Below are 72,089 nucleotides of genomic sequence, written 5' to 3'. Positions count from 1 at the left end.
GTTATGTCCAGTTTCTAATAAATGTTCAGCGAAATTTGATTTTATTGTAGACATGTTATTTATTTTCAAAGCTTGAATATGTTCTTTAAAAACCTTTTATTAAAATTTTCTGCCAGTTTTTCCAATATAATAACTTTCATAGTCACTACAGTTAATTTTGTATACTCCACATTGTTTATATAAATCTTGTTTGTCATCTTTTTTTGGTTTTACTTTGTTTTCAATTAATTTAAACGTATTATTTCTTGTTTGGTAACTGATGGAAAATTTTTGAACTTTGAAAGGTTTTTCGAACAGCTTTGTTTATTTTAGTATTGAAAGGTACACATATATATTTCTGAATTTAATTATTATTTGGATTAGGCTGTATTTGTGTTGGTTTTATTGATATTTCTTGTTTTCTTCTGAATCATTTTGTCTCAATATGGGGTTGATATCCATTTTTGAATATAGATATTTATGATTCTTCAATTCTTTAGTTTTATTTTCATCACTCATTGTTATTGTATATATATATATAGTTCGTAAGTTGTATTATATTTAAAAAAAATATATATTTTAATTTTGTATTATATATTTTAAAAAACAGTAAATATAAGTATACACAATAAATAAATATTTTTTAAAATTCCTCTTCCTAGTATATATTTTTCCCACTAACGTAAATAAATTTAATGTTATTTGAACAGTTTTTTGTAACATCGATAGCATGTGTTTTTTTTTGCGTGCATTTACAATCCCATTTCTTTAAAATTTGTTAATATTTTCCACCTTTTTAACAGTTTTATCAAGGTAGTAACAGAACAAATATATTGTTTTAATGTGAGTTGAGTCCCATACTAGTATATTATCCTTTTTGGCAAAATTGAGACCCTCTCTTCTAATCACGCCAATATTCATAAAGTTAAGGAAACTTATGAAATCATAATACAACATTTCAGTTTTAAAATTTTGTTTATATACTTCTCTAGTACTATATAGTCCGTTTATAAGCTGTTAGTAAATTGCGAACCGTTTAATTATTAAACAATCATAAAAAATTAATGTAATGCATTGGTAAATAACATTGCGACATAGTTTTTCTGTTTTTAAATGTTAATGTGTATCATCTTTATTTACAAAAGATCCGGAATCACAGAGAGGTTTCGTTGCGTGGAGATAAGGTAAAATTCAATTTTTGTCAGAATATTGAGAGAAAACGAGTTTTCAAACAAATTCCTTATTTTATATGAGTTTACGTTGTACTGTGCATACGGTTGTATCTAGTATTTGGTACATACAGATAGAGTAAGTTGGTTAAAACATTACAACTTAAAAATTAAACACATGAAATCGTTTGACTACTGTAATGATTATACTCATTCCAACTTTTGTATATATATATATATATATATTATATATATATATATATACATGAAATATTAATCAATAAACTTAATTTATAATTCATACTTGCAGTATTTTTAAGGAAACCTTTCTCTATTATTGTGTATTATTATTTTAAGTTGTACTGTTCCCCACAACATTTAAAACGTTTGGTCTTATATTCATTTATTTTTGGACTTTTTATTATTATATTGGAAATGTTTGTAAAAAGTGTCAGATTTCAAAACAAATTAACCGGTTAAATATTCTTAGTCGCTATTGCTCTATATTTGGTTTTATATAAAATATGATTTATTTAAAAGAATAGCCCATAAAGTAGCAGAAGATAAAATGGATATATCTTTATCTTTATTTTTTATATTTTGCTACGAATCTTAGTTACGTTATTGTAACAGCCAAGGTCGCTCGCCTTACCCAAGGATTCTCGATAACGCCCACGTTGTCCGGAACAAACTTCAAGGCCCAAGAGAACGGAGTAGTTTCATTACGAAAGGAACAAAGTCTCGCATCTGTATGTGTAACTGCGATGTTTTTACTGAGTATGGCCAAATAGTACTCTACGGCTGTTGTAAATTACTTTTAGAGTTACTTTAAGTAAATAATAGGGCAGAGAAAATAAATTGGTAGGAAAGTTTAATTTAAGCTAATAGGAAAACTTTGTAGATTAATAGTTCATTGTAACTAGCAGAATAGTTTGGCTAATGGAAATTGGCAGTCAGAAATACTTCCTTACATACTTAACCTAGCGTAAAACCAGCAAAGCTTGTATTAATCTACGGTGGAGTTAAGTTTTACCTTAGAAGTAAAATAGGATAGACAAAACTTTGAAAACATTCGACGGATCAAACTGTAATAAAATGTTATTGATTTAAGGCTTGATTATTTTAAATCATTATACATTATTGATAAATTTGTAAAAAACCTCTTATTTAAATTTCCTTTATTATTTTTATTACAAAGAAATTATTTACTATAGTATTATATTTCAACCAGACATTTTCAAATAGCTTAAAACGTTTGATATAAGATTCAACAGATATAAAATTCTCCCCTTCTAAATTTGTTTAATTCAATATTATCATATAACCTCTCCCGTAAGCTGTTCTGCAAGGATGGTATAAGAGTATAAAATTATGAACATTTAAACAATTTTACATTACAATTTTATTAAAGCGTATTTATTAAACATCTACTGCTTATTTTGTGTTGCAATACTGTCATATGAGTTTCATTCTTATCGTACTCAAATACATTATATTTCTTTGGATAGTAGGGAAGGAAGGAAAGATTTTACTGGGTAAAACAAAAAGTTTCCGGTCCGCAGACTGGGGGATCCAATCGCCAAAGTTATTACGAGATACAATCGTTAAATCTGCCCGCTCTCGCATTTGTGGTTCTCATCTCTACTGATATAGGATATATTTGCTAAGGACAAGTTGATGCCAGATTGTTACGGGACATTGATGAGTTTCTCATCAGATTTTGCCGATACTTCGCACTGACTTGTCTCCTTGTAATAAGTTGACACAACTTCAGTGAGGTGATCTTGTACATATCACTAACTCACATTTATGAGAATAGAAGAGTTTCAAACAAAATTTGGTGCAATGTCACTCATACTCTATTTAATCGCTGTTCTTCGCCGTCGTGAATAAGAGAATCCAGAGCTCAGAGATTCAGTTCTTGAAACCGCTGATAGTTGTATATAATAGCTTTGCAATCAGCCAGACATAAACTTCTACGATAGTTAAATCTAGGCAATGAGTGGATAAGGATGTAAATGAGGGAAGTTTTATTAGTACCATTTGTAAAAGTAGCATTTCTTATTCGTTTAAGATTATAAGAGCCTACTCAATGCAAACGTGTATGGCGAAATAACACCATTAAACAGTGGCAGACATCTAAAGGGTAAGAGCCTATATTTAAGATAAATCCGGGAAGTGTAAAACCGTGACATTCTTTCCTTCTTTCGCGCGTGTTAGAAGCAAAGTAACACAAAGTAATGAATTTAGGGAAATTATAGTTAACCTTCTGTTGATACCTCTTGCTTCCCCAAAACCAGAGTTTCAAAGACCTTACTGTAACACAGCGATCAAAAGAATATTTCCAGGAAACGTTTTAAATTGTATTATGCCTCTTTGTCTAAAACAAACAATCTTATGAGATGGCCCTTAAAATATAAACGTATCGCCCTGACCTTCACCACACTTTCACAATATCTAATAGATATATAAAAGTCATACAAGCATAGGTATTATTATGGACTCAAGAAATACTGGTTCAAACTGATTACGCCTGCCTTCCAAAAACTGTATCTGAAAAATTTTATCAAGGAGATGATGACTGTTATGATGACTGATCGGAATCGTACTAAATTAACAGAGATTTTTGGAAATTTTTGTCCTTATTACTCGTCCTATTAAGAAATTACTCGCCATTAAAACCTTTAGAATAAAAAAAATAAGACTATAAAGTACTAGAACCTTGCTCCAAAGCATCAAGGGTATTGTCACAAAAAAGTGCTGCTTCGTATTCTCAGATAGGTATCCAAGAAATGCTTGGTATGCCGTTTAAAAATAGAATAGTTTAGAGGCTCTTGTACTGAACCACTTAAAGATTGGAACAAAGATGAAACTACTTTTCCTGTAAACTGTTTAAAACTATTCACCAAGTAAGAGAATTATTTGCAAAATAAAGAGTTTTAAGGGTCATATAATCATTTATAACCACTTAGGAATGGGCCTAAAACTATTACGAGTTGCTGACGTCAAATATTTGGCGTATTACTGTGTAAAAAAGGTGCATTGCAGTCTAATACCATACGACTGGTGTCAAGAGAAGGTGTAATTTAGGAAAGGATTATTTACATTTGTTATCTGCACCTGATACTGTAAGAGATGTATGGTGTATATGTTTGCAATTTATTTTGTATGGAATTTGATGAATAAATATTTTCACGTAAATGTTTTGAGGTTATTTAAATTGCAATTCAACATATTTAAACATGTACTTTCAAACATATTACCAAAATACCTAGTAGTGCATATAGAAAATAGAAAACAGTTCGTGATTGACTAACGTATAATGAATTTTAAATCAGATTTAATAGATAAATTATATCTCTACATGCATTAGTACACGGAGCTAATTTAATCTATCTAGTGACTATTTTATACTTATATACTTCACGCAGATTTTCTACAAACTGAAATTTCTAAAACTTTATAATAATACACTTGTAAAATCCATAATCATTATAATGTTATATATTTGTTCTAGTTCACCCATACTGTAAAATTTATTAACTCATCGTAGTTACTTTTCATAAAAAAATTAAATAGTTTTAACGCTTTATCTATTTTAGTGTACTATGTTAATTTCAGATTCATTGAACCTAACCATCCGAAACAATTCACATTTTGCCTCTGTGGCAGTTCTGTAATTTCCTAATGCTAACTTTTGAAATTTATGAAAGTTCTAAAATTAATCCTGATATTCTATTGAGCGGCAAAGATATTTTTTTAAAAATGCGTCATTTTATAGGCAATTAAACGGTACAATTAATTACACATAATTAAATTTTTACATTTTGCCACAATGGCAGTTCTCCAACGTGATTATTTAGTTCGATTCATTGTTTTAAATTTTATTTAAATTAACATAATACTTACCATTAACTATATGCTTTCAATAATTACAAAGGAATTGTCATTACACAAGTGGGCACAAAAATCTGTTGCTCTATTGTAACCAAATTATTATAAGTACTTTATTAATATCTGAAACATTAAAGGAGATCATTAAGTAACAAATCATAATATTAAGAAGTACATTTTTACTAGAAGTAGTTTTAAATACTTACTTTTGAATACATTCAAAGTACGCTTAACTTTGCTATTGCGGAGCAGTTTGTCAAAAACTTTGTTGTAATGTCGTACGGCTCATTCTAAAACATGCAAGTATTGTGTAAAATCACAGATATTCTGTCTCTATACCATGCCATATACCCTGTAACGCCTATTGTTTACGAAAATCTTTGGATTAATTTTAACAAAGGCGCGTAACCCGTATCATACTTGTATTGAAATTCAACAATGCTCTTTTCCGATTCACAAAAATGCTCCTCTCTACAGTCGTATTGTTTGTTCTTCATACACGACTCTGCACAATATCCTTATCAGACTGTACCAGTGAACATTCTACACCTTTTTATATCAACTCTCACCACTATCTTAGAGTACTTCTTCTTCAAACCACACGATATCATATTTAAACTCTTTAATTTCCAAAATGCTATTCATAGAAAACCCAATTTATTCTTATGAATTCGTCTAGATCTTTAAGTTCCTACGATTTGCATATGTTTTGAGTTTGCATAAAAATATGATATTGCTCGTTAAGATTAAACAATGAAATACAATCAATGTAACTACAACTATTGACACAGTTTCCTTAAGCACCATAATTGTTGTTTCTCGACTTCAAATATATTGTCATGACGAGAGAATACAACCGCAATACAGTAGAATAAATAGAGTACCGAAGGAGTAAACATGGCGGGGCTCAGTGTCGACCACGACAATGTATGGGTTGTTTTTTCGGCTTTATCGAGGCCCGAGCTCTGTTTAGCTTGTCAGCCGCAGTTTTTGTTGAACTTGTCTTCCACAGGGTAAGTTTCAATTTTGGAAGAAACCAAATAAACTTTCTCTCACCGAAATAATACAAATGCTTTGTTCTTTTTTCCTTTTAGGATGATATACTATTGTCATTAATTTAATTAGAGTTGCATGAAAGTTTTACATTTTCATGAATATGATATTTTTTATATGTATGAATACTAATGCAATGGTAGGGTACTTTAAAAGTGATCTTTCCTTCTGTGGTAAATAACATGAGAATCTAATTGCAAAAAGTAATATTATTCTGGAATTAAACCTAATACAAACTGTTGTAAATAAATAGTCAGAGGGATTAATAATCAACGTTAATGTTTATTAATTAGCATAAATATTATACACATTATGCATATCGACAATGTAAACACGTTGAAGACGTACGGAAAAGGAATAATACATATTTAGCTATTAGCAGCTGTTGTAAAAGTTGGCGCATGCGCACGTTGATTTCTTTGCTGTCGTGAGTGTGTGTCCCTGTGCTGAACCACCAGATACACTTGGGTATTGTCAATAATTTACCAAACACCCCCTCCTCTATATATCTTGCGTGGATCGGTTGTTACTTCAGACCCAAGGTTCCCACAACTGTTTGCCAGTGTTTTGATTGATGGTAGCGATTTCGTGAACAATATCGGCTACCATTTCATCCCGACGGTATATGTTCCAGTTCCACCATTGAACATCTGTCCTTCTTGCACTTTCTTCTCGGATGAAAGATAGATGGACGAATGTCTATATGTTTCGTCCGGGGGTGAAAATAAACATAGCATTTTCTGACATCATTTTGGCACTCTTGATTGTTGCAAAGGATTGTGCCGTCGATTGGGACTCCGTTGCTCCCAATTCAACCAGTAGACTATTCAGTAATTTGATTCCTTTGCACGCCTCACCCAGAGCCACTGTTTTTTTTGCTTTCTGGCTATGCCTAGCCCCCCCCTTATGGCCTGCGCCGCCCAACAAGAAGGTGGATCCTGTGTATGACCTTAATTTCCAGATGTACATGCACCGCCAATTCGCAATCATGCTGTTAGCCTGTCAATTTCCCGGATTATTTCCATCAAAATGCAGGGAATGATTGGCCTGTCCCTTTGAGGGTATCTCAAAACCTTTTTAGCCGGAGCCCCAGTTGCATGATCCGGATGATTTGTCGTTGGACACTTGTGCGAGCCACACTCACCGGGTCGTATTGCTATATCCGGCATCGTACATACCAGCCAACGTACATCCCAATGAGCCTTAGACCAAGCTCTTTGTGTAACGGATCGATTATTTCGAAGATTTTCCTCGGTCTTCTGCTGTGTCCCTCGATATTTTGTACTTGGGACTATCGCATGGTATTTTCCACCGGGTTACAAGGAAATCCAATTCCAAAATTCTTCAAATTTTCCAGAATCACGTACCCTCTTTGTCCCATTTTGATCCCGTTTTGTTTGATACAATTTCGATGTCCTAAGAAATATTTGCGCTTCGTCCAAGGTATTTGAATGCCTATTTCTTTATTTATTTTCATGTTCTTTAACGTGATCCAATCAGCGCCTCATCCTCATTGATCCACGAAAATACCAACATAATCATCAATTCCAGACAGCAATTACGATTGATATATTATTTTCGTGCTTCGCGAGTGAATCTGTGAAATAAACCACGGGTTCTGTCTGAATTATCCCCCGTCGGTTGTCAATCCAATTTTCTTTTAAATTTTGGTTTAAAATGTGTCGTACCACATTGTTCCTGATTGCTTTAAACCGTAGATAGCCTTCTTAAATACTGCATACTTGGTTCTGTTTTCTTCCCAATGCTTTACTGCATCTCCATAAGCTGCTTTTGTAATGTCTTCTAATTCACGTCTTTCCAAGCCTTCGTACGATGTCATTGTTTTGCACGGCCTCAGGGCTTGCCCCTTTCAGGCACAGTTCCATGTACACAGCTCTTCCTCGAAGCTCACTGATTCAAATATGCCGTCTTGACATCCCAATGCTGAACTTTGGTATTCAAACCCCTGCTGCTAAATGCCATATCCGCAGTTATAATCGAACTCGAAATCTGTGCCCACCGGGAGCAAAATTTATCGCTGCGTAATCAAAATCCTGGGTTCGTTGAGGTAAACCCTCGTGAGACCGATGCGGCGCCTTTCTGCCGCTCGGATTGTACCAGTCCTGGATTTAAATTTATTACTTGAGTAACAGTTCGGCTGTACCGATGACGTTCCTTGTTTGCCCTTGCCATTGCACCTTATAAAACTTACCAAGTCCCCATATTCGAGATGTGACTTCACCTTGTCCATTGATAGCACGCTTCACACAGCTCAGCGTCATCTCCAGTTAATGTCTTTATCTGTTTGCACGCTCGGCAATTGAACTCACTAACTCCTCGAAGATAGCTTGTAGGCCTATCTTCGTTTGTTGCATTCATCAGAAATACGCAGGAGCTCTTTTTGCTCGCCGGTGTCTCTTTCCAATCTTGCACCAAAGGATGATTTCTAACGGCCTTTTCAAAACAACGGACCTTGCTCGTTCGGTCAAATGAATACGTCGTCGTCACCAGTATTCATAATCCTTTTCCGCGGCCTGAAATCCAGTGCTAGAGACACTTTCGGGTCTACGATTACCTTCCGTGGACGGCCTCGGCTTCCCGGTCCCTAATCCTTTAGAGCAGTCCTGCCGACTCCTTTTTCTCCTGACGATCGGACAGATATCCCCGTTTTCCTGCTCGTTGACGATTTTCTTTTCTTCTTTCTTTCTTCGAATTCCCAACAGTGTGAGTTCACAATTCGGACCTTCGCGTAGATTATCTCTGGCTTGGTCACTGAGAATTTTCGATATGTTTGATTCCTCAAAATATTTCATTTTTTATCGGACTCTTCCAGCGGAATCAACGCTGGCTCTACGATGACCCCATATTTCTCGTCAAAAGGTTACATCTCGGAATCACAGACCGTTATTTCCAGTTATCCAGTCCCGCACTCTGTTACGCTCTTTTGGATTCCAGGTCGTATCCCTATGTAAATCTTAACCTGCAGCCAGCTCTCGGGTCCATTTTTTCCAAGTCCGACTGTTTTATGTAACATGTAAACACCGTACGCTCTCGAACCAAATATAACGCACTGTGTTTGAGGTCCGGCAAGTTGCCGTGCCCAAATCTCGTACGGTGTGGTTTTCCACCGATCATTTACTTGGACAGCGATCTCCCTGAATATAATTCGCCGTCCGCAATGGCTTCAGCCCCAAAATTGATTCTTGGGCATCCTGGTCTCGATCAGCATGCATTTGGCTGTATCCAGCAGCGTTCGGTTAAGCTTTACCCTGCTCCCGCTAACCACCGTTCTGCTCAGGTGTGTTACGGCCGCTGACAGTCTTCTCTGGATCCACTCCTGCTTCAGGGGTACTAGTGCGAAATCTCCATTTCGGTATTCCCGACCGTTGTCAGACTTGTTAAAAAATTTAAAAAATCTTTTCGGCCCAGTTAAATTGTCTCAAAAAAAATTTTTATTATTTATCTTGAAACTTACCGAGTACTTTCGGATTTGCTGTTCTTCTAAGAAATACAGCTCGCACCACGTACTGTAGTCATCGGCAAACGTCACCAACTGTAACTAAACGATCCGGCCGTTGTGAATTTGCCGCTCATTGGCCCGCAAACGTCCCTGTATGTACAATCTCCAGTGGCACTCTACCTCCCTGTCCAAACAAAACCACTTTCTGTGAAACGGTCTGTCAGCCTAGCTATTTACACGCCGTACAGCCAAAACGTCGCCATACTGTTTGTTACTATTGCCCTTAAACGACATAATGTGTCCCGGTTGCCAGCTGCTGTCATCAAAATTAATTTATTGGACTGCAATCCATGTGTTATATTCGCCAAGTCTCCTGTGTCCAAATTTTCATTGTGAAAAATTTTTCGCCCCTTTCTCTAGAAGGTTTTTCGACTTGACGTGTCCGCAGCAATTTTGCCTTGCCGCTATACGCGTAACCACCTGGCGAATGTTCAGTATTTTCTTCTCTTACAAACGTACAGGTTCTCCCACTCTAATCGGCGATAATTCATCGGTTTTGGGCACTATCTGTATTACGTACCTCAGCTAATTTTGTCATTGAAGATTACTGTATATACCTTTGTTCCACTTAATCTTCGATACCGTATCATCAGATTAGGTTTCTTAATTCCTGGGGTACATACAGCGTGCCATGCAAGTTCGCAAGTTTGAAATAACTCCACCAACTTACATTTATCTTGGCCACAACCCTTTATATTCTGCAATTGTCGATGCTCTTCTGTTGTCTAACTTGAGCACCGAATCGGCCAACGTCAACCGTACCTTCAAGAATATCCTCGTTGCCAGACCACATTGTGAGTTGTGCAATCCCACTATTCCAAACACCACTTGGATTGGCTATGACCTTGAGAACCTTGTATGACCCTCTTCTCGAAGTTTCAGTTCCGAGATGTAAAAATCCCTGTGCTACGCCTAGCACTTCCTTGTGTTTGATTTTCCATCCTCCTTTTTGGGGGACAATTTTTGGCAAAATGACCAACCTTACCGCATTTTGAAGCATTTTTCCCTTGAAATTGACTTTTTTTCTGCCGCCGCCGCCACGTCTACCAAAATACGTGTTCTGGATCTGGCCATGAATGCTTTGTCTTCGGCGTCTTGACGCGTAATGGGCCTTACCTGGCCAAACACTTCATCTTAAGATTTTTATCTTGGGCTCTTCCGGCTTCGGCAATTGATTCACGAACTCTCGATTACGCATCTAAAATACTAAAAAATTGGTGGCACAAACACGATTGCAGTATCATAGTAGTTAACAGATCTTCATGAATCTCGATGTCCATTTCCGCCAATTTGTTCACCTGACGTCGAAGAAAGTTGTCCAGGTTACTGGTGTTATACTTTTCCACCCAATCCTTCACCTTGTGCGACGAAACAGCGACTTCAATAACGTTGGCTTTTTCCTTGCCCGGCCCTTTTGTATGCGTTAGATCGCTTCAAGTTTCGAAGGTCACAGCTCACAAGTTTGTCTTACATTTTTTTCAATAATTTTTTCAACTGTGATGGCGCCATCCCCAAAATTGATGCTTGCCTTGAACATGATTGGATCCTCCAATCTTCCCACTTGACTACAGCGCTATCCATTTTCAACACTTTACTATGCCGGTTTCTGGAGACATTCCATCGGTCACACGGCCATAATTTTCTTTCTGAATCAGCAATGCCCGAATGCTGAATTTTCCATGTGTCGTAAATTGTCCTTCGGACAAGTTTCTTGTATTATTGCTACTTGTACCCAGCCATCTTTTTTGGGTTACACAAAACCAACCTTTTAACACAACGTGATACACACACTTAATTTCACTTTTGCTGACTTTTTATTAAAATTTTTTAATGCCCAACGCTATTACACAAACGTTTACATGGGCCCATAACCTGTTTTAAATAAAATAGTCCAGCAGGATTAATTAATTAGGTTTAATGTTTAATTAATTAGCAAATATATACAGCATTAAGGCACACGGACAATGTACATGTATTTTTTTATATGCCAATGGGACTACTACATTGCATTAGGTAGGGTCCTTTAAAAGTGATTTTTCCCTTCTGTGGTAAATAACATGAGAATGTAATTGCAAAAAAGTAATATTATTCTGGGAATTAAACCTAATACAAACTGTTGTAAATAAAATATTCAGGAGGATTAATACATCACACGTTAATGTTTACATTTAATTAGCAAATATCAGAGGGGATTAAATCAATCCAAGTTAATGTTTGTTAATTAAGCAAATAATAAACACATTAAGCCCCCCAAACACCCGACAATGTAACAACGTTTGAAGACGTACGGAAAAAGAATAACACATATTTTAGCTATTAGCCAGCTGTTGTAAAAGTTGGCGCTAATGCGCCACGTTGATTTTTTCTTTGCTTGTGTAAGTGTGTGTCTGTGTGAACCAACCAATATCACGCAGAGGTATTGTCAAATTCATTTATACAACACAAAACTTTAGGCGAAATAAATTACAAGAAAATACATCTTGTATTTCAGTAGTCAGAATTAAAATAATGAAAACCAAAGACTAGTAGATACAGATGAAGAATTTTTAATTATTTATTAAATTAGTCATATTATACCACTCTAGGTCAGGGCTGCCCAACCCTACCGGCCCGCGGGCCCGAATTCGTGGGAGCCCGCGATGTCAGTTTTAATGTTGCGCGCGGCCGCCTTGTTGCCAAAACAACCAAATTTGCTTTTACAAGCCATTTGAAAATATTAAACCTAAAAAACAAATTTTGAGAAACCAAGCAGTTTCCAGCCGATTTCACGGTAGAACGAGCCGTATTCATTTGGTGGAGGGGGGGGGGGGGGGGGTGGTGCGTGATGAGCTGTTGAAAGAAGTAAAGTAGTTTCCAGACAGATTTCACTGAGACTAATGGGTGGTTGGCTGCCTGGCTGGGCGATTAGAGCGCCGCTGTTAAAGTACGGTACAGCGCGGCGGTGCGGCGGACGTCTAAACCCCTACCCCAACTCAGTGATGTTTGGGGTTCCAAATCCCCTGGGATGTTGGCCCGGCACAGCGCGCATTAAAGGGCTTTACAATGTGGGCCCTTGGCGTATAAAAAAGGTTTGGGCACCCCTGCACTAGGTAGTAAACAAAACTCTTTTTATTATAATATGAAATTAGTACTTTAAAAACTCATATTATTTGTTAAATGTTACTATTACTTAATGAAGCATCAGATCGTGTAGTGGTCTCTAAAAGTCCCATAATAACCAACTTACAGTCTCATTGTGGAATGGTATAGTGGGAATACATTTATTGGGAACGTATTTTAAAATAAACAAATGGGGTATGATGGAAATAATAAATAAGGGTTATGAAGGATTCGGACAACCAAGAAGAGTATCAATGGTTTTTATAAAGACAGAAAGGGGTTCACAGAGAGTGTTTGAAAGTTTGCGCTTAGCAAGTCGAGATCGGGTTATCTGTAGTGGCAATGTCTTGATATCTGATTCAGCTGCTTTTGGGAGTTCAGGATATAATCTCTACTAATACAGGGAGGTTCTAGGTTTAGTGATGAGTCACTACTCAAACACTCAAAATACGAAGAATAGATGATTGATTTGTAATTAGATTAGTTATGGACATTTCATAGAATATAAAATTATTTCCATCTAATGCTTAAATGTTTGAGATACATATTAATACCCATAACAGTTTGCATTACTATGAAGAGAAACTAAATAAGTAATGTATTATTAATTAATATCTGTTACCAAACAGCTTCTAAAAATTACATTTTTCTATAACTAAGTCCTAAATAATAACTATAGTTAAATAACATTTACAAGTGTTGTAGGTGGGAATAAGAATGGAAGGTTCGGTGTGAATGGAAACTATTTTCAAGCGTAGTGAGTGTATATATCCAAGAACCATACATTATATATATAAGTTTATTGTTTATTAACATGATATATTATCGTTTTTTGAATGTGTAGGAGCATTTATGTTTAGAAATTAACTATGTTTACAAAGGGTAACGGCTAAATCTGCCTTGTTGCCTCATTTTAATAATAACACATACATATGTTTCCGGAAACCTACACTTCTGTCAAGGAAATCTATTACTGCTAATGTAACTTCTGGTCCAAGATATTTATAATGCCATAGGAGGAGGTTCTGGCTTCGTTCTCAAGGTGCAAAACAATTATGTACATAGGGCTAGGTCTGAAGAAGTGTACACGGTGTTATAACGTAGTATAATAAACTCAATTTGAGTTTTGCCTTGTCTTTACCCCAATAGAAATACTAAAATAAGTTTGATATCGCCCACGCCCCCAGGGTATCAGAAATATACTTCCCCGTCAATCAAGATGGACTACTTCAGATCTGGAAATCTACAATCAGAATTCAAGTGCCATAGTTTGAGTGAGTTTGTCTTGATATCCCGATGCAAGAAGAACTATAAGAGCACATACTTTAGGGACTGAGAAAAACATATTATGGGTCTAGGGGGAAATCTTCCTATCTACTTCCGGTATTTTCCCTAATACATTTACTCGCGGCAATTTCCCCCAAACAATTGTTTTATTAAACACGTTTTTCATTATGAAAGTTTCTTGGTTTTTGACTGTAGCCTGAAAAAGAACGGGATCGTCCGAGGGCATGCTTAGTTGTTTCATTTCCTTTGTTTTCCCCCTTAAGCCACTGTTAAAATGCTATACTCACAAAGGTCGAGGGAGCCTACCAGTTTGAAAGTACGTTGGTGAACACACTCACACGCTTCATTCATTAAGGGGTTGGTTGTAATAACAGGTTTTTAAAATAATAATTATTGCAATGCGATTACATTATTTTAAATTAACTCACTGGTGTCATTCTAGAATAAAAGTTAGATATTAACGTTGGGTATTATTAATAACAGTCATTACACTACTGATCCAAAGCATTGTACAATTATTGTAATATTATAATCAAAATTTAAATGTAAAGCAGATTATTTCAGCCTATGTTATCATCAAGTTCATAAGAAAGATAGTCAACAAATCTTAGTGCCAGTTAGAATTTGAATTATATAACTTATAATTATTATCATTTGTCTGATAAACCCCCAAAACATTCCAAGTTAATTTTTATTATCTTTCTCTCCTTATATATAAAAAAATAATATAATTATTCAAATTGTGTCCAGCTGTCCTCGAGACTAACGGCTTAAGCAGTGAAACATCTTTACAATTTCTTTTCTAAATATACAGATTGTAGATTTACACATGGTATATTTTAGTATTAATCTGGAATGGACAGATCTAGATATTAAACTTGTTACTTTGCTATCTGTATTGACGCTACCGATCAAGGCATTTGTACAATTAATATTATTATAACATTATATAAATATTGAAATAAATTAAGTCTCATTTGCCGTACCTCCACCCGAAAGTGGCCCCACATAGCTGTTTCTTTTCAAGTTAAACTTCTTAGATTCATCGAAACATAAACTACTACAGTTATCATAATTTACCACAAAACCCCCCTCATTCCAGGGTGACCTTTTCCTCCCATCTCCCCCTTCCTACTTATGAAACCTTCCTTGGATTTCAACGAACAAAACCACAACACGAGCCTGCAAAACGAATTAGCCGAATTGGTCCAGCCGTTATCTGCGAATAACACTTAGGCAACACATTATTTTTCGATTCATTTTTATTTATCAAGGAAGATTCTATTTGTAAAATAAATCGAATTCAATAGTCTTAAAGGCTGGTGTCATACAGAATCCAAGGTGGGTGAACTACGAAGCACCCGTTACAGGAACTCATTAATTGTGGGGGGGGGGGGGGGTGGGGGGGGGGGGGGGTGGGGGGGGGGGGGGGTGGGGGGGGGGGGGGGTGGGGGGGGGGGGGGGTGGGGGGGGGGGGGGGTGAATTTTCTACCTAATCATCATTCTAATTCAACCACTTATCATACCGTGGGACAATGTTTTCAGTGACATCACTTGTATTGACTGCCTTTTTATTTCATTAATGATGTTCTTCAATGAATCTTGTTTCAAGTTACAAGATGATTGATATTTGTTACCATTACTAATTTGGAGAAAAATTCAGTGTTGCAGCCATTGTTTTTTGTGGTCCATTCCATTCCATTCCAATCTACCCAGTACAAAATTCATGGTAACCAAGCTTTCCTTACACTAAAATCCGTAAAATTTGGAAAAACTCTGTGTACATTCTGTATTTATGAAATAACTTTTTTGTTTATTTTCATTACCAGTTCATCAGCCACAAGGTTAGGCTTATCAATGAGGTCCTCATTGGTATTGTCATTTTTGAGTCAATGCATCATTGCTTCACACAGCTTTCATTCAATATCCATTTTCTGTACAAATCACCAAAGTTGGTGATAAATATCAACAATTGGTCTGTAGTTGTTTCCAAAAAGATCGCACCTATTCATCTTCTTCTTTTATGTGGCGGCCTATTGTCATACATACTATGAGGCTGACCAATCTGTGGTTTCAGCAGTTCTACAAAGACCGATCAGGTCCTCCTGGGGAAATTCACCATGTCCAAACTACCAAAGATGGCATACCACTTACTATTGAAGGACAGTCAAAGAGCAGGTGCTCAGCAGTTTCCTCCTGCTCATCACACATTTTACAGAGCGGATCCTCCCGAAGGATACTGACTCTGTGAAAACATTTTCCTCAGGTGACCATATCTCATAATCAAACACATAACCTGAGAATGTGTACCATCACAAGTAAATCCTGGTGTAGGTACGTTTTAGCACAAAAATTTAGGCCCACCTACTCCAAAACAATGCCGTGTTAGACCAAAATATCTGTTTCTTTTTGGACAAACCTTATAAAATCTCTAAAATTGTATAAGGCTGTCCAGAAAGGTTTAAATTAATTTAATACCTTAAACGTTACATACCATTGAAAACACTATAGAACTGGTGAACCAGAAGAGCATTCCACCATGACCAAAGATGTTGAAATCCTTGGAATGGATTCTGAAACTTTCATCGGGAGCTAAGACTTCAAGAGCCCCTTGACTAGTAGAGAAGGCCAGAGAAAATAGTGATGTAGCCAACAGAACGTAACGGATGCTGCTTCTACTGTCTAAGTGTCCTGAAAATATTCGTAAATTGGTTATCAGTTATTTTAACTAAGACTTTGATAGCCTGTTGACTAGTAGAGAATGCCAGAGAAAATAGTGATGTAGCCAACAGAACGTAACGGATGCTGCTTCTACTGTCTAAGTGTCCTGAAAATATTCATAAATTTGTTATCAGTTATTTTAACTAAGACTTTGATAGCCTGTTGACTAGTAGAGAAGGTCAGAGAAAATAGTGATGTAGCCAACAGAACGTAACGGATGCTGCTTCTACTGTCTAAGTGTCCTGAAAATATTCATAAATTTGTTATCAGTTATTTTAACTAAGACTTTGATAGCCTGTTGACTAGTAGAGAATGCCAGAGAAAATAGTGATGTAGCCAACAGAACGTAACGGATGCTGCTTCTACTGTCTAATGTCAGTGGATGTTGTTCCTCCATTAACTTACTACTTGGGAATTACACTAACTGATCTTTGGTATAATAACAGGATTAATATATGCTTAATCATTTCTTGTACTCCTATTGTCAACGATCATTTCATCAATAACAAGAAATCTGTTGGCAGTAAGGTTCTTCTAGGCCTTCTTAATATAACATCATTTTATACTGTATGAAAAGCCTGTTGTATATTCAATCAACTATTGGTGGAAAGAGTAGCTAACATTGATTTGCATTGTGAATATTCTTTGCAAGATCATTTCGCCTTCCGACAAGGTCTTTAATATGTATCACACTGCCTGGTATCATCTCTAAGGTCATCTATCCTGTCTGTAATAAAGAAAGTGCCAAGCAATTAAAGGTCCATAGAATCTGAGAGAAATACAATTTTTTGTTTTTTATGTTGGTTGCCCTAACCTATCTGATGCTGAATACAAATTCAGATTCAGATTCCTTTATTTGTCATTACACATTACAGAATGCAGGACAAGTGTCAACAACAACAACAATAAATTAATAAGTTACAACAATTAATAACAGTCAATAATTAAGAAAGTTTATGTCATAATACTCTTAAACACTGTACAGACATTCATCCAATAAAATAAGCTTAATACAATTCTTAAATTTGTTTACAGGCAGCATCTTAAGATGTGGTAAACTATTGTACATTTTGATCCCTTGGTAGACAAAACTATTTTGAGTGAGAGTATAACAACACCTCTTTGTCACCAAATGTTGCCTGTATCTTGTGTTGTGTTCATGTACTGAGGTGTAATCCTCAAGAGTAGACAAATTGTTTCTTATATAGGCTATATATTAAAACAGGCAATACATAAATATATGGCAGGGAAAGAATTCTTGATTTTATGAAGAGAGGTTTACAATGTGTTCTAGCTGATACCCCACATATTAATCTGATGGACCTTTTTACATGATTGACATGTGTTGTTAATCTTAAGTGGATGTACTATCGTGCATTAATCACAATGAAAAATCAACCAAGATACAGAAGTGATAAACCAATTGACTGTTCTGGCAGATCAAATATCTGGAATAAGCACAAAAGTAAATTCACTCAGCTTGCACTCAGATGATTGTGATAATATTATTGTTGAAATTAACAACACTAATATTAATTTGTGACTATTAGGGAAACAAATTTTCAAAAATTAAACAAAAATAAAGTAGATGGATTTTAAAGTCACTGAACTTTTCAAATACTATTCTCTAGTTGGCCCGGAAAATGTAATAATGATCAGGAGCAGGAATTAATGATCAAAATTGCTATCTCAATACATTATGGTCTAACTATCGTAAATTGATGTTCAACTTTATACTGTGATTACATCTCTCTTAGATCTCTCTACCGATCATAGAAGTGATAAACCATTTATTTCTACAATCAGGCGTTAATAATTCTGATATATGATGGGCTGAAATCAATCACATGCCCCTGAACTTCAACAAAGTGGTGGTAATTAACTTTACTTTTAAAAAATCCATATTATCATGCATGGTCCTGGCGTTTTTATAGATTCCATGTTAAAATTTTTTGGAAATTAAGCAGTGCAGTTTCAAAGCTTGGAGAAAATTGAGTCATACGATTGGGATGTTATACTAATACGGCTGTGCAGAGAAAATTATTTTGTGGAGTTGAAATCTTCCTGAGCTTTGTTAGAGTAGACACTGAGGTAGAATTGTTTTTCTATCTAGTTCAGCATGGTCAGATAGAAAATGATGTCTTAGAGGAAAATATGAGTATAAGAATTCAAAGATATACTTTACACAAGATAAATTAGTTTGTTAGTCCCTATTTCGGACGACGAAATAATTATCCAATTATTACTGTAGATAAAATTTTACTGAACATAAAAAAAAATACATGTGAGCAGTAACTGTGTGAAATACTCTAAAACACAGCTTTTTTATTGATAAAGCCTAATTTTTCTCAATCACACTTTTATACTACAAAGTAGTAGTATGCCAAACCATGTGTTACGAATCAGGCTTTGTTGAGGTTAGATGAAAAACTTCAAGTCTATAGCTCATTTCATTATTGTGATAAAGAATAATACAGAAAAGAAATTCTTACATCCCCCAAAGGCAGACAAAAGAGAAATTGTGTCAGCCTACTGAGTGATAGTCTTCAATGAGGCTCAGCCAAATTCCGTGGTTGGACTTACACAATAATACAATTCATTCTTGTCTATGTACGAATGAAGAAGTGTAATACAAAATTTAAAGTATGTGTACACATGATACATTCACATTTTTGTTCATTAAGTTAGAGTTAGACTTGATATCATTGTTTAAATAATAAAAGTGCATGCGAGTTAGAGAGTTTTAACATTGACTTTCCACTCTTATTACTTTTTCTTTTTACTCTATCAATAAAAGTCCAAACAAAAAGTCACCAAAAGATATTGTACATGTTGGGACGGTACATGTTTTAATATCTCAAATGTTAAAATCTTGTATGATTGTACTAAGTTTGTTTGTGAATTTATTTATTCTGTGATTTTCTCGTTGCCATCATTGTTACCTATAAAACCAACGTAAAAATATCTGCTAACGCTTAGCCAAATACCATTGACTGACATGCACCATCATCAAACCCACTGTTGCTTATATAGAAAATAAACTTCACGCAAAATTTAAAGCCTACAGGTCAGTTCATTTTCGAGACATCATGCGGACAGGGAGACAGAAATAAGATTTGTTCAGCCCCTCCAGTGATATGCTTCTTTAACACTCATCCAATAAACGAAAGACAATACTAAAAAATACTGCTTATATTGACAACATTTAGGATTTATAAGGATAATAATGAAAATGGTGATTGTTAAAACTGACCATTATACACAGTCATGCATTAGTCATAGAGTAAATGGTTCATAAATATTCAGTGCAACAAATTATAGTGCACATAATCTTAATAGCAATCTAGTTGTATCAATTGCGTATAAAGTCTTCTACTTATATGGAGTTTCTCAACTTCCAGTGCAAGTCCAGTTCTCAGATGTTCTCCCCAATTATGTCTTGACAATTATTGCATATTTAAAATAATTTAATTATACACATCAAAAGTACATAATTCATTACACTACGTTATAACTGCTTCTTACACTAGTTGAATCACAATATTCAAGCTGACAGCACTTGCTCTGAGTAAGGGAAGTATTGAAAAACATTTTGTATTAAACACAAAATGTTTTTAATTATAATAATAAATCTATAAATCATTCGTTGACATTTATATACACATAAAGAAGTTGAAAATTGATACTGAGAAAACAATCAATCATCAAGCCAAATCCTGTCCCTTAAGTTTATGAAGAATTATTTATTAAGACTAGATGAATGAAGATTTCATTTGTCCACAATAAGATTGCAAATGATCTTCAGTCAGTTCACACTTCAATGTCTACTAGTTGCATAGATCAACACTAAAACAGAAGTGGATATTCAAAAACCAATATAACTTTGGCACGTTCAGCACCATGGTTTTTATTTGCTAATTTGTGGGTGTGCTTAAACTTTTCTTGGGTTTTGACACCTGTAGTTTTCAAAATTTAGTGTTTTCTTTTTACATATAATAGTGGATAAAATATTAAAATCTTGTTATTGTTTGAAAAAATTAATGCTACAATAATTGATAGAAAAACAATCAGCATGTACCTGAAACGCTGATTTATAAATGGTTTACAGACTTCAAACGAATAATTTCACTTCAAATCCATTAAAGATAACTATGAGGTTGCTAGTTATCACCATATTTATTCTATTAGTTATAAACATTCAATTGTCTTACATGAATACTGTTAAACAAACTGGGATCACAGTATTCAACTGTACTATAGGCTGATCACAGAGTTAATGTTCAGAAGACTGTAAGCTTGTTCACAAACGGATCCTGCAGATTGTTGTATATATTAATACTGGAAGGTGTATTCTCTACTGTCTTTTGGAGATTCCTTCTTAAATTGAGAAATCTTTTCAAAATTCCTTCAAAATCTTTTTTGTGGCTTATCTGAGCTCTACTCCAGACCTGTTTATGAAATCACTTCAAACTAGGCTCAGCTGATATTTTTATCACGTGCGAAAATTTAAACCTGATTTGAACCCGGGTCCCTAGGCCGATTAGCTGCGACACTAACCACTCAGCTTCCAGGGATGATACAATATCAATCTAGAGCTACCCCTAAGAACACCACTGATCATAATACCTGAGCTGAAAACAACTACTCAGCTTTCCATCTGAAATAACTAAGGGTAGTTAGGTTGCATGTTAAAGTCACTTCCATAATCCATGTGTTATTATACAATATAAATATCATTGGTGTAGATAAACTTCTAAACTGTATTTCGTGATTGTTTGCATTTTAAATATTAAAAAGAATATCAGCCAGTGCCCTGTCTTCAGGCAGGCCATCACACACAGTGTCTGAAACAACTCTCTTTACATTCTAACTGATCTTAGAAAACAGTCACTTAGTGTATAGACTGGCCATTACAGGTCATTAAGGAGAGAATAACGAATTAGGTCATTAAGCTTTCCAAGGCCTTTTCCCCAAACAGTATTATAAGCTACTGAAAGACCCACAAAGGCAACTAATTCAAATAGTTGTTTCAGTATATCACAACTTTCATGACATAACGAGGAACAATGTTAAATAAGCAGCAGAGCTGAATTTCACTTCCTTATATTTTATTACAACATATTATGCTAGGCAAACACACACGCAAGTGCCAGTTGCTCACACTACTTGATATGCACAAATTGAATGGTAGGCCTATATATTACCAGTAATAGTAACTCTAATAACAAATGTTACTTAACCATTCAAACATTTTATTTAAAAAAAACAGTAAGGACAGTAAACAGGATTTTGCTTGTAGGTCTATATTTATGTACATGCATCACCGCGAGTCTGTGTATATTCGTGGACGGCAGCTGATAGGCAGTACGCAAATCACTGATCGCTAAAATGCGTTTTCATTTTACTTTGTTTATGAAAAACAATAGACAGATATCCTAAGTAAACAAATTATTGAGATTTTGTAAATATTATTTTGCTTTCTGTTTCAGAAATCAGAAATTCTTTATTGATAATCTTTAAGATTACAAGTAGCGTCAATTAACAAAAAGTTTACATAGTTATAAAATATAAAAGTTCATGTTTGTCTCTGTCAAGTTGTCAGTCTCCATAAGTAAAATTCCTCCACTGTGTAGATGGTTCTTTGTAAGAGCCAGTTCTTTATTGCAGTCTTCATGTTAATGTGATTGTTTCCTATTTTCTTAATTTCTTCTGGCAGAGCATTAAAAAGTTTTTTCCCAGCATAGGTTGGTTTTTTCTCAAATACAGCTGTTCTGTGAAGAGGTAGTGGAAAGTCTTGACCATGTCTTGTGTTATGTTCATGAAGATTACTATTTCGAGGAAAGTCTTTTAATAAGCAGTACAATATCGTTTCCAGAATATATAGAGAAGTCACTGTCAGTATATTCAATTCTTTAAAAGTAGCTCTGCAGCTTTCTCTAGGTCCTAGCTTCCCCATTAACCGGATTGCTTTCTTCTGAATTTTGAGGACTTTTAGTAGGTTAAATTGAGTTGTGCCCCCCCATGCTGCTATCCCATACCTGAGATGACTTTCAAATAGGGCATAGTACGCTATTTTGGTAGATTCAAGAGTGCTTGTTGCATGGGTCCTTCGCAAAGCATAGAGTGATGAATTTAGCTTCAGGCATAAGTTGTCAATGTGATTTGTCCATGTCAATGTATTATTTAGTGTTATTCCTAAATAATTCATGTCCTCTGTTTCTTGAATACCAGGGATTTCAGACACATAGTTTTTATTAGTTCCTAGAGTGAGTTGTTTAGTTTTCAAGCTGTTTAAGACCAGATCATTGTATTTGCAATATTGTTGGGCCATATTGAATGAGATGTAGGAGTTTATTTCTAGCTGTTCAACATCCTTCTGGGCTGAGAATAGTACGGTATCGTCTGCGTACATGATGGAATTTGTGTAGTTTTCCAAGAATATTGGCAGGTCATTGGTGAATAAAATATATAACACTGGTCCTAAGACGGAGCCTTGGGGAACCCCTCGAGTAAGTTTTTCAGATTTAACAGTGCAGGTCTCTCCCATTCTTCTCTGTTTAACCTCTACAACTTGGTATCTTTCGTTCAAATAACTCTCAAACCATTTTAAGGCTGACTGTTGGACGCCAAGAGTTTGTAGTTTGGCTAGGATGAGCTTATGGCCAAGACAGTCGAAAGCTTTGCTCAAGTCTAAAAAGATACTAGTGATGGTGTTGCCCTCTTCCAGGTTGTCTGTAATATATTCAACAAGGTCTATTATTGCAGTTGATGTAGATCTTTCTTTTCTGAAGCCATGTTGATTATTGGATAGGAGGTTATTGTCTTGTAGGTGAGTGAGTAGTGTAGAAAGAGTGATCTTCTCTATTATTTTTGATACAGTTGGTAGTAGTGAAATGGGACGGTAGTTTGTTGCTTCATCTTTGTTTCCTTGTTTATATTTAGGGTATACTTTGGCCTGTTTTAAGTTTTTTGGAAATATGCTCTGTATAAAGGATATGTTAGTGATGTGAAGGATTGGTTTCAGAAGTTCAGCTTCGCAAAATTTTATGATTTTTGATGAAATCTCGTCCAAACCCGAGGAGGTTTTACTTTTCAATGAACGGATTGTTTGTTTAATTTCTTTGGCTGTGGTTGGGGTCATTTCTGTCATTGTGGTATCTATATTGTAGCATGGACTATACAGTAAGTTGTCATTCGATATTTGGTGTTGCTTTAGCGTTTTTTCTGCTATATTTACAAAGAAGGTGTTAAGGTGGTCAGCGATTTTCTTTGGGTCCGTTTCTTTTATTCCGTCGATTGATAAATGATTCAAGTCTGATGTTGATTGGTTCTTAGCAGCTCTTTCTCTATTTATGAGTTCCCAGACTGCTTTTGTTTTGTTATTAGCGTGATATATGTGGTCTGCATTAGCTTCCTTCCTAAGTCGCCTGAGTTTCAGATCATAGGCCTTCTTCTTCTGGTTTGCCTCAGATTTATCTTCAGTTCTTCCTGTGACATTAAACTTATCCTGCGCATTGATAAATTCCTTTCGTAATCTTAAGGTTTCTTCATCATAGACTGTGTTCTTTCTAGAGTGGCTTTGTTTCTTGGTCTTGAGTGGGCAGGCAAGATCTAATGCCCTTGTAAAGGTATTAAGGAAGTTATCGTAAGCGTCATCAATGTTGTTCGATTGCGTCACATTCTCCCAGGTTTCTGTGGCTAGGATAGATTTTAGGTAATTTAGGTTCCTCACGCATGTGTTTCTGTATGTTGAGAATGTTATATTTTCAAATATTTTAGGAAAGTCAGCTGTGCAATATTGTTTCTACTTTCTATGTTAGTTTGTGCAATACCATATATCCGCTGTGTCTACAGTGTGAATAAAATATTTACCCTGTTAGTGTGGATGTCAGCTACTCGACTAAAAGTAAACAGACGATCCTAAACTTTTGTTCACTTTACAATTATTGTAGTTGTATAAACATGTCCTCTATAAAATATATATTATATTTATATTTTAATATCTTTGTCATGATTATGGGTGGTTAAAATTTTTCTAACATTTTGTTTCAAATACATTTAATAAGTGATACATTTTTCTCATATATTTTGCAGATTAAAGGCATATATTCTGGAAGCCCTCATTATCCGTCAATTAACATATTGTAATACATCAAATGAAAGTAGAAGATAGGGGATATGACTGTTCTTAAACTATTTCTCTGAACATTTACAAATCCATTTATAATAGAAGATTCTGGGATTAGTTTTACTATCATTTTCCAAAAGTTTAAAAATTGTAGAAATTGGATTGGTGATTGTGTTGTTTTTAATCATACTTAGAATAATTATAAAAAGCAATGAGGTTTCAAAATCCGTGAATCGATTTTTAACAATTGGAATTATATTCAATAAATTCTGGACTCGCCCCTCACTACCGTGAACAATTACAGTGACTGCAAACTGAATAATTGCATTGCATATATGCATTGCTAATATATGCATTGCATATATTAATAGGACACATATCAAACATAAACTAGGAAATCTAAATTCAAATTTGCTGATGTATAAGAAAAGAGATTAAAAATACTCTTAGTCAATGCATCAAAGTTCGACTCACCAAACGCAAGCCCAAATATGACTACACTCATCTCTGTTGATAGCAAGAAGAATCGGACGGTAATCCACAGAAATGTATCCACATAGCCCCCTACGACCGCAGCAGCATTGACACTCATCGAAACCACACACCGGATCACACTTATCACCACATTAACCAGGACCTGTATTACAAAACAATAGTATCAGATACAGTGTTGTTCTCATAAGAGCCCATGATCAATGAATCAGAGTAATTTCACACAAAAATTAGTAAACCAACAATTAAAAAAATATCCAATTTTGTAAGTTGTAATATACAAATATTGTTTCTCATGAGACATTAGTTTATTAAAATTGACACAATTTTGTTATGTAATAATAAATAAAGAGTTGTACAATTTCTTACACAATAAGAAGTCGTTATGGAAGTAAATCTTTAGAGCTTGCAGAAAATCTATCTAGTGGCCAATAACCCATATATCTGTATTGAAACACTGACATACTGGTGAATTTTTAACAGTAAAGACAGATTTTACTATTTATGTTTATCTGTATATTTCATAAAATGTTCAACTTCTTTCTCCATAACACTTTGACAATTCCAATAAATTCGTTAAATTGAAAAAATTGTTCCACTTATTACTGTCTAAAACGTACATGTAATTATCGTACATGTTATCGTCCATTTAAAGATAATCCAAAAGTTTTTTTTACTACTACAGTAACGTTAAACAACTATACTCACTAGTCCATAGAAAGCAAAGAATATAGGACTGCTCGTAGCTCTTAATTTAAGTCTAGCTCGATTGAACCGAACGATGAGGAAGAGTAGAAACAACAGATTTGGGACTAGAATGATCACATCCCACACTCGAACTCTGCAACAATAGAAATAACAGTTCTGAACACAAACAATTATTTATAGTTTTTATGTGTTTGAAAAAAATAATGCAAACATGTATACTAACAATATAAACTGTTCTATCAATACTTAATTTATATTGTTTACAGGCTAATCATCAGATAGAAAAATGTTACTTTTTAAAGAATCAAAACAAAGCTTAAAAATAATAAAGATTTAAGTTAAAACAGCAAACCATTTTTTAAATGTTTTCTTCTTAGCAAAATTAGAGAAAAAATATCTGTAATACAGCTGATATTTTGAAAACCTACAGTCGGCTCTTGGGTGGGCCAACATTGTTCTATGATTGAATCATTAGAAGTATGAGTTAACTTTTGATTGTATTAGTTACAAAATAGATAACTAATCTAATGCTACAAATTGAGGCACGGAAAAATTGAACATTAGGACTATGTTCTGTGAGAGGCTCAAGTAGCTCAGGTAGTAGATATTTGAACGGTAACAATCAAAGCTATGTGCCCTAGCTCTAGCGTCGGACCTCAAAACTATTTGAAATAATTCCCAGGACCTCAGCACAACTAGTCCGTATAAATGATTTATCTCCTGAGTAACTAATGTAATACACATTACATGTAAGGTATTACTGGGAACGAAATATCATTATTAAATATGTTATATTATATTTGAAATTAGATCAATATAGTAAATGCGAATTGTTCTATTACGTATGACCACCACATTCAAATCAAGTGTGGGAGTGGACATAGGCAGTTAAGATGTTGTGATACTGGTTAATAATATAGAACGGATATATTTATAAAAGTATTAAGATCAGCAAGAAACAACATAATTTATTAGATATTACAAAATATTTATGGGGAAACAATGTTTAAAATTATTATTTATTTTGAAATCAATACATTTATGACACAAACCATTTACTTACTTCAGCAGTTCAAGAACAATATATATTTGGAAACTTAAATGTTCTAGTCGTTTAAACAAGCAACTAAATGCCATGTTTTCAGGAAGGAAATTTAGTGAACAAGAATTATATTGTAGTAATCTAAAGTAGAATAATGAATTAATAGTATAATATTCTAAGTACATTACAATGATATGGATTGTTACAGATTGGGAGTGTTATACATTGAAAGAAATTGTTTTGTCTTCTCTTAGACTGGGTCAGGGCTACACCATGATTTTAATCAACCTTCATCTACATTGCATAACATCTTTAATTTTTATGAAGTCAGCATAAATTTCTAAAGAACTGTAAACTCTATTTATTGATCGTACACCAGTGTCGATCCTAAAGACTATTTATAAACAGTAATTAGTACTTCTTCCTATTAACATTTTTCTACATTGATTTAATATGTAACTTACGTTTTAATTTGTCTGTGAACTTTTAATTAAATTGCAGTATATTTTATCGTTTAAACCAATTTGTGAATGTATTCATTGATGACTTATGATTTACCAAATAGGTTCTGATATTTATAAAATAAATATCTTTTAATACATAAACAGTGAAAAAGACAATTAGAACAATGAACTTGGAGTAACAAAGGTTAAAATTTCATTGAAACTTCTTCATAATAATATGGCTCTAACAATAAGCCAATATTTGTGAAATTTTTAAATAAAATTTAATTAGCACTACAGTACTTTAAATTTCACAATAAAAAATATAGATTTTTAAAAATTCAAGGAATACAAGTTTATGTTTAAAAGAAAATATAGCTTTTGTTTTTATAATAAAAGAAAAATATTAATATACAAAAAATACTAAGTTGCTAAATAGCCAATAATGCTAGCTTGCAAATTGATTTTTAAAACTTATTTATTGTGATAAGTAAATGTTGGAACTTGAAATAAAACATAGAAGTGTCAAAATACAAAAATATGTTTGCATTAGATTAGATATTTACACAATTTTCTTCTCAAACAATGGGTAAAACCACATGTTATGTTGATTCACATCTATGTTTGATCAAAATGGTTTGATACAGATACAGATACAGATAACAGATGTATGTATCTGTATCTGCACATCTATGTTTGATCAAAATGGTTTGATAAGTGCTCTCAAGTCATCACTTCCAAATTATTTTCTACAAAAGCCATAGTTCAGTTTCGATTATCACAGTAGTTTCATCCAATATTCAGATTTGTAAATATCACAAGTACAATAATGATGTACCCAATCACAAAACGATGCAGGTGGTGATTCTTGTGTGTTATCGACTGACAGAGAACTTTGAATGTACCACATGTAAAATATCAGTTATTACTACATTATGAAAACCCATGTTAACATTTTTTATTTTTTACTAGAGCCAACTACACAGACAAACTAAGGAATAAAAATAAACAAACAAGGCCATCAGCAAAACTGCATCTTACCTCGAGTTTGATATTTCAATATAGAGAATAAGTTTGCAGAAAAGCTCTTCTTCTACAGGAGTGATGGGTTGTGTGACGTTTGGTTCCATGAGAGAGCTCATTGTGGGTGCCATCATTCTTGCTCCTTTCTCAGTGTTTGATTCCGTGACAAACAGTACCATTTCCTGAAAAATTTCTGACTTTATGGTCTCGTATAGAACAATGACAGATCCATATTCTCATTCAATGGTCATGGTAACCAAGCAATCATAGACAATATTCTTAGTTCAGACAACAGGATATTATCGGAGAACATTTTGAGGATTTTGGAGCTTTATAAATAATCCTAAATCAAAAGGAAGGAACTGTCTCAAAATTGCAAGCACCATTAGATAACCTAAAAAGTGTACTCTAAACTAAACAAGATGTGTTTACAGTATAGCAATTCTTAGGAGCAGTGAAGTCAAGCAGCCATATATTTAGTTTTAATCCTTTAAATAAAATCCAATCTATGTAAAACGACGATTCTCTACTAGTAATACAGTATGAACAAACAGAGTAAAAAAGTGTACTCTAAACTAAACAAGATGTGTTTACAGTATAGCAATTCTTAGGAGCAGTGAAGTCAAGCAGCCATATATTTAGTTTTAATCCTTTAAATAAAATCCAATCTATGTAAAACGATGATTCTCTACTAGTAATACAGTATAAACAAACAGTGTAAAAAATGTAGTTATTTTTGTATATTTTGTTTACAAAAGAGCACAATTTAACTCAAGAACAAATATCCTACTGATTAAAGTTAGATTTTTATCCTTTGGTGATTAACTGCCACAGAGTTTTATCACGTTACTGTCATATTTCGGACGTTAAGAAATGGTCCGAAGCAATGTTTCGAGGATTGGAATATAACCTCTTCATCAGGTGGGGGGAGGGGGGGTTAGCCACTCCACCTGACTAAGAGGATTGATTCACAAACAAACATTGTTGTAAACATTGTGTTATACATTTTATAACATACAATAATGGCAAATGTCTGAAATCCTGATATAACATTTCATCCTACAGCACTGCTTAGGCAAGGAATGCTGGAGCGGCAGGCTGCAGTGATGACTTCCAGTATGTAGATGTTGATCACCGTGAGGATTTGGAGATTCTTTGAAGGTTCTCTGCAGCTCTCCCTCCACTCCAAACCGGCAAGCATTCTCACGGCTTTTTTCTGGAGTATTAGCACCCGTTGAAGGTTGTGATGTGAAGCCGCTCCCCAAAGCACAATCCCATATCTCAGGTTGCTCTCAAACAATGAGGTTGGGAAAGTACCGATTAAAAGAGTCCTTGGTCATCAGTGTGGGCTTTGTGGCACCATCCCACATTTTTTATGAAAAGAGAAAAATGTCCGTCGAGATAGTACCCCCCAGGTCATGAGCGTTAGTAAAAGTTATCTTTAACTTCGGTTTAATTAGTAACATATTTATGTGTAAAAACAAGTAAGAGAGACAGAGTGGCCTCCTCCTCGCCAACATCATTTACTTTTGGAAGGCAGAAAACAAACCAATCATCATAATATTCAATATGTAATTTTCATGGTAAGTCATATAAAGCATGTTCCTTAATAGTCTTTTAGGTTCTTTAAAAAAAAAGTTATTCCGAAAATAGTTTCTGGATAATACCAAAGTACATTGTACTGATAGAGACACCACGGTACTTTGGGATTATACCGACCACACCAGTATGAAGAACACAAAAAAAAAATTATGGTTGCTTGTAAAGTCGGTTTTACGGGCAAAGATTTTACGTGACGTCTTTTTCTCGGTAGAATATTTATTGATATGAATATTATTAAATTGCACAATAGGAACAAGGAATTGAATGAAAATAAGAATTGCACAAATTTTAACTATAGAAATATATTTTGTTTACTAAAACATTGTACATAATTTGAAATTAATTAAAATTTGTTATTGTAAATGGTAAAGTTGAATAAAACATTTACTAAAATTGGAATTTGAAATTCTTGCTAAACACAGTTAAATTCTAACTCCGCGCGTGGTGATTGGTCGGTTTAGTTCGTTTGTTTGGTCGCACTGTCATGACAGGTTAGAGGTTATAATTTGTTATTTGAAATGTTTGACTAGCAATACGCGCTGTTTCTTCTCAATCGACTGAATTACGATTGATTGCAGAGTGATTTAAACTAATAATTTACTTAACACTATCAACATTTGTCAATAGTATGACATAACCTATAAACTCAGTTTCTCAACTTTTGTGTCAATCTAACAATTAATCAATCAATCATAGTTTACGATAATGAAATATCAGTGTACAATTATTTACCTTTATTGTTGTAGTTGTTGTAAATGACGAATCTAAGCACTCCACATTTTCACGAATAAACATAGTTATCTGCTTTATCCCGTGCGGCGGACCCACAGTTATCTGCTTTATCCCGTGTGGCGGACCCACTGGACGGGCATCGTAACGTTACCGGGCGTTACACTTTTTCATGAGTGACTCCGAGCCGCTACCTAATTTAAGACGTTGTCACGTCAAAAATAAATTTATAGAAACAAACATGATAGAACGAAAAAAAAACTCTTTAATTACAAAATTACAAACTTACAACGATTATCAATTGTTAATGGGGTCAGATTCCATTATATATGCCCCCAACGCTTGAACCTTTTTTCAATGAACTTAGAACGTTATAAAACGATGTAGTTGAGTAACAGAACTAACATTCCATCAATCAACAAGCATTTCTAGGTATTGTGATCGGTATTGTTGTCGCTATTATCTTATCTTTCTCGATATTTTACTGATAGGTACTATCTCGAGGGATGTTTTTCTTTCGTTGACATCAGCGGAGGGCAGCACCGAAGGCCGGAGACACTCGCATTTTGGGTGGCGGAGTGTGATCAAGAATAAAAAGAAGTTTTGTGTGTTTTTTTCAATAAAGAGTGTAGTTTTTGTTTGGTAATGTTTGTTTTTGTTGAATTTTTGTGTTTGGAGAAATGTAGGGGTAAAACATGGAAGTACAACAAAGCGACTCACCAGCTGAACGGGCGGCGAGACTCTGCAATCACGTTATCTACTAGACCGCTCGACTTTGACCTCTGTCTGAGGATAGGGAGGAGTTTGCAATAAGACAATTCCTGCTTTATAATGACGAAATATTGTTCTACGCTAATCTAGTAATCAGTAGAAGCAAACTGTCAAATAACGATTCATGTCTGGGTGTGGTCGGTATAATCCCAAAGTACCGACACCACTTATAAAAGTCTACCCTTACATAAAAAATACGGTACAGAATATTCCTTTAAATATAGGCTAATTAGTAATATTTGTGTTTACAATAACATTATGTGTCACATCAATTGATCAAATCGTAACATTTTAGCAGTTCTACTAAGGGCCGAAAATAACTGATCAGGTCCTGGGGAAATTCACCACCCTTGTTCAGACTAACAAACTTGACGTAGTGCTCCTTTGCTATTGCAGGACAGTCAAAGAGCAGGTGTTCAGCAGTTTCCTCCTGCACATCACACATTCTACAGAGCGGAAACTTCCCAAAGAGTGCCAACTCTGATGCTTCCTTAGGCGACCATGTCCGCAATCAGACCCATAACCCGAGAATACACTGTCTATTTGCCTAGTTATCATTAATATCAAGTTGTATGATCCCTGATAATTTTGGTAAAAGGTCACATCAAATCAGTACACAAAATAGTACACTTAATCAATTCCTTACTCCACTTTGTTTGCTGAAAATGGTCAGCATGCTTGTTACTTAGGCCTATTTCAATGTACAGGTTCTACAACTGGAATTTGTTATATATTACAGAATGTCTCTACCAATGTTTTATATTGAACAATTAATTTTAGTAGATTAGGATAGGCTGCAGTATAATAAGAGGCCACCACCACAATAGAATCATATTATACTATTTTTAAAAACAGTAAAAAGTAACTAAATGTTAAACTGTTTTGTTTGTTGCATTTTATAGATATACAACATAGATAGTTTTGATTTAACGTAATTCGTGTCAACATTTTTGTTTCTATAGTTTAAACAATCATAAATCTGATTCTATTGTGGTGGTGGCCTCTTATTATACTGCAACTTTAGGCTGTTATTGTACAATATTAAAATATGATCCTGCATTAGTTGTGCTCAATAAAATTTAAAAAAGAAACTGATGCTTTAAAAATATTGGCCCAGAATTAGGACTAGTCTTTTTAAAAAAACATTACATTAACTTAGTCAAAGTAAGCCTAAAATTAAACCTCGGTAATTAAAAATTGTAATGTGTCATATACAATATTTAAATGTGCTGTTATTGGAGAGTAGTTAAATAAAGAAGAGAAGAAATGCTTTATGCTACTTAATAGCCTAATATTGCTGACAATTTTTTCAAACATTGACCAACATAATTGGAATGATGATTTATTCGTTCTTAACACTTTACTATTGGAACAATTTGAAAGTTAACTTACCCCAATTAATTAAAATCTAATAATTGTATGAAACACGATATATCACGATTTGCATGGGTCTAGGTTTTTTCAAATTGATCCACATATTGAACACACGATTGTCGTTCACATATTTGAATTAAACATTCACATCTACATAATAGTATCGAAACTTTTAAAAATTAAATTAAAATCATAGAGTATCGTTCTCGAACTAAAAACTGTAACAAATGACGACGTACAACACTTAAATAAATTACTCGAAAACACTCTATCACTAGATCACAACAAAATATCTTGACTGACAGACAGATTAGAGGTGGTCAATTACAATGATCCGATGTTTACACAATCAGCTGTTAAATTTCTCCTTTAGTTTCCCTTTCTATTCACGTCTACATAAATTAAACTAACATTCATAGACCAACAAAATATTTGTGATACTTAATAAAGTACACTATAACAGATATAACTATTTCTAATCCTACACGAAAAAGAGCGGGTTTTAACGAAAGAGAAAAGCCAATTTGTATGGTGATGTAGTAAAATTTATTTATTCAGTTGCATGGAATATCAATATTTTGATTTGATTAGTAGCATTTATTGAGTGTTGGAAATCACGTTATAAAGAGTTAATAAATATACTAGATTACAAGTTAATGTTTTTGTATAAAAGAATATTGTACTATAAAGCGCACTGTTTTACTTTAGATCTCAAAAGAATAACTTAATCTTTTGCTCCAACTAAGCACTAAAATATTGAGCCTTAGAATGGATTTCAAAATATGTATACTACAAATATAATTATGAGTATAATTTACTATATATCAGCGTGCTCATTTAACGTTCATAGATATTTTTACAATAACGTCGAAAATAACTATGCGTATCTGGAAACACCTGAAAAACTGAACAAAGTGGTATTTTGTTGAATCACTAGTACATTATATGCTAAATCAAATGTTCAACATTTGGAGATATTCTGTGATTCCTGTGGAAGTGGGTCAAGAATAATACTAGACCCTAATGATTAGCAACTATGCCAGCTATTTTACTTAGAAAAATGTATTTTCGCAACAATATAAGAGAAGTACGAATTGAACGAGAACATACTAGATGGTATTCCCTAAAGACATATTTAGTAGTTTAAGGACCACCTCAGTTGTCCTTACTTACGTAAAGGAAGAGGAAAGAGAATGTTTGTGAGTTAGGTGTAGATAACCACACCCATGGAGACATTGTAAAAAGGGGCACATATTGCCCAGAAACCTACCTAGAATACCTCTTTCATTGTCTTTGACCATCACTGCTGTATTAGCTAGGTCAAAACTAACCTACTTTAAGAAATATTTACAAGCTGTTCAATTTTAAAACCCATATACACCTGGTGACTTTAATTTTTGTCGTCGTGGTGGCGGATTAGATAGTGGCCCGGCTAATCTAAACAAATTAAAAACAAACTCCTTTGATGGAATAGAACGTATTCTCATTAATTCAGGACTTTAGTCTCTACTTTAAATTGGGCTATCTATACTTTGGTATACCTTCTGAGGTGATTGGAGAAAGATTTGGAATTCAATTCTTACACTCAAGACGAAGGGTTATGGGCCTCATGTTCCTATGCAGGTTGATAAACGGTTACCTGGATTGCTCCGAGTTGCTCTGCGATGTTGTTTTTATCGTCCCTAGAGGCACAATATCGAGATCAGTATTCCAGAGGAGGTTTATGCCAACGCAATATTCTTACCACAGTGGCATCTCGAGACTTCTGCTGGCTGGTAGTGAGGTGGCAAACAGGTTGAACTTTTTCCATGGATTCCCGTCATCTTTTAAACGAAACCTCAAGGAAATATAGATTTGTGCTTGATCACAACTGATATTTATTACTTAGTAACAGTCATTATTTATATTAGTAGTAATAGTATTTTAGTTCTTCTTTCTTTTATTGAGTTTAATTTGAATATATATGATTAGTTATTGTTCTAGTGAATTATATGATTCACTGTTGCTTCTTTTCCTTATAATGCCTCTAATCTAGTATGGTTGACTGTTGTTATGTATTTAAATTTGTAATTCTTCGTCTGTTTGTTGTGCCAATAATATGACAGTCTTTCTTTTTTACGTGCCCTGCATATGACCATGCTAGAAGCCAAGGTTTAAAATTAATAAAGAATAAGTATGGGATGAATGTTCAAAACTTAACTAAAATTCTCCAGTCAAACGATTTAGAGATTTTTAAAGAATTACTTCAATTTCTGAACTCAATTAAGAAATTTATTTAAAACAAAGTAACTATCTGCATATTGGTAACTTAAATGTAACCTGGATAAGGTGCTTCGACCTAGGAAGCCTGATGGACCCTTAGCGAGAAGATAACCTAGATCCTTACAAGAATCCTACGTCAAGAAACAAATAGTACATTGAGGCGGCATGGGATTTCCCGAAGCCTACTAGCCTAGAGCTAACAATTAGAGAAGAAAAAAAAGAAAAAAGTCTTAGTTTATTCCATTTAATTTATTGCTAGTAATCATCTGATATTAATTCTAGTCATACAGCACAATTACATGTCTGTTATAATGTTTATTTATAATTTTTTGCTTTATTGAGTTGTTTTTAGATTATTATCCGTTAATACTGATTTGCATGTTATATTCGTTAATCTGATAATGTTATTGTTTACTTAGCATTAATTTTAGTATTAGCTTACCTCAATATTAGCTTTAGATTATCGGTCAATAGCCATAATTGCATTGTATTGATCTGTATTGTAAATGGTGATTCTGTGAATAAAAAAATTAATTTGCAATATTCCAATTCCTTGACTCATCCCATCCGGAAGAGCAGCCTAGTCGCGAGAGCCGGGAAGCAGTCTTTCCTTAGCTTAGCTTACAGAACGGAACCTTTAAATTATGCGTTCTGCGGGTGTTGTCTTTTGACATATTTGCATTAACAAAATGCAGGTTTTTTTAATGTACTGCCCGAAGATCTTAAGAGTACCTAGCTCCACAAACATATGCATACAACTGTCACAAAATCCTGCAAAGCTGGTTATATGAAGGGCCTTCTTCTGGAGGACTACTACGTCTTTCCACCTTTGGGCATTGTAATGTTTTATAATAATCACGTTTAAATAGCATTCACAAAATACATACATTGGTAGGTTTAATAGATACACTTTATTTTAATTTAATGCCGAAGCCTTCCAGGGATATGTTCAGTAATGGCATCTGATCATAGACAATGAGAGGGATGAATGGAACTAGGTGGTTGTTTGGCCATGGCTGGTTTATTTGCTAATCAGTGGTACCAACATTACACATTTTCTATATGAAAATGATACAACTGTTATCAATAAACTACAGGTATGGTTTCCGAGTTGCAGGCCATACATTATTTGGCTGTGAAATGGTGCGTAGTACACCGTTATTAACCCTCCATCAGGCGCTTAAAATTAGAAACACCATCAGGCGCTCACGGAGGTTTCCTCCAGGTTAGCGAATAATGGATATCATAGTAGTTTAAACTGTTTTTATTAGTTTAAATACTCATACGGATTTAATTACAATGTAATATATTCATTTTTAGAAGTTAAATAAAAATTACTCTCTTATGTAATGAATTTTCCAAATAAGAAATTCGAAATCTTAAAAAATGTTATTGTATAGTAACAACATGATTTATTTTAAGGAATAATGCAATTAATTGTAAAAATGTTTAACCTACTGTAATAATATATGGAAATTAACTTAGTTTTTTAGAAATAAGTTTAAAGAAATAAAATAAGTTTTTTTTTAAAGAAATAAAAATTTATTCTTTACTAAATTTTTTTTAATACTACACAAAGTTTCAAAACATTTTACTTCTGGTTATTATAACGACAATGTTCACTCCATAAACAGTACTGAAATGTTCCCTAGCACACGGGTACTGTACTGACAAGTCTCTCGTCTTCATTCTCCATTTTCAAACATCTGCAAATTTTACCTATAAAAAACCTTTTTGTGTTTAAAGTTCTTCAAGCATTTTTCAAAAAGAGCGGCAACAGTGGAACTGAAAATTTGTTTTATTCAACTCGAAGCACAGTCCGCCGTTTTTTTTGTTAGACCAAAGGTAAACAGATCATTCTTTGTAAAAACATTTGTATACTTAGGTCCAAAATGCTTCAATCTTTTACCTGATAATATAAAACAAATTACTAGTTTTAAATTGTTTTCCAAAAAGGTTAAAATTTGGCTCAATAATATTGACGATTTAGGCATTTTACTGTATATTGCTTCCTAACTTTGACTGTCTAGCTTACGATCTAATTTAGTATTAATCTATATTGTTATAAATTTTGTATATCTTTAATGTGATGCTCTTCAATTATTTTCTCTTTGACGGTGATATAACTGTAAAATAGGTGCAATTATTAAATATGGTTTTTTTTTCGTTCTCTTACATACTTATTTTTATTATTATTAGTTGGTATGCGCTACAGAAGCCGAAAAAATAAAATGTTAATTTATTACGGAAGACTACTAATTTAAGTTGTAATTATGTTATAATTAAATTACCAAAATAACCACCGAATACTGGCAAATGGTGGTTATTTGCCTTTTCCAAGTTGTCATCTTATTATTGTAACATAAATGAAAAAGATGGAAATAAATATATTCTATTCTATATTCTATTCTATTCTATTTCACAAAATTCAAATAAAATATATTGTAAAACTTAAAAAGAAACCATCACAGGTCACACATTTAGGCGCACACGGATTATTACTCCATAAAAACTAAACACAATAAGGCGCTTACGGAGATTTCGTCCAAGCACTACAAACACAACATCGGGCGCTCACGGAGGAATCATCCAGTCTCGCACGGAAGTAGACGTCATACTGACAGATTTTGACAAAGATAAGCGGGAGGCTATTGTTTCGCTTCCCCGAAAGATGCTCGTGAAGTACTCTGCGGGAAACGACTGCCAACATCAGAAAAGTAGTACTATTTTTAATAATAAAAAATACACGGAGGAAAACTCCGTTTAGCGCCCGATGTAGGGTTAAATATTGTTTTGGTAGCATCGGGTTCAGCCTACGCAATAAAAATAGTGACTCCTGCCAGTTTTGTACAGACAATTTTAATGTGGCCTTTTTAGGTTAGCTTCCCATTCAAAGTGAAACATGGACCTGCTCCAGAACATCGAGTTACCTGGATTTCTGACTGCAAATTATCACCTGTGTTTTTCCTTTATTTAAGATAAGTTTATTTACAGGAACCATTCTTTGATCATTAATTTACATGATCGTGCCAATTCAGGTATATTTTCATTGGAATAAATCTAGGTTTTAGTATCGTCTGCAAAAAGAAGACAATTATTTATCAGGAAAAGTACTCAATCCCAAAATAGAGCCGTGCGGTACTCAATGTTTCACAGGCCGTGGCTGCGACTTTGCTCCATTTACAGACATCACTTGCTTTCTATTTTTGTAAATAGGAACGAAATGAAGCCAGAACTTCACCACGAACTCCATAGGTCACTAGTTTGTCGATAAGAATGTTATGCGGGATACAATCGAAGGCTTTACTTAGATCAGCCAGCATCAATGCCTTCTCCTCAAAAAATAAACTCCAGCCTTTAAACATGCATGAATTATTTCGACCCAAGGGTGGGCTATGACGTCCGCCACAATGTTTCAGAATACCAATAGACATACAAAAACATATAGAAGGAACTTGCGTTTTTAAAGTAAGAGATCATTTTGTAACTTCAATAGGTGTGATAAGAATCCAACTTCAAAGGTCAGCCGTTCTATTCAGCATAGTCCTTAAGGAGGGGAGTGGTTATTTGTTTCTCAATTTATATTTAAAACATTCTGTCTACTTCAGCTAACAGAAAGTGATTAAAATCGTTTAGACTAGTCTTAAATTTTAAGTATATTTATTGTATGCATTATTGACAATCTGCTATGCTTCTCTACAGGGATTGTTAGCAGATGCGATAACGGCCATATTGGCAACTTTCTTTCCAGCATAAACTTCTTGCCGCTTAGCCCTGAGATAGCATGAGAAGTACTTTGCCCCATCGCCTACTCTAGTAAATATCCTCCATCTGTTATGTATTGCACTGTAATTCAAATGCGAGCTGACCCGGGAGTATACCAAGATTGTCCTTACATTGAGACTTATGGCTGTGCCAACTTCGTTTCAGGCTTTAAATGAAATCAAATTATATATCATTAGCTAATAGTCTGCAGATAATTTTGACTCTTATCTTAGTTACACAAATGTTTGTGTATACTTGTACTGATATGTTTCTTAAGTTCGATGAAATCCTGTTCTAATCTTGTTTCAGATCACTCTAGTTTTCGTGAATAATTTCCGGTCATCATTAAACACAATTCAAGAGTCTCTCTTATCGTGTTGCATTTAGCTGGGTCTTTATCCTACAAAGAGCATTGAGACCTTTAAACAGTATCCTTAATAGGTGGCGGAACATTTTAAATGAAGTGTATGCTTTGTTGCAGGGAGAAATATTAGCAGCCTCAAAAAGTATAACCACTTCAATATAATTTATTTCTCTCCTGTTAAATCGTTCTTTTTCCATAACTAAACCACAAACATAATTTGGCATAGGTGTATCATAAAACCCATAACATATTATGAAAAACTTTTTTCCAAATCTCTTGAGTCATTTTAGCATGTATAAAGGATGAAGATAGGATAAGGTAAAGGCAGGTGTAGTATCAAGTCTTACATCCTCTTGTTTTAACTGTAATATCTCACAATCGCACATCACTATACTCAACCTTTTCAAACTTGTCAGATAGATTCAGGTTATGTGGATGAGGTAAAGTGGATATTGGCTGAACTCAACACTAGGGCAACTGGTCCTGATGGAATACCAACTGTTCCAAAACTACTGCAGTCACCTGTTGGCTGAACCTTACAAGCAGCTCTTGGGAGTCTTTCTAATGGAATATTTCTAAAAATCCTCAACAATAGTCACATTTTCCTATACACAAGTTTGGCCATTTTAGCGACAAATTATTGTTTCATAACTATTCCTCCAGCAGTAAAATCTTTGAGAGCTTAATTTTGGAGTTTAAACCCTAAACCCGCTTTTTAGCAGGATAACTAACCCCAATAAGCATGGGTTTTCTAGCAACAATTCTTTCTTAACTTAACCCCATTAGTTAAACCAATGTGTCACTTAAAAATGTGGGTAACCTGATGGATGTCCAGGAGCAACACATTACTAACTGCAATGTAAACATATTAGGTTGCATGGATAGATCAATAGGTCTAGTTTACTGTAGAGGGTGAGCTTCCTAAATGTTAAAGGCGATAGCCTAACATAAGGGCATGGTATCTCCTGTCTACTTTGACCGGAGAGGTCTTCCCTCCTTTCAAGGACGTATGACAGTGATTAATTCCAAAAATCCTTCCTCATGGACCTTGACAGCCCCTACCTCAACCTTACACATCCTGTTACTTCGTAAACAGCACAAAGGCCTGGCATATGCCTCCATGATTTGGTCTCCCCACACTGTTGAGTACTATAAATAGACTTGAGACTGCTCAGAGGAGATTTGACACTGACTGGTGAGCGTATTAAAATTCTACATCTGCATATTTTGTTCTTCAGCAACCTCATATGTTTTTGATATTATTAGCTTGTTATGGTATGAAATCTTAAATTGAATAATACAAATTTAATCGTAAATAAAAGTATTTATAGTAATAAATTGAAATGTATGTAAAAATTAGATGTTTATCAGACATAAAAATGAATACATTCAGATAAATCATTGCAGTGAGTTACTTATGGGTACAATGTATTAAAAATGACAAACACTTTATCCTTTTTCAGTATTTATTATTATTGCAAATATTTTTGTAGTTTTTGGGCATGAAATGTATTTCTAGAACTTGGTGTAACTTGCACTTTGGCGAACATGTTGAGCTAAAACCAAAATTGTACTAATGTAAAGTAAATAAACTACAATCTTACAAATTCATCTTATACGTCTTGTGTACTGACAAAATAATATTTTCTGGAATTAATGTATTATCGTTCTATTTCACATTTTGCTCAGTGCAGCATCTGAAATCTGACACTACAGATTAACTGTTAATGTTACAATATTATAAAATAATATCGGCTTGTTGCCATAAACTGCATATGTGTTTGTTATTACATTTTATAATAATAGTTATTTGTAGAATAATTAACATTTACAAGCCTCATTAAAAATAATTTCAACAATGCCAAGGCTGTATTTATACATTTTGTTGTTTTACACCTTTTTTCAAAATAAAAATAACATTTTAAGAACTTTTATGTAATGTTGTAAATTTTTCTGTGAACAATAAAATGTAAACTATATAAATTAATACTACATTAAGACTATACATTCTTTTATAACATTTTAATTTTTGTTCTAGGTGTAAACTATTACAATAAAAGATACAAGACAAATGTTTTATTTCACACACAAAAGCAGTATACAAAAATTACATACATACAGGTAGAAAAAGCACTAAGAAACCACAAAATACAAAGACACCACAAAGTTTTTAGTTACTTGATGTGTAATATGAGGTCTGTTTTGGGTTTATTTTACCTGGATCCAGGTCTTTGTATTCTTTGAGTAACATCAGACTTGGGTCTTAGCTTTCTAGTTCGTATCCTAAGCCTAACTCTTCTTACATCGCCTTGTCCCGTTTCTACCACACTAAAAAAATGGCTTCTTCATTACCATCTAAAATTTCTAATCAAAACACTTCACTTTTGTTGTATTGGACTTTTACTCAGATACTCATGATCTGTAGGCACTGGTGTATTAAGTCAGTTTACCTACTCAATCTTATGGCGTAAGAAATGTTTGTCGTATTTTATATAATAGGCTATATAAATGGGTTTGGAGAAAAACACAATTCTTATTTTTTAATTTTATGTTATAAAAATACAAAACAAAGAGACCACAACAACATTATTTTCAAACTTTGAGACAACTTGGGGGTAACTGCAAACCTTTAAATGACTCATATAAGTAAACATGAAGTTTTCTCCAGCAATACAGTCAAAAGTAGAAAAATATAGTTTCTATGTTGAAGGAAATAATAGTATACTTTGTAGTAAAGTTAATGTTGTATTGTTACATAAAATGATAAGAATAGTTCTGGTTAAATAATAGGTTTATACTATAATGTTTATATATTACTTTTTTGTACCATCACACATTTTACAATACATACTTAATATCCGACTGCATAAGTTTCAAATTAACTTTGGACTAAAACCACAATAATTGCACTAATGTAAAGTAAATCAAACTACAAGCTGTAAATACTTCTTATACATTGAATACAAGCAAAATAATACTTTTCAGAATAAAAAAGAGCACATGAGATATTTACAAACAAAAAACTTTATGAAAGCCAAATACCACAAAAAAAAACTTTAATTTTAAGATTTATTTTTGAGAAAGTTTATAAGTTGGAATTGTGCACTACACCATACACAAACATTCTAACAATTGTTCATTTATTTACAATATTATGTCAATGTTTACTGACAGACATAACACATTAAAGAAACAGTCAACTTAATCCTAAATCTATCTAATTCATTACATAAAAACAAAATGTATAATAATGTACAGATACAATAAACAAATAAAAGCACAAGATAAAAGTACTCCAATATATAAGAGAAAAAAGAAACCTTTGAAGGCTTGTGAATGAAGGCCATTGTGAATGTAGCGAAATTGTATAAAGAGTGAAATGATTAAAGAAAGTATTGTACTTTTTAGTATAAATAGTCAACAATATAAAAAAACAACTCATGTAAAAATGACATTTATTAAAATTATATAAATGCACTTCCATAAAAGGACTGAAATTTGGAAAGTTATATATGTATAATAATAGTAATAATAACTGTAAAAGTTCTAAATTTATAAAATATAATAAAACACCAGCTTAAATACTATAGCTTGTCAAACTGTAAATGCACAATAGTTCTTAAATATACAATACGAATACTATAATAATTTAAAGATAAGTCTATGAATTCTTCAGTATTTTGGTTTCATACAGATAATTGTATTTTATTCTTGCATTTCAGCCAATTTCTGCATTTCCTCTGACACAAGGACTGGAAGACAGCTGACTTTCTGCAACTTTGAAGTCGCATATTTCTTTGGGACAGCCTGTAAATATAACAATGATCACTTAGACCAGTAAAACAACACTTGTAGAATTTAAATGTTTTCTGTGAAGGAAATAACTCTTTTGTTAAATACAATGAAGCAAACATTTTACTTCTCAGACTCAAGATATGGCCCTGCAACTCTGCTCCAGTGCTTTATCCCACTGGGTATTGTTCAGGAAACAATAAACTCAGTGAATCAGAATCATTAGCTTGCATTATACATGCATAATGTGATTAAAAATTGCACACCACCTTCAACAAATCTACCTTTTTACTTGTGGGTGAACAGGTAGATGTCACAGAGCAATCAGATAGACCAAACAACAGGTTTTACTCATGAAAGTAGGTCAACACCACATGACTACATGGTAGGGGATGCACCATCACATTGTCAACACCACATGACTACATGGTAGGGGATGCACCATCACATTGTCAACACCACATGACTACATGGTAGGGGATGCACCATCACATTGTCAACACCACATGACTACATGGTAGGGGATGCACCATCACATTGTCAACACCACGTGACTACATGGTAGGGGATGCACCATCACATTGTCAACACCACATGTCTACATGGTAGGGGATGCACCATCACATTGTCAACACCACGTGACTACATGGTAGGGGATGCACCATCACATTGTCAACACCACGTGACTACATGGTAGGGGATGCACCATCACATTGTCAACACCACGTGACTACATGGTAGGGGATGCACCATCACATTGTCAACACCACGTGACTACATGGTAGGGGATGCACCATCACATTGTCAACACCACATGACTACATGGTAGGGGATGCACCATCACATTGTCAACACCACATGACTACATGGTAGGGGATGCACCATCACATTGTCAACACCACATGACTACATGGTAGGGGATGCACCATCACATTGTCAACACCACATGACTACATGGTAGGGGATGCACCATCACATTGTCAACACCACGTGTCTACATGGTAGGGGATGCACCATCACATTGTCAACACCACGTGACTACATGGTAGGGGATGCACCATCACATTGTCAACACCACATGTCTACATGGTAGGGGATGCACCATCACATTGTCAACACCACATGACTACATGGTAGGGGATGCACCATCACATTGTCAACACCACATGACTACATGGTAGGGGATGCACCATCACATTGTCAACACCACATGACTACATGGTAGGGGATGCACCATCACATTGTCAACACCACATGACTACATGGTAGGGGATGCACCATCACATTGTCAACACCACATGACTACATGGTAGGGGATGCACCATCACATTGTCAACACCACATGACTACATGGTAGGGGATGCACCATCACATTGTCAACACCACATGACTACATGGTAGGGGATGCACCATCACATTGTCAACACCACATGACTACATGGTAGGGGATGCACCATCACATTGTCAACACCACATGACTACATGGTAGGGGATGCACCATCACATTGTCAACACCACATGACTACATGGTAGGGGATGCACCATCACATTGTCAACACCACATGACTACATGGTAGGGAATGCACCATCACATTGTCAACACCACATGACTACATGGTAGGGGATGCACCATCACATTGTCAACACCACATGACTACATGGTAGGGGATGCACCATCACATTACGTTAACCTTTTGCACTCAGTTTGTCCTCGCAATTCGTATGGCCAGTACAGATGCCTGCACCACTTTCATTGGCAGCTCAGCGGCCATATTTGTAGTTTACCTCCCCAGATCGGCATTATTTTTCAAGTTCCTCTGCATTATTTGCATAGTAATTTAAAAGTTTAAAAAAGAAATGAAAAATAATTTAAAATTTATTTTTAACGAATCTTTCTGATACAAAGATAAACATACATTTTGGAAATTGAACTCTTATGCGTATATTGTTAACAAAGATATGTAATAAGATGTTATAAAGTAGACTTTTACAGTTATTTTTTACTCTGACATAAACTATTTTACATTTTTTTACTAAATAAAACTAGAATTATAGACTAATTTAAAATTTACTGCTTTACTTAAAAATTACTTTAACCCTTTGGACGCCAACGTCCGGTTGATCGGACCGTCGAAGTCTAGTCGAAAAACGCCAATGTTCGATCGATCCGCCGTTCGAGAAAAACATATTTTTAAAATTTATTTTTTAACTTTAAAAGTCTGTTTTAACTGTTTAGGACTATTTTAGAAGTAAATAAGACTATCTGTAATCAATTTTGTTCAGTTTAGTTGTGTGTTTAGTTTCCTAAACACATGTTACAAGTGACGGGGACAAATGTATATATATTTGTAAATAATTATTTTGTTGACAAAGATTTTTCTTACTTTTTGAAGAAAATCTATGATATAGACTTATAGTAATGAGGAGATTCTCTTATTATAATTCTATGTAAGTATTGAGCCGGTTCAATACCTATATCTCCCCGGCTCATGTGTGTTTTATATAGTGTATGTGTGTGTGGTTTTTTGGCTGCAGAGCCCACTGACCTTTTGAAGGCGTTTGGCCTTTCCGGTAGAGTGGTAGATGACTCCGAGCCGTGGTGTACAAGTTAGGAGTAGCTCCAGTTTAATATTTTGTTTAATTAAGTGTTTGTTAGTTTTGCTGAGCTGTTCTCCTCTGACATGTGCGGCTAAGTTTACGGCCCCTCACTGATGAGGTCCAGGAGATGAGTTGATTTTCTGCTGTCATCTCTCCATCATGCGTGGTCGCAGAGAACCTTCGCTTTTTGCGCTCTGCTGAAGGACGGCCACCATGATGGACATTTCTACTAGTCAACATCTGTGATACCCTGATCATATTCTTTATGTATTTGTTATTGTTATTGTTGCCATTATTATATATTTTATATATTTTGTTATTTAATTTTAAGTTAGTTTTAGATATTATTTCTTGGATTTCATTAGGAGCCCGCCCTTAGCCGAAGGATACCGGGTGGAATTGGCATTTCTTGTTTCAAATTATGGCGTTTCTAATTTTTGTATGCAGGTTGCACCTGACAAGGATTGTTTGAGGTATACTACTGCAGGCACTTTTTATTTTTTTTTATTTATAGTATATATATATATTTTTATATTGACTGGATAGGGCCTATGCTGTGTCTTAGTAAATGAACCTGAGTATACTGACCACGGTGGTTCTTTTTTACCTAGTTTTGTTTTGATCCGGCATCCCGTTCGCCACCATGGGCGCGCGCTTCCCTGATGTTTGCTGTGGGTGTGCGAGCGGCGATGTACGGTTTCAGTATGTACAAACGTATTTTCTACTGTAAAATTAATTCTAGTTATAGTAAATGTTTTCTAATATCAACACTAATTAACTCATTGGCCTACTAGTATTTCCAGCCTCTCAACTCCACAGTAAATCCAATTAATTTGGCCCAAAATGGAAAATTTTGCTTAAAATTCCATTACTCTAGTTGTACTGTTTTAGATTTTAATAAAACTTGGGATATTTAATAAAAGCATCCTAAACTATATTTTTCATTAAAAAAAAAAATTAAAAAGTTAATGTTAATTTTTTTTAATTTGGGTTCATTTTATGTTAATTACAAAATAAACACTTTTTATTTTTTAACTGACAATTATTTATTATTACAATGTTTTTTTAAGTATACAAATACTGTCGACTTAAAAATAGTAAGTTGATATTAATTTTGAGTTAATTTAAAAAATAAAAATCTTTTATAAAAAAGCCTAAAAACACAATATTTTTTAGGTTGTTTGGCTCGTCATTCCATATTGGAAAATTCCATAATCCAGTTTACACCAGAAGCCACACTGCTAATAACGTCTTCAACATTCTGTAAATGTAAATCATTCATAGGATCATCGGCATTGTTTAGGCCTACGTCCATCTCTTCAAAATCAATATCTGAGAGGGCATTGTCAGAATCACCGTCGCTGAATTCTTCATCACCATCAATCCTCCACTCTTCTTCCACATGATTAGAACCAATTTCACCATCAGATTCACTTAAAATAAATCCGTCATTGTCAATATAACGATCAATTTCACTACTACGTAAAGCTCCATGTCGCGCCATTGTACACACGCTTAGTTGTTTACTCAAATCAGCTGTTTACTTTTTCCGATCGTCTGTTTATGTTTCCCTTCCCCAACTGCAGTGTTGCCAAGCTGTAAAGTTAAAATTATTCAATTCCCATTATTGCATAGAACACAGAAACGAAGTTAGGACTGAATGGTGCTGATATCTTGTGAGAAATAGGCGAACTACTTGGTGGCGAGATGGTTTCGTCAAAGTATTTTACCGTGCATAGCGCTAGCGGCGAGATGGTCTCATCGAAGTAGGCTAATGGGTTAAAAGTATTTTTTGTGAAAACTACTTTTCAACTTTCAGTTTCTGAATTTTTCTGAGCAGTCTTAGATATAATATCTGTAACGAATAAAAATATTACCGATAGGTAAAAATTTTTTTTTTTCGTACCGATATTTTGGCCTGAAGTGAAATTTTTTATGTAAACAAATGTTTTGGTTAGGCATTACCATATCATAAACAATGTAGTTCCATTCTAAATGCTATTTTATAATAACACTATTCGATAGCGCATATAATTTCCTACAAATAAAAAAATAAACATTCCAATTAAAATAAAACTAAGGATAATACAGAGCAAAGCGTAATAGGTTACAAAAACGTCAAAACAGGGGCTGGCGGTTTTGGCTAGTACGGTTGGTTCGGGCGCTAGCGTAATGGGTAGGGCGACAGCTTTGGGCATTGGCGTCCAAAGGGTTAAAATACCTTTCATTATGAAACAAAGACAACAATAAAATATAACTGCTATATTTAGTGGCCAGTGGTGCTGGCCTTACGAGCTATGGATGTATTATATCTTGGCCAGTACAGCAGGACATATGAGCTGAAATAACATTATGGCAAAAATTAATCCGAACTTCCAACAAAATGGTGGAGGCCATACGAGCTCCAAGAACAAATATTATAAATACTGCCTTCGAGTGCATAGGGTTAATAGTTAAACCATGTATAATTTACTTAAGAGAGGTTATTGTTAAACTTTTTCTAAAAAGGAGATAGATTTTATTTATACCTTTGTACAGTAAAAACAACTACATACCTGAAGTTTGGCACATGGAGCTTTGATAATAATGGATGCCATGACAGGAATTAATGGCTTCAAATGGTTGTAGGTGTATGTAGAATAGTGAGTGAGAGTTTTTGTCCAGACTTCTTTTGTAGCCTCCAAACCGTTGTCAGTAATGCTGAAAAATTCAAATTTATCATAACCCTCAATTTTGACATAATTTTTATGAACGTATTGTACTTAATTCCGTCTACATCTGCTGTAATTGGTAGTCATGTTATTACTGGTTCATACAGCTGTGGTATAAAATAAGACCTGCATTAGGATATTTGATAGATATGATACAGTTATTCACTTGTTATCGTACAAAGTGGCTCATGATGAATGAGTGTGTTATTGTTTATGAATAAAACTGTGTAAGTAAAATGTTAGTGTGTAATTGCACTATGACAAGAGGAATTAAACATATCCTTGAGTTCTCTCACCTTGGTAAAGAAACTCCTTACAGAACTGTGTGACATGGAAAAGGCATTTAGCACAATTGTTTGTGTACACAGAACATACTTGTTCACGCAAAAATCAAATGTATTGGTTAGAGATTTCTACAGTTTTACTTTTAAAAGAAGGTATTGACTCTCCTTTTGAAAGAAGGTATTGAATTTGGGAAAAAAGAACTATTGAACAATTATTTTCACTATCAATCCAAAACATTCAAGATGAACATTGGAGATGTCAAGAACGTACAAATTGTAGGGAGCCATAAATATTCACTCACAAATGGTTTTTGATCTAATTCTCTAAAGAATGGAAGATCCTAAATGTAAAACGAAACTGCAAAACTAGGTTGGAAGTTTTAAGATATGCCTGAGATGACAGGCTCTGAGCCAAAGGTTTAAACTTCATACTGATCCATTGGTTAATAAAATGTATAGTGAAGAAATATAATATTGAATTTGATATAAAACACGTTAATATATATCCTAAAGAATAAATTGAGACTCATTACAAGGTTTGTTTACCCATCCCTGTACGTAAATGGTGGACATTTATAAGCTGGTTAGATTAAAATCTGGAGGCTTCTCTGATATAAAGGACATACATTTTAGCTAGACCATCGCTGTTAAAGGAATTGGACACCTGTTACAGGAAGAGCAGCTCTATTGATTTTGGGCACCAAAGGTCAAATATCTGTCCATTTGCCTACAACTGTGGATTTGTGTGTGGTAGTGATAGAAAGGTCTTATAGACTTGAAACTTGGTACATAGGATTTATTCAGTCAAAGGAAGACCTCTTGATTTAGAGATCAAAAGGCCAAACAAGGATTAGGAGATCACAGTTTATGCAATGAAAAAAAAGTAATAGAGAGGATTTAGTCTACTAAATTGGGTTTAAAAACAATTAGTTTTAAAAACTTTTTGAGATAAAATTGTTTTGAACAATAACACTTTTTGGAATGAAATACGATCACAGAACTTACAAAATGTTATCAAATATTCACTAGAATCAATAACCTCACACAAGCAAAAATCAAGAGAAAACTATTCATGAGTCGAAGCAGTCGACAGTCCGGCAATCGTCTCCTGCTACACAGAAGCAGTTTTTTTAATTTTATTTCAAACAGTCAAGACGATAACAATGAAATGTTATTCCAAAGAACCTAGTGATAAAAAACATCTGAAACAAAAAAAAAAAAAATGTGCTGACTATTCATTACAATAGAATTAAACGAACTTGCCCTAGCTATAGGCTACTCTATGTAAGTGTTAATGTTAAAAACACTCCTCTGCTTCACTAATTAATACATTATTACTATGTGATGAATTATATTATTATAGTATATTACCACGGTCTTCTTTATTTGGTTTGAAAATTCAATAGTTTTTCTAATTAGATCACAAGATTTATATGTATTATTCAGTATAAGTTATCTTTTTCATATTAGAATTAAAGCTGCGTTTGTTACCTAAAAGCTTTTAAGTGAGCCAACCCAATCTCCAAATACAAAATATTATTCACTAATTAACTAAGTTTAAAAAAATAATGATAAAATATAAAAAAGAGTATCCAGTTTTTCATGATGACCACTAACGAATATTTGTAGGTCAAGTCTGATCATACAATGGCAATTTTGTGCATGAATAGTGTCAACACAGTTTATTTTAAAGTAAGTAAAAAGTAATCAAGCAACGTTTTTATCTTAAATATAATGTACCATTCAAATTTAATATAGGTTTACAAGATAAATACCTCAGTGAAATGTAGGAGGACACTGCAGCAACAAGAGACGGTTTCACATGTGCCATTCTGTAATCTACAAGGGCTAGTTCCAAGAAATACTTGGCAATTGAGTGCTGCAGTGGAGTCGCCTAGAACAGTATGGGAACATGTGGTAATTTAATTTATTTCACTATGGTTATGCAGATAGATAAAAATAAGTATGGATGATGTCTAATAAATCCCTAAATCTTATAGTTATCTCAGGTATTGAGATATCTCAGAGGTAAATAGGGAGAACAGTTAGAAAAGTTTCCAAGAGAGAAGTTGGTCTATAATTAATCATTGCTCGATAGGTAACATTAATGTAGGTATAGAAGATTCTGTTCTTATTGACTGTTAAAACTTGCACAAACCTGCAAATGAAACAGATATTGATAATCTAAATCCTGGGAAACATGTCTATTTTCTAATGCCTAAAGCAATGATTGATCATAAGTTACAATGGAAATACTGTAATTTGATGTTCACACTCATTCTTACTTCACAATCACATGTCTAAAAACTGATTTTTTCTCCTAAGCCTCTGCCACTGTAAATTCTCTGATTTAGAATTATTTTGCCTACAAAAATATTTGAAAAAGTCATATTTTTGAATTGAAAAAGTTAATTCATACCAAAATGGCAGTCAAAAATACAGACTAGAATTATGTAAGGACTATTTCATACCACCTCATAATTAAGAATAATTTAATTCAGAACTTCTACAGAATATTGTTACTATTAAAACATATCAATACAATAATAACAAGCTTATTTTCAAGTATTGTTTATTTACATTTTAACAGCTAAGACTAGTTAACTGAAACTTAGAATACCTTATATATATATATATATATATATATATATATAATTGATTTCTCAGAAATTTATGTTTTAATAATCTTAAAAGTGGTTAATTGACTAGTGATGGTATATACAATGTTCAGGTTTCTTGGAAATTTTGTAAACCACTAAACGACAAAATGAATTTAGAAAAACCAGAAATATCTGACTGTGTCAAAGTAAGAGAGAGAGAAAGAGTAACCAAAAGTAACCTGAATAACATTGCCATGGGCGGGGATTGTGTGGTAAGAATTGTTGCATTTGTAGTAACACTTTGTGGTTTTGTTTTAACTACAACATTTTGATTCAAATGGCATGGTTAACTTGCTATTTACTTTGTTTTACAAATTACTGTACCTTTCTTTAAGAACTATGAAAATTGTATGTACATATTTTAACTCCTTCTCAGGTATCAAACCTTGTTATTTTTTAATAGTCTACACTGTCAAAAATTTATCAATAAAGATTATCAATAAGAGCTGATACGGACCTTTTTAATAATACCCAATATATGCCATGGATTTAACATGTTCACGACGACGTGTACCCCATCGGGTAAACGCGATCTTTCACAAGTGTTGTGTGCCTGATGGCGTACATGTTGCTATGAATTTCATTATTGCCTTTAAATTGTTAGCCTGACTTGGTAGATTGTTAAATGTGATCCTGTGCATGATTGCTTGATTTTAAAAAAAAATTAATTTCTTAGGAACCCTTAAGGTACATGGAAAAACATTGCTAAAACATACTGAAATATTTTTTTTGCAAAATTACAAAGCCTACTTTGATTTCTCGTTATTCTTAGACGTTTAATGTAAAAAATATTGCCTTTATCTTATAAAAATTCGATGCAAAATAAAAAAAAAAAATCTGAAAATACACAGTTGTGAACGTGTTAAAAACTTTTATTTAATTTCCACGCTCATCAGCCTGGAATGATGGATTATTTTATATACTTTGTTATAGCTTTAGCCTTTTCATGGAAATTTTGAAATGTTAGTCCATTCAAATCAAAATATACATTTTTGAACATTAACCCCTCCCCCCCCACCATTGAGTTCTTTTTACTCATTGATCAGGGCACAGTTTAACATGTTGACTGCAGCAGACGCCTTTACAGTGAAGATGTTAAGTGTTAAATTCATAAATTTTTCACCTCGGAAACTTACATTTTAGTTTCCCAATTACTCGTATAATAAATTGTTAAAAATACAATATGCTGTCATAAATATTAATTTTTAAATTTATTTCTAAAATAGTTTCTTATAGAAATATCTGTACTGAATGTAAACTATTTTACTTGGAATTAAAGATATGAATCGTGTCATGACTCATTGCAACATGACGAATTAAAAAAATTTATTCAAAATCAGCTGAGCCTATCTCATTTATAGATTTGTTCTATAAAATCTTATTTATACTGTAAAAATTCTACAACATTTCTTCATGAAATACAAATTAGTACTTACACATGCAGCCTTGCTGTAACGGCGTAAAAATTGCAAGGATATTGGCCGGCCAAATCCAAAGTCCAGTTTGTGACAAATATACTTTTCCATGGCAAGGATTTCTTCCTTTGAAAAGCTGGAGTCTGTGATGTAAACAAAATCAGTTATGTCAGGCGAATACGTCTCTTCATACTTGCAGGCAACAAGCATAGCAGAAACTCCAACCAACTGCAGCTTTTCTCTTGTAACAGTGGTCACTTTCTGTAACAGTAAATGAACGTACTTTATCTATTATGTAACTTACATTTGACTAACTTTGTTACAATTTAGAAAAGTTACAATTCTGATTCAAGCAGACAGAGATCCTATACCACTTTAAAAGTTTGTAACAATGTTAACTACTGGTGTTTTATATCTACTGTGATTTTACAACCCGACCCCAGAAAGTTCCAAAAGATCTAAAAAAACTTGTATTGTATCAACTTTTGGTAATTTTCAGTGACCTTTGAAGCAAAAACTTGGTGACATTTTTTGACAACTATTACTTCAGAGATATAAACAAAAACAACATCTTTACAAAGAAATATCTTATGGCATATTTTGCTGATTAAACTGGGAAATACAGTAGAGTCCCGTTAATCCGACCTAATTGGGACCGAGCCCTATTCGGATTAGCCAGGATTACAGAAAAATACGGTTTTAAACTTGAGAATGGGTCTATTTTGTTATAGAATTATCAACATTGTTTATTAAAACATGTTTTTCTGACTGTTGCATTGTATTTCTTGACAAATAAACGTGTTTGCGAATACTAAGCACATTTACCGTATTTAGTGTGACAGTTCTATTGTTAAGCAATGTGAGCGTACTGGATATTGTACAGGTCCACGCATTCAATAGTTGTACGAAACTACGCGTCATCCAATAGACTCTCTTTAATGCGACAGAAGACAATAACTGAATTTATGTCTTTTAACAATTAATATTGTACTCAATAATAATATCAGTACTGTACGTCCAATTTTGTTTGATTTCACTTCTTAATACAGTAATTTAACTCATACTTAACCTATAAGTTTCAATTTGGTACTGTATTTAACTTCATTATTTATGTACTGTACCGTACACAATTTGTCTTAATAAAATACTGTATGTCTATTTAATTAAAGTTTTCTTTGTTTATGTACGAAATGATGCACCCATTTTCATTTTTTAAGTAATTAGTTCCTATAACTGTTCATTATCGTTATAAATAATTCCTCCTGGACCTGTTCGGATTAACCGACGTTCGGATTACACGTGTTCGGATTAGCGGGACTCCACTGTATATCCATAGATTTAAGAAACCCTTTTTACAACAATAATTTTACTTTATTGCATGTGTGTAGTGTGTTCAGCAACCCTAGCAATTTTAATACATACCATTGTAATACTTGTTAAAAAATCAAGACAATTTTTCGGGCAAAATCAAGACAAATGCAAACTGAAAGCAAAATATTATTGACAAAAGAATAATAATTTGTTAATCTATCTATGCTTTTTCACACATATAGTACATGTTTTAATAATCAGTTTATAACCGATCAGCTGCAGTTTGTGAACATACATAGAAGACTCGTTGCAAACGTGTCATACACGAGTTATTCAGAAAGTAACATTTTCACCTTACGCTGCCAGTTGTGTACATATTGATGTGCTCGTGTTCAGCACATCAGTCAGCTTCCAGCCATGACAATGCGTACATCTTCGTGTTGTCCATTTTTTTAAATATTCAATTTTGAAATATGTGCTGCAATCGACAATCCCATCAGTTGAAGTGCAGTCTGAAATTCGTTTTTGTTGGCAAAAAACTTAAAACCAACAGGAATTCATCGGGAACTATGTGAAGTTTAAGGCAACAACGTAATGACAAAGTTCAGTTAGGAAGTGGTGAATTCAGTTTTAAAATTGCAGAACAAATGTTCAGGATCAAAAGAGAGGATGTCCAAGCATTGTGACTGGTGCTCTAGTCGCCAAAGTTGATGAAAGATTCTTGAAAACCACAATAACTGAGCTTTCTCTATGTTTCCCACAAGTTTCACGGAGCTTGGCTACCACAAATTTTGTGCTAGATTGGTGCCAAAAATTTTTACAGGAATGGAGGCAGCTTTGACGTTTTTGGAGGCCTACCACAGTCATGGTGATGCACTAATGGATAGATTAGTACATGAGACAAAACCTGGGTGAAATATATGAATTGTGAGACAAAATTACAGTCCATGGAGTGGGGGGGGACACATAAGTTCCCCTAAAAAGACAAGGAAATCTCTGCAAACTTTCTCAAGAAGAAAGATCATGGCAACAGTGTTCTGCGGCAGGCAAGGTATTCTTGTTGATTTTTTAGAGCATGGTGCAAACAATAAACCCTGAGCAGTACTGCCGCCAAACATCGCAAAATATTAAGAGAGCTCTCCAAAAGAAGCACTAAGTAAAATTGTCATTTGGAATTTTGCTTTTGCATGACAAGACAATGCCCGACCTTATACAGCAAATAAGAACTCTTGAACTCATTAAACTGGAAAATATTTCATCATTCTCCTTACAGACCTGATCTTATTCCAAGTGATTTTCACTTGTTCCCAAAAATGAAGACCTGGCTAGCAACACAATGTTTTGACAATGATGAGGAACTCCAGGTACATGCCACTGAGTGACTGAGATCACAGACAGCAGAATTCTGTGACAAGAATTTCAAAGCTCGTCCACCATTATGAAAATTGCCTAAATTGATAGTGATTATTTAGAAAGGTAGCATTTTAGTCCCTCTTTCACACGTATATAATAACAATTTTTTTTGTACTTGGTTTTTTAAAATTGCAAAACATTCCATACTTTCTGAATAGCCCTTTTATATACAGAACTGCAAAAGTAAATATTTACAAAACTACGATAATTTGTTGATACGTTAACTATAAGATGTTAACACAACACAAACACAAACCTTTTCTCTTATTTGATTTTTCAATGATTAAATATCTCTTTAAATTATACCTGCAGAAACATGTCCAGGATAGCAACACATATATGCAATGTTTCAGGGAACAGGTGGTACTGTTGTTGAACATCAACCAACCAGTCAATAAGAGTGCTTCTCATTCTTGGAGTAATCTGTTGTCCATATAAATAATTTTCTGCAACCGGATAGTTCATCTAAAAACATAAAAATTGTTCAACTTGATCACATTTTACAATTTACTGCTAATAAATAAATTTGGATGAATAAACTTACTATCCTGCCTAACAAAATTACACATTTCTTGTTGATTATCGTTTACATTAAGAATACTACTAAATAATAAAGAACATAGGTATGGCAAAAATAGTTTGTACTTAACAGAACTAACAGCATTTTCAGTCTGTGTACTAGTTGTGATAAAAAGCACATTTATCATTAATTCAGAAATTAACAATGAAAAAATTAAGGAAACCTTTCTTGAAGTACTATAGAATATGAAATACCAAAGTTATCAAACTAAGTTTTTGTACTGACAGATCAATACATGAACTAATATTGACTAGAAAAAGCATTTTTACTTTAAACTAAAAACTAAAATTTATGAACTAATTATGATACAATAGAAATGCTTACTTCCAGATTCCGGAGATAAGTGTAGATTTCATTTGCATACTCTGAAACTAAGAATGGTTTTCCAGCATCTTCTTTGTCAATATCGCAAACATCTCCCAAAACAGGAATCTGTACTGGATGAATAACAGCAACTGGTTTTTCAACTGGTTTTATAGCAATGATTTCACTCTTTTCAGTACCCACATTCTTCTCTGCTACAGTTTTTTTCTCAGGAAGAATGGTTTTTTCAGGAAAAACATTTTTTTCATTCTTCTTGATGCCCAAGGTGCGTCCAGGAGGAAAAGGTTTGACAGTAGTTTGTTTTTGTTGTGGTCTAGGTAGTTTGCTAGTTTGATTTGGAATGGATGGTTTCAATGGTTCTCTACAACATTAAAATATTTTGAATTGTATTAATACAATGCATTTTACATATAACTTCTATTATTGAATTGTACAGAAAGTAACCTTTGGCAAAATGTACAACTGAGTTGGCCTGAAAATCATTTCAAGAAATATATTTAAACATATCTTATCTTTAGATAAAATTAGATATTGTGTGCATGTGTGTGTGTGTGTGTGTGTCATAATTGATCACCTACTGAATCGACGTCAGATAGGGACCAGAATAATATTGGTCAGATAGGGAAAGAATCAATAAAATTCATATCAACTAGGCTACAAAATATAATGAATCTTATGATATTTTAAATCCACCAATATTTATTTAATAGTTACTACATTTTGCTTTAGTTTCACTCTGTTCATTGTGTGAATTAATTGTACAAAATAAATACAGAAGAGTGTCATAAATAATTAAATCAAAAATCCAGACTGTCTGGATTTGATTTTGAAAAAATAACTACTGCCCGAAACGTGACACTGTACTGTCTGTGTAAGCTCTGTTCGCAAAGAAACCCTCATATGCTGGAGCTAGACTATATAATGCTTTACCTATCGAGCTCAAGACAATTGAAAAAAAATCTAAAAAAGGACTGTATTCCTGGCTTGTGAAGAAATCAATTTACACAATCAGTGAATTCCTTGAACATGAAAATAGTTGCAACAACTGTTAAAAACTTACAAGGAACTAAAGGCAATTGATTTCCATTACATTGTACTGATTTTCATTTATATTATTTTGTATTTGACACCTGTTCTAAACTTGATGTTTATGAATAAAGCTTTCTGTATATGTGAAATGTAGTGTTACTGATATTTTGTTTCACTGAACGATGGCAAATGTCCAGAAAAATCCTGTTACCTTGAACTGTACTATATTTGATTAGCAACTCATCACAGTGCTATACAGACATAAGTTGCACACTAAATGTTGTTGGGTAGACGTGGCCAGAAGTGCAGTAATACAGAAATATCAATGTTTGTTTACATAGACTGTTTCATTAAAAGCCTGTTGCGTAATCATAGAGTCGGATGAGGACAACAATGAAAGTGATACTAAAAAATCATGGGCTACACAATTTATTTACAGCAGCAGAGACACTGATGTCATGACTTGGAAAACGAAGTAAGAGCATACTAACTCTACTCATTCTGCCAAAACCAAACAAATGTCAGGCACAATTGGGAGACAATGATACTGCCACTTCACCTATTTATAGGTGTCTCTGATGTCAAAAAAGTGTAATGGTTCATTTGAGCTTCTTCGTTGCAGATTTTCTTTGGATCTATTCAGACTAAAATGACTCCAGATTCCAGGAGTCAAGTCTGAGACAGCGTCAGGTACCAGACAATGCAATAAAAGGAAGATGAATTAAAACAAAATTCAAAGTACAAGAACATTTGATAAAACTTAGCATACATGAAGAAAACAGGATTTTTCCGGATATTTGCCATTGTTTAGTGATACAATACAATCAGTAACACAGTGTTTCGAGATCTGCAATCTGATCTATTCCTCAGGAGAATTTCAAAACATACCAGACCGTTGTGACACTCATAAGTCAAGAATCACAACAGCCATGTTGTGAGTGTAGTCCATACATACTAACTCTTAAACATGCACTTAATAAAAACTGAACAACAGAATACAGGTCATAGGTCTCCACTCACCGACCAACCAAATAGAACTTATCTACATATTCTAAAAGTAGTCTCCTACACTATATTACAAACCTCACTCTTTAGTACTGAAGACATCCTATCGGTGGCCTCCAACCTTAAAAACATGCGAGCCCATTTTAATAAACTTTGCATACCCATTCTAGTCATAGTCTACTATATTATATTACTGAATGGGCTTTTATGTTTTTGAGGTATAAGACCATCCATTACTTACAGATTCCGTATTTGGCTCTTAAAAAATATAGCCCGAAAATAGGCTTGGCCTAAGAATGAGGGTTGTAATATAATATTGGAGGCTGTCCTGAATTTGTATGCAAAGTTTTATAAAAATTGACTTGTACGTTTTAGAGGTACGAGCCCATCGATAACTTACTGATTTGAGCTTTTTTGCCCGTAAAATCAATATAGCTCTGAAAATAGGTGCGGACAAAGAATGAGGGTTGTAATCCTAATAATATTATAAATGCAAAAGTACCGGTTTGTTTTGTTTTCATATGTTAACTATTCAACAGGCTGCACTGAAATTTTACATGGACATTCTTATGGTCCCTGGGATGATTGTAGGCATATTCTTATATAAAATCCCTCTGAGCTATGCCCCACTGGTCTTTAAAGTAGCGAAAAATCCCATCTTGGTCTCTAAAGTTGTGAAATTAATTGAAAGAGCATGTCAAATGTAATCAAATGTGTAAACATTGTTTTATGACAGCACAACTGCATGTTTAATTAATTTTACCACTATTCTCAATTTGTTTATATTTATAGCATGTAAATTCTCTAAGGAGTTTTCATACCTTTCTTCATTTCAATGATTAGGTAAGTACTCATTTACCTCATAAAATGTCTTAAATCATAAGATTGTTAGAATTTAACTACAGACTTCCTTTGAACCAGTCGGCAAGAACTATGCTAGATGAAAGTTTACTGGACTGTGCTTTTGAACTAAAGTACCAATTCCAGCTTTAAAAGTTCTAAAGGATTAAAAATATTTTTCAGTTTATAAGGATGTAAACATGTAAATAGTGTTATTTTCAACGTACTTTTAACTGTACATTTTTTTAGCAAATATTAAGTATTAGATAGACATGAATGGCAGTTACTATTTAAGTTTTACTAAAAATTTAAAGACTGTTATAAACTCTATTTCAGTTGACTTCTGATTGAAGTAAACTTCTCTGATCTGTGATATATATTTTCTTGATCGGGAAACAAGACAAAATGTTATGGAACAAAAATATATTAAAAATTAAGTAAATTACAATGGCCATATATATTAACTTTTTCAGTATTTTCTTGATTGTGGCAATAAGGCAAACTCGACATTAGTATCGGAAATATAATTCACTTGTACAAGCAGTGGTCATACACCTGCAAAGCCTGCTGAAATGCATGCTATAATATAGGAGACTATGTCTTTAATGTGTTACTACACAAATTTTTTATAAAAATCGTCTTGCACGTTTTTGAGGTAACATACGTTTTTTAATGAGCCCACCTATAATTAGTGGATTCTGTAATTCAGTCGTAACATTGATAAAGCTCCAAAAATAGGTGTGGCCTAAGAATAAAAGTTGTAATATCGTACAGTAGACACCGGACGATGGCATCTTTGATGTCGAAAGGCCTCGTGTTAAAATATAAAAATTATTAGAGAATTGTGAGTTTTTCTTTTAGAAAATAATAGAAAAAATAGTAGACTACATCTAAAATGTGTACACAATGTTTTATTAAAATTGGCTTGTAAGTTTTTGAGGTACGGGACCATCCATAGGCTTTTCTCACGTTAACCTTTAAGATTTAGTACAGTCCAGGACATAGCTGCATCAAATGGTGGTTATAAAAATATAAAGTAGATTTTATTTATCTGTATAAGAATTCTAGTTAAGAGTCTATAGAGTTTGTTTTGTATTTGTTATATTTATAAAAAATTAATGAATTTTTTAAACGGCATTGGTTCATTGGTTCAGGAACTACGTTAAGATTAGTGTCTTAGGATTGGTTCATTCTATGGATGGAATCTATGGGTAATTTCACAATGTTGGTTATAAAACCTATTTAACAAAATCAACTTGTGGGCTACCATACTTAAACTTATTTGAAATTATTTCTTGACAGTTTATAATGATTTTAGTATACTAAATACATATTTCTTACTATACAAGTTCAATACACAGACCAGCAGACATACAGCTTTTTAACCATTAAACATCAAAATCAATAGGGTTCTTCTTAGATTCATGAGGAACCCATGTACCACGCTCGAAGTCTCTTATCAGTGTTATCCTACAGACAACATGATTTTAACCCTTTTCGAGCCAATGACGTTACTAGACGTCATGCCTAAACTAGCGATAAAAGCCAACGACGTCCACTGACGCAAAATCAATTTTTTTTTTTTTTTTAATATTATTTAAAAGCATTTCTGGGTATCAAACTTAGTAAAAACTGTTAAACAAGGGACAACCGTTCGTGTCTATTTTGAAGGTCACGGCTCTTGTTCGATCGACAAAATAGCGGGCGGCCGGATGTTCATAGTCTCCCGCAGAGCCAACGACGTCTACTGACGCGCGCTCAGTCTGCCTGTAGCCTCCGTGAGGTTAGATGTTTATTCGCCCTTCCATTTTCGATCCGCGTATTTATCTTTTCAATTTTGATGTTAATCAATATTTTTAAGCAATGTACAGTGTAGTTTATGTATTATTATCGTGATGTAGGGCTTTATTGTCAAGCTTTTTTTCAGTTTCATTGCTTTTATTGAATTTGTATACATACATTTTTACTATATTCTTTATATTTTCTCTAAATAAAAATTACTATATGCTTTTTTTTAAATATTACAATAATTGTGTTCAACTATTGTTAACTTTATATATGAACACAAAGAATGTCAAAATTAAATTTTTAAGTGAAATTATATTACCATTTTTTGGCTGTAAACTAACAATAAAGTGAAAAAAAAAAATATTTTTTGTCGTTTTTTTACCTCTTATATTATAAGAATTATAAAAAAATTGGTTTTGGTATGTGGGAATTTTTTTATTTTTAAGGTGTATGGCTCTTAGGAGTAGTTTTGGTTATTTATTTGTGGCTCGCTAAGGGTTAATAAGGTGTTGTCAGGTCCTTAATAATTTACAAAACAATATAAAAATAGAAAAACAAACTTACTTGGCCTTTAGAGGAGCTGGTTTGATGGGATCTTTCTTCAATAGACCTGCATCCCTGTTTCTGGTGTTTGGTTGGGTATTTGTGGTGATGTCACCCAGGGCAGCTCGCCTAGGCCCGGCAAGAGTGTTAATTTTTCCTTTAAGAGCATTTGAGACATTTTCTTGGTCTAGTGCTCTGGTCTGAAAATATTACAATTTAGTGAATTCCACAATTTATCTATTATTGATCTACCCAAGGAATTTGTTGAAATTTAAAGATTCATACCTTGTTTCAGAATAAAAAACCATGACTGAAACCTTTACTGTAGGCTAATTTACTACAACATAGATGTATCTTATGCGCAAGTCAATTTTTGAAAATTGCACCATGAGAGATAGATACCTATTGCTTCAAAATCTCAGTTTTCATAAATGTATAATAAAATGAAGGATACATAATTTAGACATTTTCCTGTAATTTTGTTAAGTATTTTATCATATCTTACTCTAATTGGAATAATAGCATAGTTACTTTATTCCTTTATCAGGAATTTTAACCCTAAAAAGTGCATTTTTACGCAAATCTCATTAAAAACTTTGTACACATTTGTAAGCCATTAAAGTTAGTTGAAAGCTTTCAGTTGTACAAATATAATTTGTTGAAAAGAGTTTGATTTAAGATATGGTGCAAGATTCATTATTGTAGTATTGCACATTTTGGAGATGACCTAATGACTTTCTACAACTAGCTCATACACCTGAAAAGAAATGGCCACCTCTCCAAAATAGAATTTAAGATCAAATTTATTAAAATCTCGTTTTGAACTATAACTCATGCGGGAATAAAATAAAAATTTGTTTAAAAATAATACTAGTCAAGCAGCCTGAGAATTATTTTTTATCATTTCATAGAATTGACCTCAAGAAGTACATGGTTACCCCACGGCTCTTGGGATTAGTTATTTCCCCATTTTTTTTGAAAATTTACACCTGTGTTCCTATACCCAATAGTAGATATATAATGCATATTCTATTATCCAATTCTTCCCTTTTTAGAGGGTGTTGACTATTCCCAACAGGCACCCCATCACGGGATAGCATGAACCACACTAATAAAAGTTGTCTGATTTTTACGTTTTTTCTGAAACATGTTTTCCAATGTAGGTATAATTCTAGTCAAGAACTCTCTTGACTCCTTAGTCAAGAATGTCCTTGTAAACAATCCGGAGGGCAGAAGACCACCAGGAAGGCCCAAGTTGAGATGGCGAGACCAGATCAGAAGAGACATAAGAAAACTGGGAAGAAGAGGCAATGGATAGAGAGATCTGGAGGCGGCGTATTGGCGAGGTAAAGTACCACCTTGGGTACCAAGAGCCACGGCAGTAAGTAAGTAAGGTATCATTCTAGAAAACACACTAAACATTTATTATCAACCCTCCTTGCTTGGGAGATGGGGGGAGTTGGGAGAGAGCCCCCACTAAATGACATGACTAGCGTGTTAAACTAAAAACGTACAAATATGTAAGCACAGAAGATATCATTAACATGTTCCTGAATAGTACACGTGATCTTTCATAACTGCATTTATGTACCCGATTGTATAAATATCGGGGTTTTGTAAAGTGCGTTGTGCACCCAACGGAGTACACGTTGCAATGCATTTCCTTATTGCGTTTTTATTGTTTGCCTGTTTTGATGGTTTGTTATATTTGATCCCTATCTTAAATAAATACCTCAGACTATCGTGTATCCCATCGGACGCGTTTGTTTAAGGGAAATTAATTTTTAGGTACACAGAGAAACAATGAAAAAACATTGAAATAATAATTAAGTTAGAGTACAATAAACGGACGCCGTTTTTATATTGATTAGTATAATCATTTATACATTCAAATTTCGAATACGAGTCTATCAATCATATCAACCTTCTCAGCACTGTTACATCAATGTGTGTAAAGAATGCCTTTGTGGTAGTGAATTGACTTACTGCATAACAAATTTAGTAATGAAATAATAGATGAAGGTACTTACAAAAAGTGGTTAACTATCGATAGGTGTTCAATAGAAACAATAAATCAGAAAAAAGCACCGGAATTGTATTGTGATTTTTAGAAACATATTTAAGGCTTAAAATACATAAATTTATAATTAATCAGCAAAAGGGACACTACAGTGAAATAAACAAAAATTTAACAGAAGGCCATATATTAATTAATTGTGATTTGGTAAAAGATTATTCCTTCATCATACGAGTTACGAGATACAATCCTTTCTCTGGACAGCTAACCAAGCTGCCCTACAACCCTTCATTACTTATTACAAACTGATGGGAAAATTGAAACATCTTGAATATATTTCATATCAGATTGTCTGGAACAAAACTCAGTTGCCTTTATAATTTCTAGAAAAAAAGACTTTGCAAATTTTGAAGTAGACTATGCTTTTTCCTATTAAAAAGATCACCCTTCTGTGATGACTTCACCACTCAGTACAAGGATTAAAAAAGGTTTCTAATTATGTTTGCTTAAAGGAAGTTTTGGGATTGAAGTCGAGTGGCAATTATTTGAAACATCTTATTTTAGTCCGGATAAATCTCTTAAATGTATGTCAGTTCACCAAGTAACATCAACTGGTTTAGAATATATCACTTCTGGTTTTGTAACTGTAGCAAATGAAAATTCTTAGAGGCTGGGATATATAGCTTATTGAGACAAAAACTAACATGTATAAACATTTTACACCAAAAAGGTGTTTACCAAGAGATGTATTATATGTGCTAGGAAACACAGCTACAGTATAATAAGCAGCCACCAACACAATCAGATGATGATTTATCGATACTATCAAATACGACATTTGACCTTTAGATATTCACAAATAATCATTGCTAGCTTTCTTATTTAGACTGGTGATGTTATTACCAGCTGTTGCTAGTGACGTCATTACAAGCTATTGCTATTTTGTTTATGTAAGAGGAGGCTAGTTACAACAAGAACAATGGTGATGAATATGCAAATATTGGCTCAAAATGTTTTTATTAACTCTGAGCAATGTTTTAAATGGTAGCAAAAAGAAGCTAGCTCCTAAAAAAAAACAAAGTACTGTATCCTGTTTGTAATGTGAAGATAAAAACTAGAACTAAAGGTGGAAATCAAAATAGTGTTTCATAACAAGAAGTCAGAACAAATACGATGTTGCAAAAAACTCACTTGAGAAAACTTTTTTGAACATTCTGAATTGGGTATTACGAATATACCGAAAATCACATACTATTTTAGTTTAAATAAAATAAACTACGAAATTTTAATGAATTAATGTAGTTTTTACGGCATCAGTATCTGCAGGAATAATATTTCAGATTGGCTAGAGTAATCGTAAGTACTACGCTGCCCAGAAAGACTTTAAGTAAAGTTTAATTATTTGATCTGAAACAAATACATTTCTTTTACATATAAAAGAATAACTGATCTATATTAACATTTTTAAAGGGTAGACTTTAATAAGCGGCCTACACTTGTTATTCAGTTGTTTTTATCGGAAGGAATAATTATATATTACAATTTTATTTAACTTAGCATATGATTTTAACTTATTAGTTATAGTAAGTTTAATGTAAACAATAAACATCAAGAAGTAACTAATATTTTGAGACTTTGTAAATGGCGATGAACATGAGGAAAATACGAGAGATATTTCTCACAATTGAAGAGATTTGTTTACGTGGCTTTGGCTCCTGGTAACCCATGAGGAGAATTCTTTTCTCTATTTCAAAAATCAGTTACTCATTGATATCAAGCTTGGCAAGTCACAAATATTGTAAGGTTTCTTTGATATCTAATTCTAGGCTATATAGTTGGTTTTGTTAGGTTAGGTTTAAATTTGTTTTTAAAATTGTAATGTACGAGGTTTTTCTTGTTACGGTAATTTATTATTACTCTTATTGTTTAAGAGTTTTACATATCAAAGTAGGATAATATATTAAATTGTTCGATAAAAACAACCGAATAACGTGTCTAAGGCGGCTTATTAAAGTCTCCCATTTTTAAAGCCTAAAACGCTGTTCAGCTTGACATCATCATTCAAAATTTATTCAAAACAAAAACGTGTTTGCAAATAAATTTAAAATTAAAATTGGGTTTTGTTATTGACTAATGGTGGCAAGAACAGTGACGTACATGTCTTCTTTGTTTCATAAGCAGTCACATTTATCCTTAAAAATAAATAAGGTAAGTAAATGTTATTGTAATTATATTCTTAAATATTAATTTGTAAATTATGATATATTTATTTCTACGATTGAAAACTAGCCAAACCATATTGTTCTTTTAAATATCTGTTACGTTATTTTGTACAACAACTTGCTTTCAGTCCTTGGGATGGTCATGAATATTATGGATTCCATATCATTCGATAATCATCATCCGATTGTGTTGGTGGTCGCTTATTATATTGCTACCACCAGGACTAGCAAAGTAATTTTGAACCACGTAGTACTATTACTTCACAGGGTAGACATTCATAGCACTTAAAAATGCATGAATGGATCAGCACCAATAATCATAATTTCTTGTTGATACATATATTATGCAAGATGATCAGCAAGGCACTCACTTCTGAGACGAGCTTTTAAAGATTTCTTTGTTTATAAAAACATTTTGAGCCAATATTTGCGTATTAATTACCATTGTTCTTGTCATTGTCACTAACCTTCTCCTACATTAACGAAATAACAACAGCTGGTAATGACATCATTAGTCTAAATAAAGAAAGCTGGCAATGATTAATTATAAATAACTACCCGGGTAGGGTACGATAAGCGGACCCGGTTTTTTATATCGAAATTTGGCAAATGATATTGCTTAATCATAACCATCAATATAATCAACCGATACAGATTAATTATTTTGAATAATTAACTTAAATAATCTATATTAACAGCTGTAAACACTTTTAAATAATACACGGACCGTACTAGCTATTTCAATTTTACATAAGTAACATTTGATTACAAAAAGGCAGTCAATTTTAGAAAACTACACATTGCTTTGAAAGTTGATAAGACATGTTTTTCGTGGCTTCAACATGTTGGAATCATACCGAAAAACCCATTAGGCTACGTGAAATTTGTGGGAAAGAAACAGCTGTAATTGTGAGAGGAGCAAATATGGTCGTCTTCAGTTTTCCTAATTTTGGTTGTAGTAATTTGTTTGATCACTGTAAATGGGTAGGGTACGATAAGCGGACCCGGTTTTTTATATCGAAATTGGCAAACGATATTACTTAATCACAACCATCGATATAATCAATCGATTCTGATTAATTATTTTGAATCATTAACTTAAATAATCTACACCAACAGCTGTAAACACTTTCAAATAATACTCGTAATAATATTTCAATTATTTATAAGTAACATTTTATTATTAAAAATGACAGTCAATTTTAGAAAACTAAACGGCATTGCTTTGAAAGATGATAAGACATGTTTTTTTTACTTCAACATGTTGGACTCGTACCGAAAAACCCATTATGTGAAATTTGTGGGAAAGAAACAACTGCAACTGTTAGAGGAGCAAATATGGTTGAACCTAATTTTGGTTATAATAATTTGTTTGATCACTGTAAATATTAAATTCATATTTTAATTTAAAACATATGATTGTTATTGAGGACTATGGATACTTTTATATCGATTGATAGTGTAGGATTTGAGATGCGAATATTAGGTATCGATGATTACATTCTTCGATATAAAAAACCGGATCCGCTTATCGTACCCTACCCCTGTAAATATTAAATTCATATGATTGTTATTGAGGACTATAGATATTTTATATCGATTGATAGTCTAGGACTTGATATGCGAATATTAGGTATCGATGATTACATTATTCGATATAAAAAACCGGGTCCGTTTATCGTACCCTACCCAACTAGCCTATAGGTAAAATGTCATACTCGATAGTATCAACATTTAAAGTCGATAATCATACAATTGTGTTAGTGACCGCTTATTATGCTGTAGCCGCCCAAGTGAAATTGTTTGTGAAAACCAGTCTGAGTATGGGCCTTATAAGTATATGACGTAACCTAGGCTAGCTGCCTTTTAGATGAATAAAGGGATCAAAATTATTTGTAATTGTATATATAGCAGAAAAGATAGAATTGGATTAAGATAATAATGGTGGACACTAGAATTGAATTGAATTAATACTGAAACACAGTAAAAATCTGGAATAATGGCATTTTTCAATTATAACAGTGACCTTTTTTCATACTTCCTTATAAGTAACAGCCTATTATTTAACTTTACTTGAGCTTGACAGTAGAAAAAATAAATGTCAATAATAATCAGTTATTTTATAACTGTTATTACTGATACTTCAATTTAAAATCATCAATTCAATTTATTATTAATTTTATACGCAGCCTGCATAGACATGATAAATCATGAACTTTACAAGACAAATTATGTCCATACTAGAGCTAGGTTATTAGAGTACTTTGGGCTCAACTAATGATATTAAAGAGAAATTAGTAGAATAGCAAAACAAAACGTGTAGCCTAGGTGACAATAACAATTATTATGTTACAAGAAGGTTCTATTAAAATTTTGCCTAACTTTCGTTGACACACACAATTAAGAACCACTTACCACGTTTGTGTTTCTAGCTCGTAAAGCCATTCGTACTATTTGATGACTTCTTGGATGATAAAATTATTAGATTTAACGATAGATGATCTACAAAATACTTTACAATTAGATTTTTAAATAATATTCAATCCACCAGGGCTTCAAAATGTTCGTTAGGTTTCAAGTAGGAGCCAAATATTAATATGACGACTTTTTTGTTGTAGAATACGGTTTGCTATTGGTTGAAAATTACCGACAATGAAAATCATAGACAGACGGACGAAAAACTGTTCCCAATAAACACAATCATATAACATATATTAGAGAGCGAATACTATAAGGAAGTGAAACAACTTATAGTATTAGTTCTATTCCCATATTTACGTTCATTTACTTATATTCAGGGCTTGATATTTGGAACCTATAATAATTTGTTACATAATGCAATCACACCATAAAAATCAGTCTAATAATTAAGAAATCTTATGGAATTTATATAAATCAAAAAAATTCTAAACTATATATAAAATTAGAAAATGATAAATATGCATTCAATATATATATATATATATATATATATATATATATATATATATATATATATAATATATATATATATATATATATATATATATATATATGTATATACATATATTGTTTTCTTAGCATGTCATGCTTTGTATGTATGAATGGAATAAATTAATAATCTTCCGTTGATAAGTCTCTTCCATCGCAGGATATTTTAGTTCCGAGTTTTTTTTATGACTTTTTCACCTCAGAACAAGAACCGCTCAAACATCTAGTTTGGGTTAAGCAAGACACGCATGTATGACAGAAATTCCACACAAAAGAGAGTGATTTTGTGCTCCTCCCTTGGTTGAGTAGCGAGATCATATCTCGATATTTGTAAATAAAAATAATAAAAAAATGCGTACGTTTCTCAGACTTGTTTCCTGATTTACAGAGCAATTCAATGTCTAACATCATACGTATGACTAATTACATAACTAAATAAAATAAATAATCCCTATAAGCTAGAAACATACAATGCTTTTAAATGGCTCTTAAAAGTCAAACCAGAAAGATTCCTTACAATTTCAAAGAGGCCATTGTACTTGGTGGAACTGAAACAAGAGAAGCTTTTCAAAAGTGAAGCTGTTTATTGTGGTGGTTCTAGACTGAGAGACCTTATGTCAGAATCGCAGCCTTTCGCACGAGTCTAGACCTTAGTATGTTATGGATCATACAGTTTTTCAGAAATTATGAACTGTGGTAACCATAGTATTGGTGGGACAGCTGACGTTCAAGTTCGTGGGTGTGCTGGATGAACTTTAGAAAGAGAAATAGGGTTATGAACCTCCTTATTAACCCACTGCGGTTAGGAGATCGTTGAAATTTCGAAACAAAAAATACTTTAGAACAAATCAAGACATAAAACACCTCCACTGTGATAAAGAGTAGTAGAAAGAATATCAGTTGATAAAAGACTCTGTTAATAACTGTATCTAAGCCTCGTGCCATAGACATTACATCGACGATCACGTCTAATAGTGCGGTGAATAAAACCAAGTATGCTGCTTGTTCATAGTGAATGCTATGACCAAGTAAAATAGAACAATTTCTTAATGTGTCTCTAACTGAATGTGTCTTTCAGAACGTAATTTAAAGACTCGTCCGGGATGCAGTTTATTTGGTCCATTCAATAAGTATACATTACAGTTTGAAACTTGATTATCATCTGAGCATGTATCTGTCTTCATTCCAGTTAGTTTCAGTGTATACAAAACTGACGTAAGGTGCAATGTCAACCACGCCATCTTGCTCTCTGTGCCAAAGACAGTTTCTTAAGATATTTGATCTGTACATTTTCTCTCAAGTGTTGAGATTCGAGTATTGGGAGGCGAGAATTGTTTACTTCTTCGCAGTCACTTATCTCCTTTAGTTCAGCCTACTGTTCTCGACACTTGTTTCTCGAAACGCTGTTGTGGAAAATATATTTCATTAAAAAAAAAAACATATTTTTTGATAGATTATGCTCTATTCTTCTAGTGAGACGAGTGTTTTCGTAGAATACATTTGAATTATTTCAATAATTATGTATTATTTTAGTATTATTATTTTATAATAGTGTGTTATATATGTGATAAACTTTAAATTAAATTTACGTTTTATTCCTACATGTCATTACATTGTTTACTTGTTATAAGTAGCGGTGGGTGTATAGTAAAAAAATAAATAATAGATGTGCAATCCCTTTCATTTTATACTCTATGGTGATCCCTCTGTCAATAAACGTTACTACCAACGTGTTACAATAATATTGGCGGTTACATAATTTAATAAAAGTCATAACACCAGCTTTCGGCAGCTCCTCTAAAGTCTACTTACTTTCGCTAAATCAGGGCAGTTACTTCTAAACTTTCTCATAATGCACTCTGTACCTTATTGACCACAAGGGCGAAACGTACTTTATGTACTGCTCTCTCCGCTGCTTAAAAAATCTCAATCGCTTCTAACCTCTTTTGCATCAAGGTTTAGAGAGCGAGCTCTTTAATTAATAGTAAATATTGCTTATACCTTTTAGAATAAAAAAATCCAACGTTGTATTATTGCAGTCCAGCACTATGTATGTGACTCACCGAGCTTCAGTCCTCCTAGTCTCTCGGCCGGTACTTGGGACGATTCAAGAAGTGATATATTACGACCATTGTAAAGGAGTTGTTTAGGAAAGATGAATGTTTAAGGGAAAACCCTGGTATTAGTTATTATAACAGAAAGTTCTTATTTTTATTTTGGGCTTTGGACTTTACTTTCATGTACATCTTACATTACACCTTAAAACGACGTACATCTTGAGCTGTGCTTGCGTTCAATGATTTTGCCGAACTCCTTGTAGACCATCCTCCATTGGATGTAAAGAGTCACTAACTACCTTAAAAACTATTTCTTAAGTCCAGGATTCATTTATTAAGTTGAACTTTCACAACTTGAGCCAAGAGAAGAATATTAAACCATTTAGTACAGAACGTACATTAAAAATGATTCAAACTTTAAACCAGCTTATTTTTTTGAAGAGTGAAACCTTTGAGGTAAGATTTGTGGTATTGTACTCTACCAATAAGAACCTTAATATGATATACTCAACTTATGCTCTCATTAAAGATTATCTTCTGACTCCTTGCGGGAAATCCTCTGGACACGGCAAAAAATGACATTTACTTCAAAAAGGATTTTTATAGGTGCGCTTGGTTTATTTATTATGTACCAAGTTTTATTACTTTACCTGTAATCGTTCGGAAATTATCAAGCCCACGCGAGACTTTTATACACCCCGTATTATACATACAGATTGATAGACAAAACCATTTTTAGACAATACATATGTATTGTATGTTTTACAGTATTTTATGTTTTTATGGCTGCTGTATCAACCTCATAAAACAGCTTCCTGTTATAAAAATTCTTGTATCCATATTGTATATATTGTACTTGGGAATTACATTTAATACTGATTAATGTTGTATGTATTCACTAATCCCAGCTAAAGTAATAGTAAGAAGAAAATAAGAAGTAACTGAAGTAAAAAGACATAAATCAGCCGTTACAGTGTGCTCAGGTAGCCATGACGTTCATGGCCTCTGCTCCCTATAATGTAAACGGCCCAGGACTTAGCCATCTCTTGCACTTTAAACTATGCTTTTCACACGCTGTCAATGTTAGTCTATAAACAATTTCTAA

At 33.5% G+C, this 72,089-nt stretch overlaps 2 protein-coding genes across 3 annotated transcripts; both read right to left on the bottom strand.

Annotated features, from left to right (window-relative positions):
- Positions 1–16,320: 16,320 nt before the first annotated feature.
- Positions 16,321–33,378, bottom strand: LOC124355479 (transmembrane protein adipocyte-associated 1-like). 2 transcript variants are annotated; one of them, XM_046806630.1, is made up of 5 exons: positions 33,053–33,378; positions 28,577–28,740; positions 26,051–26,183; positions 25,325–25,487; positions 16,321–16,692 (listed from the first exon to the last, which is right to left on the bottom strand). In XM_046806630.1, the coding sequence occupies exons 2-5, from the start codon at positions 28,735–28,737 to the stop codon at positions 16,481–16,483; spliced, it is 669 nt and encodes a 222-aa protein (XP_046662586.1). In that variant the 5' UTR covers positions 28,738–28,740; positions 33,053–33,378; the 3' UTR covers positions 16,321–16,480. The 2 variants fall into 2 exon arrangements, with proteins under 2 accessions (XP_046662586.1, XP_046662587.1); XM_046806631.1 differs by lacking the exon at positions 16,321–16,692 and adding an exon at positions 16,700–16,964.
- Positions 33,379–42,548: 9,170 nt separating this feature from the next.
- LOC124355478 (G2/mitotic-specific cyclin-B2-like) lies at positions 42,549–68,573 on the bottom strand. Its single transcript, XM_046806629.1, has 8 exons — positions 68,373–68,573; positions 61,740–61,918; positions 56,514–56,874; positions 55,916–56,074; positions 52,907–53,146; positions 50,586–50,704; positions 48,371–48,515; positions 42,549–43,232 (listed from the first exon to the last, which is right to left on the bottom strand). The coding sequence occupies exons 1-8, from the start codon at positions 68,400–68,402 to the stop codon at positions 43,131–43,133; spliced, it is 1,335 nt and encodes a 444-aa protein (XP_046662585.1). The 5' UTR covers positions 68,403–68,573; the 3' UTR covers positions 42,549–43,130.
- Between the last annotated feature and the right edge of the window lie 3,516 nt (positions 68,574–72,089).

Source organism: Homalodisca vitripennis, chromosome 2, assembly GCF_021130785.1.
Source record: "Homalodisca vitripennis isolate AUS2020 chromosome 2, UT_GWSS_2.1, whole genome shotgun sequence".
Taxonomy (NCBI): domain Eukaryota; kingdom Metazoa; phylum Arthropoda; class Insecta; order Hemiptera; family Cicadellidae; genus Homalodisca; species Homalodisca vitripennis.
The sequence above is the reverse complement of the archived record's forward strand: the minus strand, read 5'-3'. Positions and strand labels throughout refer to the sequence as shown.

Bases quoted from the DNA above. Each gene is read 5' to 3' on its own strand.
- LOC124355479 (XM_046806630.1), bottom strand. From the start codon at position 28,737: ATGGTACTGTTTGTCACGGAATCAAACACTGAGAAAGGAGCAAGAATG. The intron at 26,184-28,576 runs GTAAGATGCAGT...CTATTGTTGCAG, and splicing joins ATTGAAATATCAAACTCGAG to AGTTCGAGTGTGGGATGTGA. The intron at 16,693-25,324 runs GTGAGTCGAACT...GAATATTTTCAG, and splicing joins CATATTTGGGCTTGCGTTTG to GACACTTAGACAGTAGAAGC.
- LOC124355478 (XM_046806629.1), bottom strand. From the start codon at position 68,402: ATGGCTTTACGAGCTAGAAACACAAACGTG. The intron at 53,147-55,915 runs GTATAATTTAAA...TTACTGTTACAG, and splicing joins TCCTGGACATGTTTCTGCAG to AAAGTGACCACTGTTACAAG. The intron at 43,233-48,370 runs GTATGTAGTTGT...TTATATTTACAG, and splicing joins CTCCATGTGCCAAACTTCAG to GCTGTCCCAAAGAAATATGC.